The sequence below is a fragment of the Pongo abelii genome, chromosome 17 (genome assembly GCF_028885655.2).
Source record: "Pongo abelii isolate AG06213 chromosome 17, NHGRI_mPonAbe1-v2.0_pri, whole genome shotgun sequence".
Lineage (NCBI taxonomy): Eukaryota > Metazoa > Chordata > Mammalia > Primates > Hominidae > Pongo > Pongo abelii.
In genome coordinates, this window is record NC_072002.2 from 72,375,669 (window position 1) to 72,438,175 (window position 62,507).

Below are 62,507 nucleotides of genomic sequence, written 5' to 3' on the forward strand. Positions count from 1 at the left end.
GAGGTCCTCTAACCTCTCAGAAAGCAGGTATCAGGAGACAAAGGGGGTGATTGGGTAACTAGGGGAGACAGGAGACCTGGACTCACCACTGCACAGATGCTACATTTCAAAGACACAGGTGCATCAAACACTGGGACCCAGATCCACTCACAGTCCAACTGTGCCCCTTCTTTAAAATAGCTGCTCTAGGGAGACAGAGATGGAGAAGAACTTTGCACTCACTGCTCACTCTTCCCGGGAGCTAAGCCTAAATACTGAGGACCTGGACTAAGAATAAAACCTAGTCATGGCTGGGCGTGGTGACTCACACCTGTAATCATAGCACTTTGGGAGACCAAGGTAAGGGGACAGCTTGAGGCCAGGAGTTCGAGACCAGCCTGGACAATATAGCGAAACACTGTCTCTACAAAAAATAAAAATTCAAAAATTAGCCAGGTGTGGTAGTGCACAACTGGAGTCTCAGCTATTTGGGAGGCTGAGGTGGGAGGATTGCTTGAGCCCAGGAGGTCAAGGTTGCAGCAAATCATGGTAGCTCTGCTGTACTCCAGCCTGGGCAACAGAGTGAGACACTGTCTCTTAAAAATAAAATAAAATAAAACCCAGTCATTCCAAAGGAAATGTCTTTCCTCTATTTCCATATTCGCAAATCCCTCCCCAGCTCTAGAGGAACTAGCCATCCCGTGAACCGTCTTCCCTCTGAGTCTCTTCTTCTTTCCCTCGGCTGATTCCTTCATCCTCCCATTCTCCCTCTCTCCATCTCCCTATCTGGACCCCTTATTCCTCAGCTGCAATCAACTCCCAAGTATTCGGCCTGCAATTCCTGAACATCCACCCGGCACTGCTAAGCTTTCAAACCCACAGCCTTGGGTCTGAGTTTCAGGTCAGGAGTGTCCCTTTCTCCTGCCCTTTGAGGGAGCTCGGATTTCTACCCATCCACTTTTAAAATATCCCTTCCCTCTACTCAGTTTGAGAATAACATCTGGGGACTGATGTGTCTGAATCATCCCGACTTGGGGCTTGGTTTCCCCCTCTGTACAATAGAGAGTGGACTGTGCCCTCTCTCTAAGGATGACCCTCTGCACACATCCCATCCTGAGTATGAGCTTTTTCCAGGACGGCAGGTTATTTGCAGCTGTAGGCTTTCAGCCACACTCGCTTTGCTTCTTTCTGCTGCCGCGAAAGATTTTCCATGCCACTAGGGAGTATAAGTGCTCCTCACATGCATTTTTGAAAGACCTTGGAAACCTCTGCATAAATCAGTAGAAGTTCATTTATGGTTTCAGAATATTCTGGCTAATTTGTCTGGTATCAAAGATCCTGAGCCTGAGCCTTCAATTTCCAAGCTGGGCCCTGTAGGGGTCCGCTGCATTTCCCTTGCATGTTTGTTTTGGCTGGCCCTGAAATTCGACCCGGCCACAAGGAGACCTTTATCATTATCCAAAGAGATCTTCCCCTTCCCAATGACACACTCTTTGGAGGTTTGACTCTGAGCCAGTGCTTCTTCCCCTTTTAAAAAACCAACTGCAAAGATAGAGCTCTTCCTTCCAAGCCACCAGGTCGCAGGTCTCAGATTTCAGCCTTGCCCTGATGTCCTTCCTGTGAGTTTGAACTCTGCTGTGCCAGCATGTAGGTCCTCCCAACATCCTCCTGCTGGCCTTATGTGGGCCAGGGCAGGCAGTGTACAGAAACAGGGACCCACTGATGGTGATGCAATGAAAAAAAATAACCTGGCAGTCTGCATGTTTGAGCTTTCTGGGGTGTCTTACCAGAAATCTCTGTAGAAACATGTGGCTGACATTGTTAGCAATTAGCCCAGTGTCCAGCCCCAGAGGCGATTTTACATCCTTCCTGGCTATGGTTTGAGATTTCGTTGTTTGATGCTCCCTGCATTTTGCTCTCTCAGTATTTCCTCTACCCCGAATCATGTGGCCAAGCCTTAAACTCCTGTCCTTTGAGGACAATCAGAATGACACCTTTAGTGTTTGTGCCTTACTTTATGGCCTCATGATCTTTTGCCCTTTGGAGTTCAAAGGTCACATCAGGCAGCAGGCCGGGAGGTTTTTGATGTGACCTTTGAACCCCAGAAAACAAAAGAATGGAGGCCCACAGAGACCATCCATCTAAAAAATGATCCTATAAAGAATGCAACTCAATCAGCCCAGAGCATGCAAATCACATAACATTTTTATGGAGCACCCTGCTAAATCCAAACTTACAGCCAGAAGAAGGGAGACAAACCCCATGATCCCAATACATAAATCAAAGCTTGAGAAAAGCAAAGACATGAGTTTACAGCTGGCTAAGAATGGAAGGATTTGCAAGATGTGATTTATACATTTGTTTCCTCCCCTCCTCCCACCCCGTCTACACACAAACACACACTCACACACACGCTGGTCAATACCACAGCACCACAGGGAAATCCAGCATTTTCCTTTCCAAAGGTTTGCCCTGTGCTAAGTCTACCATGGACAGACATGGGAGAGCAACTGAAGGCCAAGAGCTTCCTCCCTGGCCACCAGAACCATCCTCAGAGACAGGCAGAAAGTCCATAGGGCAGGCAGCCAGATAAGGAAGATGAGGACTTGCCATATAGGTAAAAGGCTGGCCCCACAAAGAAGGCCACATTCTGTAGAACCGATGTCACCTCCCCTACGACAGAGATTGTCCCTCAATAGTCCTTAATACCTGGCACACATGTCCCCAGGGCAAAGGTCAGACTAATTTCTGAATTGATGAGAAATATTGTTCAAATAGTTAGAGAGCTGAGCAGGAGGTGCTCCTGTTTCTCATGACTATTGAAGTTTTGGTTTTTTAAAAAAGAAATATTTAAGTGTGTTTCTAGATGTCTAGATAACATGCTGATGCTGGGTAATAGATCTTGAGAAGTCTGCCAAGTATGTCTGTAGTAGCAAATGTTCAGAGACCAGAACTGTGGAGTATGAAAAAGAGATCCCCTTTTAAATGAAGATTGGGTTTGCAATTAAAATGTGTGTCTTCTTTCTTTTCTTTTTCCTTTGTTGTTGTTGTTGTTGTTGTTTTTTAAGACAAGATCTCACTGTGTCACTTAGGCTGGAGTATAGTGGCACAATCACGGCTCACTGCAGCCCTGACCTCCTGGGCTCATGTAGTCCTCCTGCCTCAGCCTCCCAAGTAGCTGGGACCACAGGTGCATGCCACCACATCCAGCTATTCTTTTTAATTTTTTTGTAGCAATGAGGTCTTACTTTGTTGCCCAGGCTAGTCCCGAACTCCTGGCTTGAAGTGACCCTCTTGCCTCAGCCTCCCAAAGTGCTGGGATTACAGGTGTGAGCCACCGTGCCCGGCCTTTGTGTCTTCTACAGTGAAACTGAAAAATTGTGTAGGTACATCTAGATCTTCATCATAGATGTTGCATCTGGAAGAATCTCTGCTCTGTCTCATCCAGGTTCCTCCTTTCTTTTTAACTTTGCACCAGATTCTAATGTCTCTGGGAGCAATGAATATATTTTTAACTCTGTCTGAACAGTACCACAGCTGTGTCTAATAAAAATGTGCCTTCAACAGTGGCACCCCAAAGCAATTTCAGATGAAATAAGAATCCTAGAAAGGACCCTAGAAAGAAAAAATCCTGGCCTTAGAATTGGAAGACTAACTCTGTGTGACCACGGTCAAGTCGCTTCACCTCTTTGAGCTCCCATTTCTGAAAGTTGAATGGTCCTGGTGCTTTCTGAGGGCCTGCTCTGCACAGGTCCTGCCCAGGTGCCGGGATAACCTCTATCCTGTCAGATTTAACACTGCATGACTTCTCTGTTTCCGGGGCATCTTACTTAGACACAAAAGAATGAACTAAACAGCTCCTCCTCTACCCCCGTTCTTTAACTCGGGGATTTCACAACCTGTTTCCTACTCAAAAGAGGCAAAATGTAACCCAGTGGATGAAGCCCCATTTTCCAAATGATTCCTAAGCAGCAAACATGATGTTGAAATGTTCCGCAAAATTCTCCGTGCAATTTTGGAAGCCCAGTCTAAGTAATATATATGACTGCTGCTTAAGCTGCTCAAAAATAAGATTAACCAGGGTCTCAGAGTCTTTCTGGCCCAAGACTATTGTGGCTGGAAAGACTAGGAAATTATCCTGGCTAATCTCAACCTCTTTACACATTCCACACGTGCTCTGGACAGGGGCTAGGGGACACTTATCAGAGGTCACAGGGCTAATTAGGCACAGTCAGGACCAAAGCTCAAGCTCCTCCAGTGCCGGTGCACACTAACAGCTACCCCAGTGCACACTGGGCCATGGCACTGGCTTCTTACCCATCATCTTGGTTCATCTCTACAACAAAACTGTGGGTAGATGTTACTATTGCATGTCAGAGATGAGGTGCTAGAGTCCTGGGAGGTTCAGTTACTTGCTTAAATCTCACAGCTGATACATGAGGAGCTGGGATTGGGCTCAGGCTTTGTTTGATTCCAGGCCTGTACTTGTAAGCACCCACCTCAGCCCTGAGACCCCATCTCTATGCCACAGCGTGGAGCCTCAAACGCAGGAGATGATGAGCTCACAGAACCTGAGCGGGAACAGTCCCAGAGGAAGGGAAGAAGGGGGCATGCAGTGAGTTTAATGGTGCCCCCCTAAGAGATCCTAACACATCCTAACCCCCACAACCTCTGAATGGGACCTGTTTTGGAGAAGGCAACTTTGCAGATGTAATAATTTTAAGTATATCTTGAAGAGATCATCTGGATTATCCAGGTGAGTCCTAACCCAAATGACAAGCATCCTTACAAGAAACAGAAGAGGAGCCGGGCACAGTGGCTCTCACCTGTAATCCCAGCTACTCGAGAGGCCAAGGTGGGAAGATCGCTTGAGCCCAGGAGTGCAAGGCTGCAGTCAGCTATGATAAAAATTAAAAAATAAAGTAAAAATAAAATCAGAAGAGGAGAAGACACAGACACAGGAGAGAAGGCCATCTGAAGATGGAGGCAGAGATGGAGCCATGCAGCCACAAGCCAAAGTATGCCTGGAGCCACAAGAAGCTGGAAGACCCAAGGAAGGTTCTGTCCTGGCCGTGCTGACGCCTTGACTTTAGGCTTTCTGGGCTCCAGCATTGTGAGAGAATAAATATCTCTTGTTCAAGCTTTGGAGGCCTGCACAGCATGAGAGTCGTTGGGTACTTAGGCTTCTGAGGCCAAGGCATTAGGTTCTGCAGAACTGAAATCTCCACACTTTGGTAAGAATGGGCGCTGAATAGCTCCCTGGCAAGTCAGCCCCAGCCCCAGCTGTGCTCTTTACCATTACACAGTTTCTAAGAACAGAAGGCCTTTTGCCCAGTGGAATCCAGTTCCTTACTCTTAGTAAGATTTGGCAATTGAGCCAAGACATATTCTAGCCTGAGTCAAATATCTAGATTGATAAATTGTCCAAGTCAGGTGTGTGTTGGGGAAAGATTCTTCACTTCAGTGAAGGTTTCTTATAGATCCCTAACCCTCCCAAATACATGTTCAATGCAATTAGATTTTTAAAACTTCTGTGATATGGTTAGGCTTTGGTCGCCTCCCAAATCTCATCTTGAATTGTAATCCCCATAATCTCCACAGTTCCCATGTGTCAAGGGAGGGACCAGGAGAAGGTAACTGAATCATGGGGGCAGTTTCCCCCATGCTGTTCTCGTGATAGTGAATGAGCTGTCATTCACTATCACGTGAATGGCCGGAGATGACCTGCTTGGGAGCTCAGGCCACCTCAGGCCACACCTGGCTACAATCCAGGCTGAAGAAACTGATAAGTTCCAAGCACACCAAGGAACCTGCCCAAGCACGAGAGTCAGGAGCTCTTCCTTCACTTGGCACATCTCCTTCCTGCCATCTTGTGAAGAAGGTGCCTTGCTTCCACTTCGCCTTCTGCCATGATTGTAAGTTTCCTGAGGTCTCCCCAGCCATGTCAAACTGTGAGTCAATTAAACCTCTTTCCCTTATAAATTACCCAGCCTCAAGCAGTTCTTTATAGCAGTATGAAAACAGACTAATGCATTCCATTTCAATGGACACTTTCAGAAACACACTTCTATGTAAAGCAAGTTCCATAGTACAGACTTCCTGCTTGTTCCCAATGGGTCCTTGGGTTATAAGACTACAAAGGCAGAGGTGGCTGGGCTTCCTTATTGAAACTTGCTGGCTCTGAGACAGAACATTCCAGCAGGCAGACAGGAGATGAGGATGCTTCATCACTTTAGCACTGATGGACTGAATGCTTCTTCCCTGGATCATTGTATCCTAGAAGCCCAGTCTGAGGATGTGAATAGCAACATCTACCCACAGCTTTACTGTAAAGATGAATAGAGATGATGTGTAAAAAGCCAGTGCTCTGGACTGGCGTGATCATGCATGGAAGTAGCCATTATTACAGGCTGGGAATGGAGGAACATGTGCTTCAGTCTTGACTGTTCCTAATTAGCCGTGTGTACCTACTTTTCTCATCTATAAACGGGAATGAGCATCTGCCCTAACTAAGGGGCAGATTTTAAGGGAATGGCACAGACTACTTCTCAGGCTGTAAACTGGGGACATGAATGTTTTTAATTGTCATCCTTGACACTTGATTCTAGTGTTTTCAAATATTTACCCAGTAAAACAGAGCTCAGATCCTCCTTTGCTCATGCTGCTGTCAGAAGCCCAGATAGCACTGTTCTGGTGGCCAGAGATGAGGTGCTTGGGAGCTCAGACCACCTCAGGCCACACCTGGCTACACTCCAGGCTGAAGAAACTGATAAGTTCCAAGCACACCGAGGAACCTGCCCAAGCACGAGAGTCAGGAGCTCTGCCTTACATATGTCATATTTTTTCTATCTAGTCCATATTTAATAAACCCAATTTTTTAAAAAAGTAATTGAGTCTCAATCCTCAGAAGCAAATCTTGGAAATATGGAAATATTTGAAGATGCCTCCAAAGCAGATAAAAGGAAAATAGAGGATTTCAAAAATAGCACCTTATGCAAGATTTTTGATAAAATGAAATCCCCATAATATAAAATTACCCATAATATAAAATTCCAGAATACATAGTAAGACTTCTGACAAGGAATAGAGTCAGACACTGCTTTCACCTATGACCCATGCCAAGAAAGAACTACCTCTCATTGGGTGTTGAAAAATCCTTGTAAATATATGGTTTGGAAGAAATATAAAAGCCCTACTTTCCTCTGATTTCAGAATAAAGACTCTTCCTCCATCCTCTGACTCCCACAAATTTCGGGTGCACACACATGCACGTGTGCTCACACACACATGTGCACACATGCACACACACACACACAAAATGAACCAAGAAAGGAAGGAAAAGAGGTCAGGAATGAGAGAGCCCACTAATGGATTGGCTTAAGTATAGAACAACATCCCATCACTATTCTAGAAAATAATCAATCGAGCACTTAATTTTAAACATAAAAGTAAGCTGCCAGGAGACTGTTAATAGATAACCAAATAAATTAACAGTTGTAGGTGGGATTTGAAACCAGGTCAGATTTTCCACCAAGCTCCAGGCCCTATGCATACAAAGGGCCTCACCAGCTTGGGCACTTGATCTCACACCGTTTCAAAGTGGGAGATCTCCTTTTAGCCAATATCCCTTCTCAGCGGGCTTGTCACTTCAGGGGATTGTTCTTTGTGCGTCTTCCATAAATTTTATAACACCACTACTTTAAAATATTGATGGGCAACTTGGCCTTGGCCCAGGCCCACAGTGGGTTAGCATGGACATGAAAACCTTCAGGAGGGCAGAAACAGGAAGAACTCATTCCCCGCTGCCGTTTCGTAAGGGACAATTGTGTAAGTGCGGTGGTTACCTGAGCTGGAGACCCGCCCAGCTTTGATGGATGGCTCTGCCCTCTGGGAGGCTGCTGAAAGCTGTTTGGGGACAGGAGGGCACTCAGGACACACACAGGCAATACTGAGGCACCTGTAGACCCGCAAAGGGTAAGTAAAATCCACACATAATCCCCCAAGTTGTTCTAACCTGAAACTCAACTTTCTTAACACTCAGACTTTTTGCAAAGTTATTGATAAATAAGAAAAAACGGCTTTGTCATCTGTCTCTTCTTCCTATGCCCATCAATCCCATTCTTCCTATAACCCTATCAAGGCAAGTGACCAAAAGTAAATGGTAACAAGGAACAGAAAAAGCAGGACAGGCCGGGTGTGGTGGCTTACACTTGTAATCCGAGCACTTTGGAAAGCTGAGGTGGGAGGATCTCTTGAGCCCAGGAGTTTGAGTCCAGTCTGGGCAACATAGGGAGACTTCATCTCTACAGACTCACACACACAGAATTAGCTGGCCATGGTGGTGCATCTGTAGTCCCAGTGATATGGTTTGGATTTATGTCCCTACCCAAATCTCGTGTAGAATTGGAGGAGGGGCCTGGTGGAAGGTAATTGGATAATGGGGGCAGATTTAACCTTGGTGATCTCGTGATAGTGAGTCCTCACAAGATCTGATGGTTTAAAAGTATATGGCACTTCTCTCTCGTTCTCTCTCTCTACTGCCACCATGTGAAGAAGGTCTTTGCTTCTCCTTCGCCTTCTGCTGTGATTGTAAGTTTCCTGAGGCCTTCCAGTCATGCTTCCTGTTAAGCCTGCAGAAACTGAAGTCAATTAAACTTCTTTTCTTCATAAGTTACCCAGTCTCAAGTAGTTCTTTATAGCAGTGTGAAAACAGACTTATCCACCCAGCTACTTGGGAAGCTGAGGCAGGAGGATCACTTAATCCCAGGAGGTCAAGGTTGCAGATAGCCAGGATTGTGCCACTGCATTCCAGCCTGAGTGACAGAGCAAGACCTTGTCTCAAAAAACAAAAACAAAACAGGACAAGAGAACTGATCCCCTAGATTCCTGCCATCACACTCTCTTCATAATACTCCCAGAAAAAAACTATAACACCACTAAGAACAATACAACAATAGTGTGCTAACCAAATTAATACAAGTTAATAATCACTACCATTTATTGGGCCTTCAACACACATACACACACTCATGCACACACACATATCCAGGCACTGCACTGTACTAAACACATTACATATATGATCTCATTTCATCCTTTAAAAAAAAAATCTGCAAGAATAACCTTTGATTCAGACACACACTTCCAAGAACTTTTCCTATGGAAATGATCAAGGATATGTCCAAAGATTTTGTCTATAAGGATATTTGTCAAAATCATTGTTTAGTAATATGTCATGACAAATAAGACATGTCCATGAGATGTTAAATGAGCAATACAGAGTATAGAAGAAACATATGAGTATTTTTGTAATTTTAAAGTATGCATAAAATATGTGGGGTTAGTTTCATCAAAGTGTCATAAGATCATGGGTAATTTCCCCTTTTTTATTTATCTTACTTTCTACATTTTAAAATAATTTTTAGTAAGAAAAATATATTTTAAAATTATGACCTAGGTACTATGTCCAAATATTCATAGATGTTAATGAATAATAGTCCACTACAGATACAAAGCCCTTTCTAGTCTACACTCTGGTTTTACACGTTGTCTCAGATGATTCTCACACCATCTTTTCAGGTGGGCAGAGCACATGTCTTATAATGCTAAAGATTTTTAAACATACAAAAAATAATTAAAAGGCTGGGTGCAGTGGCTCATGCCTGTAATCCCAGCACTTTGGGAGACAGAGACAGGAGGATCACTTGAGGCCAGGAGTTTGAGACCAGCCTGGGTAACATAGCGAGACCCCATCCCTACAAAAAAAATTTTTTTAATTAGCCTGGTGTGGTGGCATGCACCTGTAGTCCCAGCAACTCAGGAAACTGAAGCAGGAGGAGCCCAAGAGTTTGCGGCTGCAGTGAGTTAAGTTATGATGGCACCACTGCACTCCAGCCTGGGCAACAAAAGGAGACCCTATCTCTGGGGGAAAAAAAAAGAGAGAGAGAGTAATACATCGAACCAAGAGCCTTTCCCTGTGACCCACAGGCAGGCACACTCAGGCCTCTCTGAAAAGAGGCTGCCCTTGGCTGTGGTCCATGGGGTGTCTGCTCCAGGCTCCCAATGTCCATTGTGAGGGTGCTCCATCTGCCGTGAAAATAATCTGCCTTGTCAGTCCTTGGGCTCCCCACGCTCCCATTACTTCTTAGGTTCTGTAGGATTCTGCTCTGCTTAGGACAGGAAGGGAGCAAGGTGGGGAAACATTCCAGAATACATAGTGAGTAAGGCCTCTGACAAGGAATCGAGTCAGCAATGTGCAGGAGCTGGCTCATGCTGGCTCAGGAAAGCCAATCTTTAACAACTCCTCCCAACTCTATGATCAGTAATGTCATGTTGGTAGCTTGGAGCCAGCAGCAGTGGTAGTATTTACACCATGGAAATCAGCAAATGCTACAAATCAGGGTTCCTTTTTCTCCCAGAGAGCCCGTTGTTAAACATTTATCAGCACACCACTGGATGCAGTCTCAGAAAGAAAAATTCATATATTCAAATGAAGGTCAATCCCTCCAGACCCCTGCTGTTTTTAAGCAGGACTACAGCTGCACAGACTAAGCAGGCTGTGACTGTTGTTTTAAAATAACATATTATTCAGAAAACTGTTTATGTATTTATAAACCTTGCCAATCTGCCCACTCTCCATCCCTCCTTGAGGTCACTTAAGTTTGTTTCCTTTTGCTGTGTTTTCCCCAGAGTCAAAGAAAGCCCACCTAATACAGTTCTTTTGTTTATAAACTTGGTGGACCCAAACAATCTTTGAAACAGACAGCCCAGCTCTGAGCCGGGACAGAAGAATGTCCTGCTCACCACGGCAGTGCCCACGTCTGTGTCAGACAACCCAGTCTTGCCCCGAAGTCAGACTTCGCTGAGCGGAAAGGCTTGATAACGTGTTTGCCCCGTCTTCCGGCTTTCCAGTCGTTGGGCCGTCTTCACTGGTGCTTCCTGAACAATCTCTACACTGCACTTGAGGACGACTCAGCTGAGAGTGAAAACATGATCAGGAGATAATTTGGCCCAGATGGCTCTAATGCAGGCAGGAGCATTTGGCTGTGCATATCCTTAGTCTAGGGAAACCCATTTAAATTTTTTTGAGAAGGGAATGTAACCAAGCAGCCACGTAGCCTCAAAATGCTACCTCATGTTTTACAGCTGCAATGAGATGTCTGATCACGCTCCTGAAGAGACGTTCGGCTCTTAGGAAGGTAAAGCCAGGCTAGCCTTTGCTGCTGGATACCACCACGGCTCGGCTCGGTACTTGGCCTTTGGGGGATTCAGAAGGGATCAGGCATAAAACCTTGAATATATTCCTAGCTCCTGAGGATCAAGGGATTGCAGCAAAGGGTAATACCGCAACTGGAAACAGAAGAAAGCATCGCAGAAACACAGAGTGAACCAGGAGTTCAGAAGAGGCCCAGGGAGAGGCTTGGGGGACACAAAAAGGTGAAGTGGCTGCATGGAGCAGCTGTCTTTATTTCTGTCAAGCTCTGAGGCATAGGAAGGGGTTAGAATTCACTGTTTGACACTGTTTTTTTTTTCTGTCATGCAATTGACAGGAGAAAGATACAAATAAAAGAAGCTGCTTGTCTGCAGAGTGTAGCTTCGGGAAAAGATTGCTTTGCTTCAGGAAAAATAGGACCCATGCAACCTGAGGCTCTAGAGTATGATGGGGACACATTGGTGAGAGTCTCACCAGTGTTAGTGAAAAGGTCGGCTGCCTTCAGGAGCCAGCTGGAGCTCTACAGCTGTGCACACAGGGTTCCATCTCATTCTCTCCAGTGTAGTCATGTACACTGTAAGGTGGAGCCCTCCCAGAGGAATGGACGGGAAGAGACTACTTTGTTCCCCACTGCCTAATCTTGAGAATGAGCAATTCATGCTCCCCTGAAGTGGGTGCTTACCCACTGCTGTGCTGGTCTTCCCCCGTGACAAGTTTTCAGGGCCGGATGAGATGACAAGTAAAACAAAACGTACTTTTCAGACAGACCTTTGTCATCGGAAAGTTTTTGTCCCTTTTAGCCCTCTGGCTGAAACTGTTGATTGGGAATCACTTTCCATGGATTCTGTTAGTACTACAGGCCCATGGGTTTTTGGTGGAGTCAAACGGAATCTTACTAAAAAGACTTATACCCCTACTCACTGTGGGGGTAACTTTTGCTCCAAATAGGCAGAGATTATAGAGAGAGCTGCCTCTCTACATCATGAATGTGGAGAATAATACAAGTGTGCAATCCACAGATATCGTTTCCATTGTCCCAGAAAAGTTCCCTTTTAGGCAGCAGTGTGCTGGTAAATGGTGACTAACCAGCAATCTGAAAAACAGTCTATGCATGTAATGTATGTGTGAGAGTATGTTTACTATAAATTTTACTAATCTAAAAGATGTGGAACACACAATTTACAAATAATAATAAAATACACAATACACTTTCCTATAAATTCCATATAGCCAATTCATTCTCAGAGAATGCTTTTGTTGATTTTTACCAAGCTCTTGTATCTGCAGCCAACCTATGGTTGCAATTGATCAACAAGTATAGTTCACACATATCGACGTTTTGTTTACATTAATGAGCAATGCAAATATGAAACAACTTCTTTGTATGCCAATACTTCACTTGGATAAATTGAATAATAGTTTTCAAATAATGGAAGACTATTCAAGTGTTCAAGTGTTTGTGAATATCACAATGTAATGGCTACAGCAACAACTTATGTACTGTGTTATTAACACTTTTCCCATCACTTTCTTAAGTCTAATCAACAACAAAAACATAGGGTGAAATAATTAGAACGTAATGAATTTAGAATGTTACCATTGTTTTTAATATAACTTAATTTGAAAGATATTATTTTAATGATTGTTAACTTGAAATTTTAACAATTGGTTCACAAGCCAACATGCCATGTGCCTGTGCAATCAATTCCATGCCATATATACACTTTTTTTTAAATAAGGAAAAGGTAAAAATACAGAATACTACATGGATTATCAAGGTTCAATCTATTCTTTCTTAACATGACAGGAAAGTAAAGCTTTGGCCCGCAGGGGAGACTGGAGAGGGGAAGTTGGCCTGTCTGTTCCCATTTCAGGAGCAGGCTAAGAGTGTGTTTCTGGAAACAAAACTGTCAGAGTGAAGGCTCACAAGAAACCAGAAACAGGACCCAGATCTCTACCCAAGGGCTTATAACAAAGGCTCAAAGCAGGCTTTTTTCCAAAAATGTTTTTAATTCCAACATCCATCTTAATGGCCTACTGTAGCCTAATTTAGCCAATAGCTGTTATTCTAAAAATGGAAGCTAATGATTCCAGCTAAAAACAACGAAGCCGGTACTATCACAGTATGTTGTAAGAAACTGATTATCATGGGGTGCATTTTTCACTTCCTTTTCTCTGAAGAAAGGCTTAATAAGAGTCCCACATCAAAAGCAAAAGCATTTGTTTCTCTCACGGGACCCCAGAATATTAGGAATGTGTTCTCTAGAGGCAACCACCTCCCAGAACTACTCTTTGGCAAGATGCATCACACGCACGGAGCGATGGTCTGGCTGAAGGGCACCACCTGCTATTGCTCATCATATTTGTGCCATTCAACAAATATTAGCAGCATGAATTTACTTCTCTGAAGCACCTGCAGGTACCCACCACTTGGCTTAGTGCTATATAGCGCTGCACACTTTATATTTTGCAAAATACGTGCATATGGAAAAGAAGCACAACATTTAAGGCAAAGATCAGATAATAGCCGTATTGCACAAGTGTCTAGCTGGAGAAAATTGGCAAAAAAAATTGAAGGTTTGTAAGATGATCAAAATTTTAGATATGCAGGATAAATATGTTCTGGGGATCTAACATACAGCATGGCGAATGTAGTTAATAATACTTCAAGTACTGTAGACAGTTGTCCTTCTATATTGGTAGGGAATTGGTTCCAGGATCCCCCACAGATACTAAAAGTTATCCACACTCAGGTCTCCATTTTGCTATTAAAAATTGAGAAGCTGAATAATCTTAATTTAGGGCAGTGGTTTCCGGGTGAGCTCAGAATTTTCTTATTCCAGCTTGTGACATCTCAATGAATTTCCCATTTCCACCTAACGTTGGGAGCCATGTTCCTGGGCCACCTTCAGGATTCTGGCAGAAGGGGTTTCAGGTGAGGTGAGAAGGTTAAGAGGTGAATTGGAGGTTCCTGGCTGATGCACCTGTGCCTTCACGTGCCCCCGTGTGCACACACACAGACGTTCGCTTACAGCTGCCAGCTTTAAATTCTGCCTTCTCGCTATCGTTGGGCAAGGTGGTCCTTTGCCACATCGACAGGAGCTCATACGGCAGAGCCCCTAGGAATGCAGGTGCCCCCAGTCGTCTACACTCTGAGCAGGGGGCAGGTCTTGCTGCTCACTCCACTTGGGGTATGGCTGCAGCCTAATCTCTCACCCTTTGTGGGTAATAATAATATACTTTGGATAAGCACAGTGGCATCACATTGAGCAAAGGATCTCTTTTACATGCCTTAAGTTATGGTTTCTTGAATTAAATACCCAATTTATGAGAAAGATTAGCCCACCTCTTCCATCAGCGTGACCTGGAGGTGAGACATGGAGTCCAAGGAGATTATTCCGGAACTTTAAGATTTAATGAGTAGGCCGGGGGTGGTGGCTAACGCCTGTAATCCCAACACTTTCGGAGGCCGAGGCGGGTGGATCACGAGGTCAGGAGTTAGAGACCAGCCTGACCAACATGGTGAAACCCCATCTCTACTAAAAATACAAAAATTAGCCGGGCATGGTGGCACACGCCTGAGTAGCCAAGCTACTCCGGAGGCTGAGGCAGTATGATCCTTTGAACCTAAGAGGCGGAGGTTGCAGTGAGCCACTGTACTCCAGCCTGGGCAACAGAGCGAGACTCCATCTCAAAAAAAAAAAAAAAAAAAAAAAAGATTTAAGGAGTGCCCTGCCGGGTTTCAGACTTGCAGTGGAGTGCAGTGGTGCATGGGGCCTGTAGCCCCTGTGTTTTGGCCAATTTCTCCCATTTGGAATGGGAACATTTACCAATGTCTGTACTCCCATTGTATCTTGGAAGTAACTAACTTGCTTTTAATGTTACAGGCTCACAGGCAAAAGGGACTTGCCTTGTCTCGGATGAGACTTTGAACTTGGACTTTTGGGTTAATGCTGGAATGAGTTAAGACTCTGGAGGACTGTTGGGAAGGCATGATTGGTTTTGAAATGTAAAAAGGATGTGAGATTTGGGAGGGGCCAGGGTGGAATGATATGATTTGGCTCTGTTCCCCACCCAAATCTCATCTCAAATTGTAATCCCCATAATCCCCACGTGTTGAGGGAGGGACCTGGTGGAAGGAGACTGGAACATGGAGACAGTTCCCCCATGCTGTTCTTGTGATAGTGAGTTCTCACAAGATCTGATGGTTGTATAAGGGGCTCTTCCCCCACTTGCTTGCTCTCACTCGCTGCCATGTAAGACATCTGCTTCCCCTTCTGCCATGATTGTCAATTTCCTAAGGCTTCCTCAGAAAGCCGAACTGAGTCAATTAAACCTCTTTCCTTTATAAATGACCCAGTCTCCGTATTTCTTTTCTTTTTTTAAATTTTGGGACAGGGTCTTCCTCTGCCACCCAGGCTGGAGTGCAGTGGTGCAATCACACCTCACTACAACCTCAAACTGCTGGGCTCAAGCAATCCTACCACCTCAGACTCCTAAGTAGCTGGAACTCCAGGCATGTGCCACTACACCCAGTTAATTTTTATTTTTTGTAGTCAGGGTCTCCCTATGTTGCCCAGGCTGGTCTTGAACTCTTGGGATCAAGCAATTCTCCAACCTCGGCCTTCCAAAGTATTGGAATTACACATGTAAGGCACGTCACCCAGCCTCACATTCAAAGGGCTTTTAATAATGAGTTCAGGGCCGGGTGCAGAGGCTCATCCTTGTAATCCCAGCACTTTGGGAGACTGAGGCAGGAGAATCCCTTGAGCCCAGGAGTTCAAGACCAGCCTGGACAACATGGCAAAACCCCATCTCTACAAAAAATATAAAAAAGTAGCCCGGTGTGGTGATGCACTCCTGTAGTCCCAGCTACTTGGAGGCTGAGGTGGGAGGATCACTTGAGCCCAGGAGGTGGAGGTAGCAGTGAGCCGAGATCGCACCACTGCCCTCCAGCCTGGGTGACATAGCAAGACTCCATCTTAAAAAAACAAACAAACAAACAAACAAAAAACGAGTTCATTTCTCCTGATATGAAGCAAATCTTGAGTGCAAAAATTTATTTTGAGTTTTAAAAAGTTAAGTAGTTCAAGAATGCATATTCTTTAGAAGAGCACTATACATGCAGGGAGCTGGGCTTTATCATCACCCTGGCAAGCTAAACTGCCTCATCAACACTGTCCCTGCAAAAGTTTCTGTAGAAGTTGATTCATCAATTAAAAGCCAGATCTGTACATACACAGCTTGAAGAAACTGCCAGCAGTTCATTGCTAATTACCAGGGCAAACATTTGTATTTCAAAGTTGACCAACAGGATGACAATTCTCAAAGCTCTAAAAAGATTTTGTCCTACCAAACACTAGCCTAATGTATGACCGTTATCCATCCATGGTTAGTAACAATCAAAGGCAACACTTCTTACAGCAACAAATGCCATGAGCAGTGATCTCAATAAATCCCTCTTTGCCTGTCACTGTAAAAGCTGGTCTGGTCCCAACTCAGGATCAAGGACATTATTCCAGACAGCACAGTACTGCTATCAATTCAGGTTTTCTTAGCAAATAAGTGCTTCAGATATACTCGCAAGGGCTCCTGAATTGGAGTTTTCTGCATCATCTCCATAAAAATATTTTTTCACCTCTGAAGTCATTGAAGAATTGAAGCAGACCCTTGGGAAGTTTCCTTAAGGAGAGAGAGTGGCTCCAAAAATAACCTTCCTTCCAGTGCCACACCACTAACTCAGAGAATTCACTTCATGGTGGGATGGTCACTCAAAATCTACTGTGAACCTAATCCCCAAAAAGGTAATGGAAAAGGCTAGAGGAAAATCCTAAACAATTACCTATGCCTTGTATCTTTCTCTAGAAACACAATCTACTAATAGAAAAACCAATCTGAAATTTTAAAAATGTGGATGCTACTCATGAGGGCTGTCATCAACGTAGGAAAACTATTAACTCAAGTGGATGGCATGTTTCTTTTCCTGTATTAAGAAAGCTCCTCACATTTACTAATTTTGATTTAGATCAGTTTTGATTTAACAGACAGCATGAATCAAACTTAGTTAAAACCTTAATGATGTTGTAATATTTATTAACATAGCCAATTCTCAATATAGAAGATTTACAAATCTCCTAATACTTCCATTTTATAAACTGGCTTAAAAAAAAAAAAAAAAAAGGAAACGCTCTTTTGAAGAACAAAGTCTCAGGGCTTGAAGGAAAGAGAAAGTGATCTTTACAAATTCTTCATGGAACCACTGGGGATCTTTTAATCCATTTAAATACAAACATAGAAGATCAGATTCTGATCTGACATTATTTCTATATTTTTAGAAACACTTTTCACTCACAAATCCAAGTTGACAATGGCATTAAATGGCATTAAAAATATCTACAGGAAAGGACTAGCACGAAATACAATATTATGATAATAGTTATTGCATTAAAGTGGTTACTTTTCTGTATTCTTCACATGTCCCATTGTATCGCTATAAATTTTTATAATAAAAAATCGTAAATTAAGAAAGAATTCAAGCAAAGTATTGTTGACTTTATAAAATAATTCTTGAAACAAATGTGCGGAAAGAAGGCATTCAGCTAAGATAGAGAAGATGCTGGATGCAAAGGCTTGCAAGGTCCCGGGAGGAGCTCCAGGGTGAAGCTCATCATTAGCCTTTCCAGCAGCACTGTCCCTTGAGACCAGAAGCAGTGGGAGCCCCTTCCCTGTGGCACCACGGACTCCCACCAAGGCACGTATCATGAACACTGTACTTGTACACGTTTATTAGCCTTGGGTGTATGGGGAATCTCAGAGCACTTCTGAAATCCGTACTTGATACCTTTTTACATTGAGGAAAGTGAGATTCACACACAAATACCAAGATGACCAATGAATGGTGGCCTCGCTGGCAAAAGCAGCCATTACAGGTAACCAAATTGCCTCCCTAGCATTCTGTAACCCATGGGCTTAGGGAAAGATTAAGTAACATTTCTTTTTCAAATTCACTTCAAATACTCAACTATGTTCATTTAAAAAACAGCAACTATATGCACGAGACTAAACAGATCTCATTCACACTGCCAGCCCAGAGAGGGGACTCTCTGTACCCTTTCAGGAGGGTTTTGGGCAATAAAGCCAAAATCTGTACTTAAAATAGGTGTGTCTCATAAGACAAATTTTTAACTCATTTATTAAAGGTCCTAGTGGACATTCCAAACTAGTAACTTATACCTAGAGAGAGAAAATACAAATGCTTACTGTATAGTTATATAAAAATAGAAATCCATCAAGAGTCCAATCCTCAAGAAATCACACAATTTGTACCCAAAGGCTGTATATATATCAAGGAAGGATGACTTCCTTCCTTGATCTCTAAATAACATCCTCTCCACATTGGAGGTATCTGGAGGTTGGGCATTTGCCTAATGCCACGGGGTCCACCGGCCGGGGTCACAGCTGCTGGCTGGTGAAGAAGGATTTAGTCTCCCTGCAGACAGGATTGACACAGAGCGGACAGCTCAGGGTCAGCTGCTTAGAACACAGCTCGTTTGACTGGATGTGTGAATGCACCAAGTCGGCCAGGGCCTGGAAGACAGACAAGAGGCAAAGACGCATGAGAAGCACACGGTCTGTTCGTCTGCCATGCCCCCTCCTCCGGCTGCCCAGGTCAGCGCTCTGGCTTGGGGTTTCTTTTCATCCAAGTGGTGAGCCCTTTGAACCAAATTCTACAGCATCTTCCCTTCCTGAGAATCCTCAGCTTAGAGAAAGTTAAAACAGAGATTTCAGGAAATGAAAACCTCTTACCCCACCCACTAGGCCTTTTCTCTGGAAAGCAGGTTTTAAATCAAACATAGTTACAGGTGGGTAGAAATCAGAAAATTGGGGCTATCTGAAGGAAAAAAGACTGAGTAGATAAGGAATTCGATTTTATTTTTGTAATTAATTGGAACTCCAAATGTTCTAATATGTGAGAAAAACCAATATTCTGCAAGAGTTTCTCAGAGGATTACTCTCTGGTATGTTCTACTAAAATGATTGTAACACTGTAGATACCTTAGAGAACAATGGATTTCCATTAAGAGACTCAGCTCTTCTGATGTTTTCAACTCCACACTGAATCAAATGAGAAAAGGGAGGAAAAACACAGACATATTTTATTTTCCTTTTTTTTCAAAGAAACTGCTACAAAAAAATAAATACACACAGATATACACACACACAATTCAAAGTCTGACTTCAACTGTTCACAGACTGCTCATTAATGAAAAATACTCTTGGGGCAGGGCTGTATGTTGATTCTGTTATCATAAATTATTCCTCAATTCTAATTTCCTTCCCCTTCCCCATTACCTTCCTACAGGTGGTTTGTTTGCAAATCCTTTTTGTGGTTACACTTGATGAAATTCTCAAGCAATTTAAATCTGTTTACCATTCTTTTTTTATTCTATTTTGTTAGTGCATAATTTTACAGACTCTTCCTAAGTAGAATGTTGCTTTAAATATAGTTTCATATTTGTTTTGATAACAAGTGCCAAAATGAGGTAAATTAACTTATTGACTATAAAATGTATATTGGACCTACACTGGATCCAATTCAGAGTTGGGTTTTAAAATATATTCTTTTTTTTTTTTTGGAGATGGAGTCCTGCTCTGTCACCCAGGCTGGAGTGCAATGGCGCAATCTTGGCTCACTGCAACCTCTGCCTCCCGGGTTGAAGGGATCATCCTGCCTCAGCCTCTCGAGTAGCTGAGATTACAGGCACCCGCCACCATGCCCAGCTAATTTTTGTATTTTTGGTAGAGGCAAGGTTTCACCATGTTGGCCAGGCTGGTCTTGACCCCCTGACCTCAAATGATCCACCCGCCTCGGCCTCCCAAAGTGCTGGGATTACAGGTGTGAGCCGCCAAGTCTGGCCTGAAATATATTGTTATGGAGAAAAATCTAAAGGAAAACAATGGGAGGATTGTTTCAGTACCATCCCTGCTCCCAGCTCCAAAAATATCCACTGCCTAATAACTGAAAATGGTCTAATTATGATTTACTCAGGTAGTTAGGATTCTTCTCTTTCCCTTTTCTTCTGATAGCTTTTCAATTACTTAGTCTTTTATTTTTTATTTATTTTATTTTATTTATTTATTTATTTTTTTTTTGAGAGGGAGTCTCAGTCTGTTGCCCAAGCTGGAGTGCAGTAGTGCAATCTTAGCTCATTGCAACCTCCACCTCCCAGATTCAGGTGATTTTCCTGCCTCAGCCTCCCAAGTAGCTGGGATTACCGGCATGTACCACCACGCCTGGCTAAGTTTTGTATTTTAGTAGAGATGGAGTTTCACCATGTTGACCAGGCTGGTCTCAAACTCCTGACCTCAGGTGATCCACCTGCCTCAGCCTCCCAAAGTATTGAGATTACAGGTGTGAACCACCACACCTGGCCTCAGTTACTCGATCTTTTAGATTAGCATTAACATCAGGAGACTGGAATGGGAAAAACGCTGAGATTCAGCAAACACATGGATCTCAACTGAAGAGGCTGTATTCTCAAACTTCATATAAAAGTCAGTTACAACAGAATAACCAGTGTTGGCAAAGGGCATTCTCCAACAATGTTGATGGGAGAGTCAGCGATACACTGACTAGAAAATATATATATCAACACTGAAATTCCATGTGCACCTGTAGTCCCAGCTACTCAGGTAGCTGGGAAGAGGATCACCTGAGCCCGGGACTTTGAGGCTGCAGGGAGCTATGATTGTGCCACTGCACTCCAGCCTGGTTGATAGAGCCAGATTTCATCTCTAAGCAAATTTATAAAATCATAACAAATTTAAAATAAAAAAATTGTTTTCCAAACATATTGGTATAAACTATATTTTCACTGAAGTTTTAGCAAGTTCACAATTAGCCAAGCTCATGGTGAGATACAGAAGGCATCTTTAAACAAAATCCATAGACAATGCTGCAGCCATTCCTTAGCCAATTACAACTTGCCTGCAAATCCTGTGTCAGAACCACTGACAAGAAACTTAGGTGCTCCCTAACTTCACCCATGTCTGATTGATGTCCAGCATGGAAATTCAAATTCCACGGGGGTCGGGTGTTAGCTCAAGTTCTGCCCCCACCCACTCTCTACCCTGCCTTACACCTGCTGCCCAGTCCCAGAGTGGGTGAAGTCTCCTGCAGGATGGGCCTCCATCTATCACACTTGGGGTGACCAGGGCCAGAAACTCTGGCAGAGAGGGAGGAAAGGGTTTCTTGGGTCCCAACGCTTCCACACTTCCCATAAAAATAAAGTTATATATTGGAATAGGTTTTAGGCCGGCTCTCAAAAGCCAGGACACAGATGAACAATAGTTTTTCTCCTTCCTGAATGACAATTCACATCCATCTCATACTACAAGACACCAAAGATGGTATTTATTTCAATAATCAGACTGATCACAACATGGCAGCAAACAGCTAATTAAGTGAGTGCATAAAAGAGGTCAAGGAAATCACACCACACATTGCTTCCACGTTCATTTCATGCTCTTCTTTTAAATGACAATGACTCCTATATGCCTTGACACTCAACAAGAAGCCATGTAATAATAGCCCTGAGTAAAGGTCATGATTTGGCAAAGAGAAGAAATTATAAAACAATAAAATGTTTTCCTTTGGAATTAGTGAGAAGTACATTTCTTTTTTCTTAAAGAAATATAGTTGTTATTACTTTCGAGTAGCCCAGTAACTCAAACTAAACAAAATGATGTCAGCCACAGTGATCCCTGGGGCACCTGGTTTAAGGAAAGCACAGGTTTCCCCTCCCACTGCATGGAATTAACTCAATGTGTTGAGATTATTACTCAGATAAAGTATTATTCGGGAGAATGAGGACACCGTACATGCAAACAAATACAGTAAACAATATTTCTGAATGATACATTAGTTAGTTGCAGAGAAAATTTCCTTTTAAAAGAAGTCATCATGGGATGAAGGCAGATGGGTGCATTTACCTCCTTGGCTAAAACTTGAGAGTACTCGATGTCCAGCTCATACAGCGTTTCAATATGGTCACTGGTAAACGCTATCGGAACCAAGAGGATATTCTTCCTCCCCCTCTCACAAAGCCCTTTGATGGATTCGTCTGTTTGAGGACCCAACCAGGGCATCGGACCAACCTATGCGAAAGATAGACGAATGCGTAAGTGGACCATGCCTCCTGATGGTCTGTAGTACCCCTGTTTGCCCCCCTGGGCACACGCACTGCCCACTGGGGGCAAGAGCCACTCTTTACACCTGCTTGAATGGATTTTGATATTTTCACATGGAAACTTGAATCCCAGAAGTTGCCTCAATATAAATAAATAACAGTTTCTGTCATTGCAGCTAAAGGTAAAATATTAAACCAATGGAGCTCCACGAGTCACTTGATTTCCCCTTCTATCTTACTCACTTGCAGAGTTCTTTCTGCCCATGGTGAGCAATCAGGTTATGGAAGAGCCTGTCCATGTGTAAGAGCCAAATCTAACGATTTTATAACTCATAAAATAAACTTTACCAAAAGAGCTGGCTGCCCGCCAGTGTGGAAGCCACCTACCTTGGATTGCCACACCAATCGGTAGGGGTTGCAGTACTCCAGCCTTTCCATGACGTTTTGGACAGTGGCGCTTACCTCCTGAGGATATGGGTCGCCTCTGTTGACCACCTGCAGCAGAGACACAATGGGTGTTCAGTCATTAACTCTGGGAAGGCCCCGAGAGCCTCTGACTATGTGCTGACACGGTGTGGGCCCTGGAACAAAGCCCTCCCTTTCTGTCTCCTGCACCAATGATGATATGGTCTGAGTTCAGTCACCAAACTTCCTTAGTTCCACTTCTTCATCAGCCAAAGAAAAACACCACAGTCAATCATCTCTAAGGTCCCTACGAGGGTGGAGAATTCCGTGTTCCATGTTATTCATGGGAGACTCACAAGATCTAACTAAAGAGGATGGTTCTCTCTCCCTCATCCAAAATACGAAGATGACACAGAAAAGCTGGGCAGGATGGGAACTTCTACCCTGGTGGTCATGTGAGTAGCTGATTTCACAACAGAAACTGAAATAGTGCTGCATGGACAATGTACAGAACTGCTGGATTTATGGTAAACCCTGGTGGAATTAGAGGAGGAAAGCAGCAGCACATCACTGCAGGTTACAGGCACCTCCAAGAGTGTGACCTGCACCTTCCACTTCCTCTCTCCCCACTCTTCCTGCAACAATGGACAACAGGCAAACACTTTGTGCACAGCAAATGTTTCATACACGATCCCTTGTTAATACCTTTGAAAATTTTCAATGCAAATTTTAATGCTTTAAATATTTACTGTGTACTGACTCCCTAGCCCTCACCTGGCTTTACTTTCTTCTATAACATATATTGCCTGCTAATCTACCATACCATTTTCATATGTATTATGTTTATTATCTTTTCTCCCTACTCTCTGCAGACAAAGATTTTTCTCTGTTTTCTTCATTCCCATATCCTATGATATGGCTGGAAACAGTGCCTGGAATATAGCAGGTGCTCAATAAATATTGGTGAAATGAAATATACTGATAGGTGGGGCGCAGTGGCTCACGCCTGTAATCCCAGCACTTTGGGAGGCCGAGGTGGGCTGATCGCCTGAGGTCAGGAGTTAGAGACCAGCCTCGCCAACATGGTGAAACCCTGTCTGTACTAAAAATACAAAAAGTAGCCTGATGTGGTGGCACACACCTGTAATTCCAGCTACTCAGGAGGCTGAGGCAGAAGAATCACTTGAACTCAGGAGGTGGAAGCTGCAGTGAGCCGAGATTGCACCACTGCACTCCAGCCTGGGTGACAGAGCAAGACTCCATCTCGAAAACAAAAAATTATATATATATACTGACAAATTATTTTATGATTATTACTACTGGTCTGTTTAAAAGCCACGGGAGGCATAAATGTAGCGGAATGAAGGAAACACAAAGCTGCCATTAGGACAGCAATGTGGTAATTACTAGAAACATGATCTACCCATGGATGCTAAGATTAGGGACAAAGTCTAAGAAATAACAGAATCTCTGTATTATCTTAAAGTATCTCCTCCAAGATATTTTTAATTACAAAGAGAAAAATAGTAACTTTAGGATGGATCAACACAGCAGACACACCCTTAAACAAGTGACCAGGGATCACATCACCAGTAGAAAAGCACACTGGCATCACAGACCCCCGGGTATGATGCACAGAGCAGGGCCCCGCACCCCTGTGGGTTCTTGCCAATGATGCATAACCGCAATCTAATCATGAGAAAACTTCAGACAAACCCAGATGGAGGGACGCACCACAAAACAACTGACATCCTAAAAATGACTCCTCAAAAATATCAACGTGTGGTGGGGCGTGGTGCCTCACACCTATAATCTCAGCGCTTTGGGAGGCTGAGGTGGGTGGATCACCTGGGCCCAGGAGGTCAAGACCAGCCTGGGCAACATGGTGAAACCCTGTCTCTTCAAAAAATACAAATATTAGCCGGGTGTGGTGGTGTGCGCCTGTAGTCCCAGTCACTCGGGAGGCTGAGGTGAGAGGCTCACCCAAGTCTGGTAGGTCGAGGCTGCAGTGAGTCGTGACTGCACCACAGCACACCAGCCTGAGTGACAGAGTGAGACTCTGTCTCAAAAAAAAAAAAAAAAAATCAAGGTGATGAAAGACAAGCCAAGTATCAGGACTGTCACAGATTGGAGGATGCTGAGGAAACCCCACAGCCACACACAGTGTGGGACTCTGGACTGGGTCCTGGGAGAGAAAAAGGACATTTTTGGAAACACAAGTGGCATCCACATGAAGCCTGGAGTGCAGTTAATAGTATTGTGCCAGCGCTGGTTTCTCAGTGTTGGTAACTGTACAGTGGTTGTGTAAGATGTTAACACTGGGAGAGGCTGAGTAGAGGGTATATGTACTCTTTTAACTCTGTACTCTTTTAATCAGTTTTCTGTAAGACTAAAATTTCTTCAAAATAAAAAGTTTAAAAAGTCGTCAGAAGTGAATGTAGGGGAAGAGAAGAGTGTGCTAGATCAGTGTTCTTTCTCAACTCTCCAATGTCCTCCCCATACCTTACTTATCCTTATGACACTGTGGCATTTCCCGGTCCCACAAGGACGCTCCAGCAGCAAAACCTGGAAGCAGCGTGCTCCGCCCCCAGGTGAAAGAATAAGGAAGCGAGGCCAGGGTGAGAGGAGGCAAGGCAGCACCTGGAATCCCCACATACAAAAATGGGTTTCAGCCGGGCACGGTGGCTCATGCCTGTGATCCCAGCACTTTGGGAGGCCAAGGTGAGTGGCTCACTTGAGGTTGAGACCAACCTGGGCAACATGGTGAAACCCCCTCTCTACTAAAAATACAAAAAATTAGCCAGGCGTGGTTGCGTGTGCCTGTGGTCCCAGGTACTCAAGAGGCTGTGGCAGGAGAATCGCTTGAACCCAGGAGGTGGAGGCTATGGTGAGCTGTGATCGCACCACTGCACTCCAGCCTGCGCAAGAGAGCGAGACCCGTCTCAAACAAAACAAAGCAAATCTGTTTGCTCCAGGCTGGTTCAAGAGCTTCCCTTCTGGCATCTCAGGCGTGGTCTCACCTTACATAGGATAAGGTGGCAGGAGGATGGACATGTGAAAAGGATTGCGTGACACCAGAAAAGGAAAAGCAAACTCATTAAAACAGGCAGGCTTCCAGAAGAGAGGAATTTATCTCCAGAGCCTCCTACCGCCCACATGCGGACCAGCAGAGACGATGAGTGGAAAATCTGCAGAGGCTTGGCCCTAGTGGCCACCAGGGGGCGGTAAGGCCCAGTTACAAGCGTGGCCCAGACACTGAGGCTGACTCCATTTCCGACGTCGTTAAAACCTCAATCACCCCTGTGAAGATGTAATTATCCACCTCTCTGGGTTGGAAAGCACTGGTTTTAGGATACAATGCTAGCTCTGAGCAGATGAAACTGGTTGCTTATTCCAAGCACTTCTATATATCATACAGTACACTAGCTTTATCATTCTTGTTTCCAACAATACAACAGCTATGGCACAGATTGTAGCATCTGGATGAATAGCCTAGTGTAATATGATGAACTAAGGAGCAGCCAGATCCCAACTTGATCCTCTATATTCACTTGCAAAAATGTGGTCCTGAGTCTTAGCAAACTGCAATGGCTGCCTAACAAGTCCTGAGGACAAAAGCATGGGATCGAGAGCGCTTGTCTGAATGGAGACCCTCCCACTCAACACACAGAAACATCAAGCTGAGCTCTGCTGACAGGGCAGGCAAAAGCAGCCTTCTCTTAACTGTCCCACTTATTAGAAAGTCTTATATATGAATATATCTTCAAGTTATCATTTTAAAGAAAAGAGGAGCTGGGTGTGGTGGCTCACACCTGTAATCCCAGTACTTTGGGAGGCCTGGGCGGGTGGATCACCTAAGGTCAGGAGTTTGAAACCAGCCTGGCCAACATGGTGAAACCCAGTCTCTACTAAAAATATAAAAAATTAGCCAGGCATGGTGGTGGGTGCCTGTAATCCCAGCTACTTGGGAGGCTGAGGCAAGAGAATTGCTTGAGCCCAGGAGGCGGAGGTTGCAGTGAGCCGAGATTGCACCATTGCACTCCAGCCTGGGTGACACAGCAAGACTCTGTTTCAAAAAAAAAAAAAAAAAAAAGACAAGACGAAAAGATCTATTTACAACATTATAATTTGAATTCATTGTTATGAGGTTTTAAGAAGTGAGGCTAGTTAAGTTAGCACCAAGTCTGAGATTTGAGAATTCATTCTTGCACTGGGCTTAGGACATAATGGAAGCTGGAGCCATTTTACACATTTAGAAAATGAAATCACCCAATCCTCTATCACTAGGTCATCCAAGAAAATGTTCTTACTTACAGACATCGGCAGTGAGTGAGCAGAAAACAGAATGACAACCTCGCTTCTCTTCTCAAGTGGAAAATGGTCCAGTTCCTTTAGAATATGATCTGCAAAGCACTGAGTAAGTAACAAGAAAGGAGGATAAAGAGGAAGGGAAGAAAGAAATGGAAGGAAAAATAAAATATTTTTAAAACAAAGCCTACACCAAAAATCTCAGAGCAACCCTCAAAAATCAGAACTCTCTTTTTTAAAAAATTGCAAACAGTCCAGCCTCTCAGCATTGGTTTATCATCAAAATGGATCATAACAGTTTCAGGGGCCTAGGGAATTTGCTGGGAAACTTCTAAAGCTCGCTAATGGCTCACTGCAAATGCGCGCTGTGGATCTGCTTCCCCTCGGGAAGGACAGGGCACACTTCCAGATGGAAAAGAAACACAGATGGGAAGGAGAAGTTGTTTTAAGACCTCTCATTTGCTCTGTTAGCAGGAAAACAGCTTACAGGGTCTTTCTAAAGCCTCCTTAGTTTGGCTTTCAGGCATACCACATTAAATACATTAGTCAGGAATAGTAGGGAAATAAGAAAATACTGTTCTATTTTTATAAGAGTTTCTTCTGAGCCTCATATCCCCATCAAGTCAATTTTTATAAAAACCTTCACAACAACAGATGACAGGTGATACACACCCATTAAATTCACAGAGCGGGGAAAGATGTAGTAAACTTAGGGGCCCATTCAGTCACATGTGTGGAACTTGGGAAAGAATATGGTTCCTGCCTCCCCCTCCAAATCTCTGTCCACCAGACCAGGGAGCTCCCTTCTTCTAGCCGGCACTTTGATTCACGTCGGTAGGTGCTGAAATACCAGAACGGAAGGGGCTTTCTTTCATTTTATACTTTAATCATTCTCTGTCATTTAGCTTATAAAAAATGCTACAAAAGACACAAATGGGTCAACTGACAAAATCAGAATATGAATGTAAATTAAGTAAAAGTTTAAATAATGACGTTAAATTTACTGAAGTTGAATGTTGTATTGTGGTTATGTAAGAGAACATTCCTGATTTTAGAAAACACAAGTGTTTACGTGTAGAGGATGGTGATATATGCATAACTTATTCTCAAATGGGTCAGAAAAAAAATCATGTATATACAAACAGAGACACACACATACATACACACACATGGGGCATGTAAATGATAAAGCAAGGGGGATATACATGTTAATAACACATCAATAGGCCAGACGCAGTGGCTCACGCCAGTAATCCCAGCACTTTGGGAGGCCAAGGTGGGAAGATTGCTGGAGCCCAGAAGTTCAAGACTAGCCTGGGCAACATGGAAAGACCTAATCTCCACAAAATTTTTAAAAATTAGCAGGGTGTGATGGCACATGCCTGTGGTCCCAGCTACTGAGGAGGCTGAGGCGGGAGGATCACTTGGGCCCAGGAGGTTAAGGCTGCAGTGAGCTATGATTGTTCCACTCAACTCCAGCCTGGGCAACAGAGTGAAACCCTGTCTCAAAATAATAATAATACAGTAATATAGGTAAAAGAGTAGATGAGAGTTCCTTATACTATTCTTAATCTTGTAACTTTTCTGCATATCTAAAATTATTTCTAAATTGTCCTTGGTAACTTTTTAAAAATTACAAAGGACAATTTATCAGAAACATGTAAATCTGCACTTATGGTATTTTGATATATCAGTCGTCAGTGAAAACCATGGGATAAGCAAACTATTCCCTAATAAATATTGAGATATTATTAATCTTTCCAGAACTCTCGAAATTTGGTAAATAAATATCCTAAGGCATAAAATGGTACCTAAAGTTAAGTTCCCTTTTCAGAATTTATAGTGTAAATTCTCAGCAAATGTGATAGGATTAGACACAAACGAAACCAATATTTTCTGGTCTTTGCAGTGTTTGGAAACTAAGGATGCTCAGAAAGGATTGTTTTTGGACCTCAGCCTAGATAAGGAGACCCACTGCAAGGTTTATACAGGAGCCTAGAAGATAAATTTGCTCCAATTAACCCAACAGCTAAATAAATAACAATATTAGAGAAAACAGTAATAAAATGGCTATTTGGGGCAATTACTACCTATGCCAAGTAGAAATGTGGATTCAAAACAGAATTTGTAGTTTTAAACTATATTTTTCATTTTAGTTTAGGGTTTTGTTTTCTGGTTTCCAAAAATGTCACATCGTATCCAAAGCTTAGTGTTTTTCTTTTCTCGGCTTGCAAAGCTGCAAGTAAAAACACAAATCATATGGCTTGCAACAGCCTCTAAGCCATCTTCAAAACTGAGGCGCCATGGGCAAGGAGAAGTGCTATTTAAATCACCTAAAACCCATCTGCGGTATTTTCTACTCCCAACCTCTCTGCAGAATGAAAGAGGCACCGAGCCTCTCAGAGCCTTCAATCACACCATCTAGGAGGGCAGATAAATGCCTCTAAAATTCCCTTTCATTTTATGAACAGAGACTTCCTCAGTTAAGAGACCTTTCCATCGTTTTGCTTCCCTCCTTTTCAAAGGGCTGAATTTTAATGCAAATCTAATTACTCACTTGATCAGGGCAGGCAGATGCTGTGCAGATCCCTCCATTCCCTGCTACCACATGTCAATGCTGACCTGAAACCCCCCTCCTTTCCAATCGCAGGCCTCCCAAAGCAAAACCCAGACTGCTGGTGCTTCAGGCAGTACTGGCTGGACCCAGCAACACAGCCGTCAGTGGTGCACACAGAGACCACAACTACACCCACCCCTAAGGGTAAGCTCCTTCTTTTCACTTTTTACTTAAAATTGGATTTCAACCCAAGTGTTAACCCTTTATATGCCTAAGGAACACTGCTCTGGGGAGAACTGGCCTAATTTCAATGATATCTAGCACCATCTAGTGGTCACAGATTTAAGTGACACCAGGCTTCTAAAGAAGTTGTTAGTAGGGTTTTTTGCCAGGAGTCAGAAAACGTTCAAGGAGTGAAAAACAAAATGGATAAAATCCAAATGACTTACTATTTCCCCTACCTAAAATAACTCAAAAGCAGAAACTTCTACTAGTAGAACAAAATTATATTTGCGTAATTTAGGGCAATATTTTACCAATTGCCCTCTCATATTTGACAGGCAGAAAAGAATATGGTAACATCAGTTCAAAGCTATTAACTTTAGAACTGTAATTTTAACTTATTCTCCTAAAATCAAGCATCTGTTAATAAAAATATTATAAATGTAAATTGTATAGAAGAAATATGAAATTTCTTTTAATATGTGAAACTTTCTCAATTGAAATGTTCAATTTATTTTCATGTCTCAGAACATGTAGATATATTACTTTTACATTATTAAAATCGTTTGACATTTTAAAGGATTTAGAAAATAGAAAATTTAATTCGTTGGTCAGTCACTCAACCTACAAATGTAAGTTAGCTGAAACACCATGCACAATCTTTAATGCTCTTCTGGTCATAGGAAACACAAAACTCAAAATATCGTTTTGTTATGGTTTGGGACTAATAGCATTAATCCAAAGAAAGAAGAGTCTAGTCATTTTAATCTTTAAATGTATTTTCTCTTTTCATAATAAATCAAGAATATAATACTTTTATTTAATCCCAAACACACAATTTAAGCAAGGGAACAGTAAAGCTCAGAAGGACATCCACAAACCCGGAAAGGATGAGAAGCTGATTCACACTAGATGCTGGAGTGACAGGCAGCTTGGCAAGCACTGGCTTACCTGGATGAGGAGGTGATGTGTGGGCCACCTGTCAATAGTGCTCCACTTCATCGTGGGCTTCCGTTCCACCTGATTATAGTATCTGTAAATGGCATTTAAGCTGCTGCCTGAAATATACAGAGGCCACTTAGTAGATGCATTTTGATTATGGTGAAAATAAAAAACAGACTCATAAAGGTAGTATATATAAGTTCAAAGCAGGTAACTGCTTCTATACTGAATCAGTCTAATTACAATCATTTCAATACTCTAAAATGCATATAGATTCAACTACCCTGCAAATGAAGATCACTAAAAAGCAATCAATTTCAATGGACTTTCAAAGATTATTGATGTCAGTTCTAGTGAAAAACACGATGGCTGTAGAGTTATGAAATATAAGCAGTCATATTTACAGGGACCAAGTCTTACAATTGAAAGTATGTTGGCCAGGCACGGTGGCTCACGCCTGTAATCCCAGCACTTTGGATGGCCGAGGCTGGTGGATCACCTGAGGTTGGGAGTTTGACAGCAGCCTGACCAACATGGAGAAACCCTGTCTCTACTAAAAAATACAAAATTAGCCAGGCGTGGTGGTGCACCTGTAATCCCAGCTACTCAGGAATCTGAGGTAGGAGAATCGCTTGAACCTAGGAGGTGGAGGTTGTGGTGAGCCAAGATCACGCCATTGCACTCCAGCCTGGTCAACAAGAGCGAAACTCCATCACAAAAAAAAAAAGAAAAGTATGTTATTTTTTTTCCAGTTACAAAGGTTATCAATCCCATTATAGGAAACGTATGGGATGGGGAAGAAACGAAAAAAGAAACTGACCATTATCCCAGCATGCTAACTACAGTCATTGTTTTACTTTAATATGGTTCTTTTTTTCTTTATAGATGTTTTGTTTTACAAAGTTGTAATTTTTAATACATATGCAATTCTGCATGCTGAGTATTTTGAGCATCTTTATTTAATATTATGAAATAAATATTTTCCATGTTACGATAAAAGCTTTGTAACTATTGTTTGTTTGTGAGACAGAGTTTTGCTCTTGTTGCCCAGGCTGGAGTGCAGTGGCGCGATCTTGGTTCACCGCAACCTCCACCTCTTGGGTTCAAGTGATTCTCCTGCCTCAGCCTCCCAAGTAGCTAGGATTACAGGTATGTGTCACCAGGCCCGGCTAATTTTTTACTTTTAGTAGAGACAGGGTTTCTTCATGTTGGTCAGGCTGGTCTCGAACTCCCAATCTCAGGTGATCTGCCCACCTGGGCCTCCCAAAGTGCTGGGATTACAGGAGTGAGCCACCGTGCCCAGCATAACTATTGTTATTCATGGCCTCATGATAAGGAGAGAAAATTATTGAGGTTTCTGTGAGTTCTCATTCCCTAGAATAAAGTAAATGGACACCAAATCCTTACAGGTAATCTAATAAACTTATATTTCTAAGGGAGAGATGGAAATCATGAAAACTCAAAGCCTAAAGGAAGGCAGATGGTGTCAACCCAATGCAACTTTTTCCTGTCTAGGGGAGTTAGCATTGGGGTCACACCTGAATCCTATGAAACCAAGTCTAACACACAGCCTCTTTCTCAATCTTAACATAGGGCAAGTCTCAAAACATTTCCATGCTTTCCATCACCAATCCACTGGGCTCTCTAACTATAAGAACTATTAGTTAGGTTTCCAATTGAAAATGTTAGTCAGGAGAGAGCATATTTTAAATCAAATATACTCTCAGACTAAGACTCAACTTCCAAAAAGATAAACAGGTTCAATTTTGGTGAGTAGAATACAGTGAATCAGAAGAATTCAAATGGACTCCATTCAAGGTTCAAAAACAATCTCTCCAGAAATCAAAAAGTTGTCACCACCATATCCACATTACAGACCGCACTTCACAGGTGGATATCATTTTCATATGTGCAAGGGGGCATCTGGAAGCTACATTAGCTCTTTCAGGTTCTGTGGAAACATTCAACAAAAGACCCAAAGAAGTCATTAAGAAGGAGAAAATGTGACTGAGAAATGTGTTTGTGATAAAGACATACACTGGCTCTGCCACCATAGTGCATGTCTAAAAGATACAACAGATAAACAGCACTTGAGTGGCCTCGAAGAATTAACGTACTTCCCAAAGCCTTCCACAACTTGGATAGACGGATGTACCTGTCCTTATATGAGATACACTCAAGAAAAACTAAGCATACGCTGAAGTTTTGCATACACTGTCACTTGGTAGAGCCAGCCCTGAAATAAAAACCATAGTCAGTCTTCTGTCATGTAAATAACAATCTTCTTAATTTATCTAATTGTGAGAGCAGCCATTTACATATTGAGGCATATTTCTTAAAACAAGGCAAAAGTAGAGCTTAAAAATTCATAAAATCTGACTCCTTCTCCAGTAACATATGACCAGACATTTTGAAGTTGTAGTGGTGCATTTCAAAAAGAAAAATAATAATTCAGGCCAAGTGCGGTGGCTCACGCCTGTAATCCCAGCGCTTTAGGAGGCCGAGGCGGGTGGATCATTTGTGGCCAGGTGTTTGAGACCAGCCTGGCCAACATGGTGAAACCCCATCTCTACCAAAAATACACAAATTAGCCAAGCATGGTGGCGCATGCCTGTAATCCCAGCTACTCAGGAGGCTGAGGCAGGAGAATCGCTTGAACCCAGGAGATGGAGGTTGCAATGACAGAACAAGACACTATCTCAGAAAAAAAAAAAAAAAAAGAAAGAAAAGAAATGATAATTCAAACTCTTGAGGGTATCTGAGAACTCAGGCATTTTAATGGGTTCTCTGAACAAATATTTAAGGCTCATAACAAGCTTTGACTTTTTCCAATAGCCTTTTGATTCTCCTTATGGTTATAGAAATGATAAACATTAATATCCAAAAGCAATTTGGGACTAAGAATGTGCTGACTTCAATCCTTGCAATGGAATGCAAACAAATATATCTGTGGGTGACAGTAGCAGCTTTGCCTACAATAAATGATACAGAGATTGCCAAACACCGATTATTCCCCAGCTCCAGTTAAATATACAGAACAAGAAGCAGTAACATTTTCCAAAATCAGGAACACAGAAAATTTTGCAAAGGGAACCCCAAACTGGGCTTTAGTTTTACCAGCAACCAACTCATAACTGAAGCAAAACAACAACAACAGCAACAAAATATCAGTATTTCCCATGTTGTACGGGCATCTTTGCTTTCAAAATGCGAACAGTTACAATCTTTGCTACATCAGTAAGAAAATCTGGGTAGCCATAAAAAGGTTTATCACAAAAACCTAGAAAGAGCCTTAAGGTTCATTACTGATCCATTACACAATGGCATTAAAGCACTGAACACTTACAGCCACTGCCTACCACCCACACCATCTGTAATTCCCACCAACTGGCCAATAATTCAAGGGACAGATGGACCATGAGATTTCAAATGGACTGACCTGAACTCTCGTGTTTAAAGAAGACAGGTTGAATTTGCCATTCAAATTGCAAATGATTCATCCTTCCCTTCAGCACTTAGACTCCTTGGTTATTTTTGCCAGCACCGTATCTACCTTTTCACTGTCAGAGACATGCCCTTACCTGTGGTGGAGCAGCTGTACTGTGGATATTGTGTGAAAGCAATAGCCCTTTCTAGGCCATCTCTCTCCATCTCTTCAATTGCTTCTTCTGTTAAAGGATGGACGTACCGAAATCCAATATAGTATTTGTGAGGGGCTATTAGGAAGCACAGGTAGAAAGGAGAAAGTGTTAATCTTTATATAGATTCCTCAGAGTCACCAAACATAATGCAATGCCCAGAACAAAGAATAGTTCATGTAATTTCCTATGGCACTGATGGTGAAGGCAAGTTTAGCATATTCCTTGGATCTTATCCACTCTTCAGCTGGTAAGTGGACTTTTAATCACGACTTTTTAGGATCAGTACCCCACCCACACACCTTTAATGCACAGCGGTTTTTAAAACTCAAACTTCTCTTCCTAATTCTCTGTTCTTGGCTGGCATAAGAGAGCCTCAAGAGAAAGGAGGAAAAAACAACACTTATTCTAAAATATAACTCCCTCTTGCATACCAGATACTATGGTAGACACCGGACATTATTTTTTTAATCATTTAAACCTGATTTTTCAGATAAGGAAACAGAGACTCTGAAGGTTAACTGAACTACCCAAAGTCATACCTTGCAGGTGGTTGAGCTGGAATTAGAGCCTGGGTCTCCCACCCCATGCTTCTCACTCCTCCCAGGCCCCCCACCTCACCCTGCTCCTATTACCCAGTTCCCTGAACCCCCAGGCCACCTCGTTTACATAAAAAAATGCAAGAGCTCTTGGATACGTAAAAAAATTCATTGATAACAAATGATTAAAATGATTCTCCTCATTACACATATAAAACAGTGCTTAATTTGGAGGTGCCACGTGGGATTGAAAGCCATTGTTCTTGGTGCCTAAATGACCCACGCCTGCTGCATATCCTCATGTTCTTTCCCTGTCCCTTCCCTGTCCTTTCACGAATACCCTCCTCTATCTTCTTTATCCTCCCGCATCTTCCTTTCCTGTAGTTCAAAAACATCCACACCACATAATTGCTTAAGCATGTAAAAAGTCATAAAACTACAAGTTTTCTAAACTTACTTAGTCTTGTTTTCTTGCCTTTTCATAGGATTACATATAACTTACACTCAGGGATGATAGTGAGAATCACTACGTGAATGTCAGGTAATAAATAATAAGACCATGATAATGTTACTGTCCAAAGCATTAGCAGGGGCTGCAACTATGAATGTGACAAAAATTGCCACAAGAAACATTTAGCTTAAAGCGAAGGAAAAGACGGGAGTTTATCTCATTTATACCTAGATATATACAAGGATAACATTCCTCCTAAGTTCACCCAGAGAACTAAGAGCCAGTGGAACACATTCCCAAGGGAGAAGCAGAATGCCGTTAGGCGAGAGAAGCACATGTGTGCACAGAAAGGCTGGTCGGACTCGGTATTCTCTGGTTGGGTACTGCAAAAAAGAGGAAGGAAGTAAAACTGAATCATTTTTAGCGCTCTGTCCATTTTCAGGCCACCAATTTCATGCTGCCTTGCATAAAGCGGTCACTAGCAGTTCAAACATATCAGAGGACATGATCCCATAAGCAAACTCCAAATGACTGATTGTTCAAAGATTATGTGCTTTGTGCTAAAAACTACCAACTATTACAATACCATCAAATCCCTTGAAGCAACCCTTGGTGATCTGAGCTGAGGTTTAGCAAGCAAGTGGAAACTGCTTTCGAATCTACTTTGAAACAATACGATGATCAGAATGACATCCCCAGTGCTGCAGGTCAACTGGCTTCTCACATTTTCTTTTCACCTGTCCAGTATCTGAAGGGTACAGTCTAAATGCCTGGGGTCTGGGAGTTCCTCAAATCATGCATACTAAGAGGTAGAAAGGCTGCCCTTGCAGATAAAGACAGGGCAGGTGGCCACATTTTAAAGTGCGACAGAGTAAAATACCCTGGAAAGAACTGATAATGTTTTCTAAATGCTTTCTAAAGACAACCTGTAAACACATATTGAAGAAAAAGCAGCAATGTACTCTCCAACTGGGCATATCCTGAGGAACCAACAAACAGTGTTCACAAAGGACCTGTGTCCATCAGGGTGGGTTTCACAATGCAGCTGGCTGTCCCTGGAAGGACGCAGGGACGGGAAGGAGCCTCTCTGATGTTAACCAGTGCCACATCTCGTGGGCACATCTGGCCAGAGTGAGCCCAAAACACATCACTTACTGGCCTAGCCTAGGTACCCTCAGAGCAGCTGTAAAATGAACAGTCTTCACCAAGAACTACTAAAAGACAGAGAGACTAGATTTTTAAACAGCAAAAACTTCATGAATTTAGCATGTAAAATAGTTCAAATGTCCGATTTGTACATGATTTTTTGAAAGACAAGTTTGAAATATGTAGCAAATGCGTCTTAATTTGTATCAGATCATGAACCCTGTGCCAATGATGAATTAAAAAGCTCACGTATATTGAATTTTTGTGATGTTAATGCCTTTCAGGATTATCTCATTTAATTTTCACAAGGATCTAGGAGTTGGGTTCTGTTACCACCCCCATTTTCTAGCTGAGGCTTAGTGAAGTAAGTAAACTGCCTGAACCAGAGCAGGGAAGCCAACACCATCAGAGAAAGGAACCCATACTCCTACCCATGCTGCATCCGAGAAAGAACAGAATGATTTCATGAGCAGCCCTTACTTATAGCTTCACTAAAAGCAGTTACAAGCTAAACAGTTAAACTATAATTTGTAAAGCATATTTGAGATTTAGACTTTCCATCACATGATTACACTTCTCATCTATTTCCGTATCTATTCTCTACATTTCTGCAATGCAGTGTAACTACATGAAGCCACTTCCTGATATAACTCACTGTCTTAGTTAACTGGTCAATTCTATGAAACCAGTGCAAGTCTCAAAACGTCCACACTGGCTACCAAGCAACAACCACTTCCCTAAAAAACGACAGCGTGAAACGTGTTTATCTGTTTGCAATCATCACATTTTCTGGCCTAAAGAGAATTTTTCTTAATAGAAATAAATGAATAGACATAGTTCAAAAGTAAACTTTACAACTGTATAGGAAAGAAAGGATCAGAAGGGAAGAGGAATGAGAAGCAGATGGAGAGGTACCCCAGCAGCCTGAGCACAGAGACAGGAGGTGGCGGGAAGGATGCCCTTCTGTCTGTATTCCTTTCTCAAGTCTGACAACTCTACCAGGGACTTTAACTCCTGGGCTCAAGCAGTCCTTCTGCCTCAGCCTCCCAAACAGCTGGGGTGTGCCCCACCCCCATGCTCACTAGGGCTCTTTATAATGATGGGTACTACAGTAACATAAAAACAGGAAAAATGGGAACCTTTCTGCCTCCTCTTCCCACCGAAGACAGCAAAGCAACTGCAAATCTGGTTCATAATAAATCTTTTTTTTTTTTTTTTTTTTTGAGACAGGGTCTCACTCTCTTTCCCAGGCTGGAATGCAATGGCATGATCATGGCTCACTGCAGCTTCAACCTCCCTGGCTCAAGCAATCCTTCCACCTCAGCCTCGCAAATAGCTGGGCCTACAGGCATGTGCCACCATGCCTGACTAATTGTTGTTGTTGTTTTGTGTGTGTGTGTGTGTGTGTGTGTGTAGACAGAGTTTCACCATGTTGCTCAGGCTGGTCTCAAACTCCTGGGCTCAAGCGATCTACCTGCCTTGGCCTCCCAAAGTGCTGGGATTACAGGCGTGAGCCACTGCGCCAGGCTCACAAGAAACCTCTGATCATGATAAACTGTTAATGACTGGAGTTTGTTCTCTATTAAGTAGGTGTGAATGGAGGGCTGACATTTTAAAGATGCACTGCGGCATGCATGGAGGAACTGCATAAGAAATGCCCTTGAGCCATAGCTGAAAGCAGGAAGCAAGCTGAATATGCAGAAGCACAGTTGAACAATTTTCGAAGTGAGGTGATCTGAGAAGGGGCCAGGGCCCTTTGTTACTTTGTGCCATGGGAACCGGTGGATTCTGAGAGCAGCTGGAGTGGACACTTGCTCAGTGATGTCAGAAAAGAGTGAAATGCTCCTTTTGGTCCTGCCTAGTGGAACTGTTCTCCCTGAGGGTTCCCAGTGTCACACACCTATCCTGATCCCAAAGCTCTAAGATATATTTGCAATGAATGTAATTAATGTGTCCTAAGATATACATTTTTTTGGTTTTAACATTTCTCATACCAGTCCAGTCTACAATAGATGGTGTCTTAAAATTAACTGGTAGTGTTTTTGTGTCTTAGTATTATACAAAAACAGGGTGTCCTGCAATCAATTGTGTCTTCGATGTGTTTAATACAGCATTTTTACTTCATCCATGCATTTAGTGATTCATTCTGCACACTATTATTCTGGATAGAGGTTCTCAGATGGGCACAATCCTCTTTTTGGTCCCACATCCAACGAGGACCTTCAATACCTTACGATGGTGGTATTCTGAGAGGTGAAAGCATCACTGCAAGTTGCTTAGTGTCTTGTGGCTTCCATGATAGCTAGCTAATGCTGCTCTAAATATTCTAATCAGCTATCCAACCAGAAAGAAAAGGCAATAGCAGCAGCCTCAATCCATTTCCCAAAGATTTCTTTCCAGTGTAATGATATATGCATCTTTTATTCATGGTATGTTGCTTATGCCTTATACTCTAGCAACATAAAAAACATCTTGAACTTCCTTTTGAAACTCATGTCCCAAATCCTTAGCTTTTTTTACTTGTAATGTAAGAAGTCATAGCAAAGGCTAAAGGTCAAGGGATAATGCCTGGAGATCTAAATTAAGTGACCATGTATTATGTAGAAACACCACAAATTGAGTTGCCAGTACATATGAAGCATTTAGCATCTACTACTCTTTTGAATTTCGTAACTACTTCGAAAGAACTAATCTAGTTAAATGTTAATGAAGAAACACCATACCTGTGTTGGGGGACAATTCATCCAGCAGCTTCACCATGCCCTCTCCCTGCTTGGAAGTCCATATCTTGATGGGGGATCCACCTCCAATCCTGCGGTATTGCTCTTGAATCTTGGGGGTTCGGCGTTTGGCGATGAATGGTGCCAGCTTACTAAATCATTTAACATACAGGTAAGTGGATTTTATTCCACCTTAGCAACTTGAGAAATGTTTTCTACTCAATAAAAAAAAAATAAGCAAAATTTTAGAGAGCCTAACAAGATTAAGCCTTTAAAACAGAAGCTTGAGGTCATTGACAATAGCCAGCTCTCTTGTTGTAGAATAAGGAGCTAAAGCTATACCCTCTCTGAGGAATATCCAGCTGTGCTCCACAAGCTGTTCCAGTAGCACACCCTGAAGATTCAGGACACACAACACCCATGCAGAGAACCCTGGATGTGTGCTAGCTACTAGCGTGACACAGTTTGATCCCACACCTAATGAGAACTAGGATATAAGACAAATGAAGTAGACATTTCTCTTAATTTAAAAAATAAAGTCTATTAATCTTATAGATACACTTGCATATAGGAGCAAAGATGCATGTACAAGAATGTTCACTGCAACACTGTAAACAACCTAATTGTCCACCATGAAGCACGGATTAAACAAATTAAGTTACAGCCATAAGATGCAATTCTAAATAGTAATTAAAAAATGAGCCAGACCTATATATTGATATAATGTTATGAAACAAGATACAGTGTTAAGTCTACACATTCACAATAGCAAAGACTTGGAACCAACCCAAATGTCCATCAGTGATAGACTGGATTAAGAAAATGTGGCACATATACACCATGGAATACTATGCAGCCATAAAAAAGGATGAGTTCATGTCCTTTGTAGGGACATGGATGAAGCTGGAAACCATCATTCTCAGCAAACTATCTCAAGGACAAAAAACCAAACACCGCATGTTCTCACTCACAGGTGGGAATTGAACAATGAGAACACTTGGACACAGGAAGGGGAACATCACACACCAGGGCCTGTCGTGGGGTGGGGGGAGGGGGCAGGGATAGCACTAGGAGATATACCTAATGTAAATGATGAGTTAATGGGTGCAGCACACCAACATGGCACATGTATACGTATTTAAAAAAAAAAAAAAGGAAAGTTTCAAATATAGTACATAAGTACCTTCACATTTGTGTAACAAAGTGGGGGAGGGTGTGTGTGTGTGTGTATGTATGTATGTGCACGTGTCTGTGTGTATGTATGTGTATGCTTGGATATGCACGGACTATTTCTGGATGTAACAGCACTTTCCTCCAGATGGATAACTGGGAGTGCAAGGTGAAAGGGACACTTGCCTTTTACTGTAATTACTTTTATATTATTTGTAGTTTTTATCGCATGCATGTATTAATTTTTCATAATAAAAATCTATTTTGAAAGAAAAAGGAGAGAAGGAAGAAGGGAAAGAAGGATGAAAGGAAAAGGGCAGCAACAATCCATATTTATAGTACAAAAGAATAATAATCATTGCTTCCCTGAGTGTTAATCAGCCGTTAAGTGCCAAGTACAAATATATCTTTAAAAATCTTTAAAGGTACTTAGGCTATGTCAAGACAACTGCAACTTCCAGGGCTCTGGGGAGCAAAGAGCTCAAGGAGAATCCTCACTAACTTATTTGCTCTCTCCCCCTGCAATTTTCTGATATCATATCCTTCTGATATCCAATAGAAAACAACGCTGCTGTTTAACCATTACCAGATACGCATTAAAACTATTTACTGGTTTGAAACTACACAATTGAGAGACACATGTCAATGTAGTGCCAAGGTTATAATCAAGGTGTTTATATATATCTCACTTCTGAATAGGAAGCGTCATGAGGTCCCGGTCCAAGAAGAGTCTCAGAAGGAAGTCGTGAACATCTCCGAGAGTTTCAGGGCCTCCCATGTTTAGCATTAATATTCCAGTTTTCGGCTTCCTATATAAAATAAAATACAACGGTTGATTTGTTACACTTCTTATTTTCTTCCAGGGTGGAATCTTGGTTCAGCCAGCAAACTCTTATCTAATCTGTTCCATACAAAGGTAAATACTACGGCTCTTTTCACTGCCATCACACGGATACCTATTCGGGGACATCTGTGGCCTCCAGTTCCCCATGGTCCCAGCTCAGACTCGGACCTTTGTCTTTTGGCTTAATCCATGATATCAGTCTTCACTCCGCTGGAAATGTTTCCCTTTTAAAGTCTCAGCCTGAACAGAGATCGAATCTTTAGGCACTGGGAGTCAAGGTAGAAATCTAAAACTGTCCTGCGGCTAAAGCACCTGTACATGTGAATGCCATATGAATACAGAGGTTACCTGACCTCTCCCAACTTCAGGTTTCCTCATCTGGAAAACATAGCACCCACTACCTACTCAAAATGCTGTTTTGAGAATTCAGTGGGTAACATCTTCAGTCACTCAGCATGTGCTGGCACATGGTAAGTTCTACTCTACACAGAGCAGGGTTCCCCCATAATTTTAAACCTCCACAGTCAAATACCAGCCCATCCCCACTCTTGCATCTGCTCCTGTCTCTTTAGTCAATTATTAAATTAAATGACTACTGACTGAAATTAGTTTTTACATTTTATTTTTGAAATGGAGTCTCACTCTGTCACCCAGGCTGGAGTGCAGTGGTGCGATCTCAGCTCACTGCAACCTCCGCCTTCCAGGTTTAAGCAATTCTCCTGCCTCGGCCTCCCAAGTAGCTGGGATTACACACACCCAGGCTAATTTTTGTATTTTTAGTAGAGATGGTGTTTCGCCATGTTGGCCAGGCTGGTCTCAAAATCCTGACCTCAGGAGCCTGCCTCGGCCTCCCAAAGTGCTGGGATTACAGGCGTGAGCCACCACACCAGGACTGACTGAAGTTACTGCTTGCTCCTCTGCTTCCTTCTCCAGGACCTCCCTCTATTCCTTCATCCATGGCTCCTGTTATGATAAACTTCTCCTCTCCATCCTGCATGTAAATTCACTGCGTAGATAATTCCTGCAAGAACCGGTGCTAACATTCGAATTAGTCCCAGGCTACAGAATCAACCCCTGAATGAGCAGGAAGAAGCAAAAAGAAAGCAGAGCTCCATAACAAGTTTTAGGTCAAGCAGCTTCTGGAAACTTAAAAAAAACAAAGTACTATGCAAAAATGTAAACCTAAAATCCAGATCAAGCTCCGGAGTCAACACAGCCCAAAGTGAGCCAGGCCAGGAGCTCCCCACTCCTAAGCCCCGCCAGAGGGCAAGGTGAAGCCAGAGCAGGACCAGGTGCCTCTGGCACGCTGGCAGGAGCCACTAGAAGACCTTGTGTGTCCCCATGAACAGGTAGCCATGGGATGGCAATAACTGGGGAACTAAAGAACAAGGAGCATTTCTCCCATTCATTCATTCATCTTTTTTTCATTTTTAAAAATTGAGATATAACTCACATACCATAAAATTCACCATAATCTGAACAATTCAGAGGTTTCTAATACACAAGGAAGGGCAGGAAACCATCACGACTGTCTAACTCCAGGACATCTTTACCCCACAAAGAATCTTTGTATCCATTAAAGCCACTCCCCATTCCCTCCCCTCTCACCCCTGGAAACTACTAGTCTACTTTCTGGGTCTATATATTTGCCGATTCAGGACACTTCATAGAAATGGAATCACATGATTGTGTCTGGTTTTACTCAGCATAAAATGTTCATGATTGTGTCTGGTTTTACTCAGCATAAAATGTTCATGCTACGTGTCGTAGCATGAATCAGTACACTTCACTCCTCTTTATTGCTAAATAATATTTCATTATATGGTTATACCCTCTATTCACTTTCAATAAAGCAGCTGAAAAATAACCAGCCTGAAGTTTATCTAAACACCGTTATTATGAATGCTGAGGGGTCTACTTCCTGAATCTCCTACACCAGACTACCTCTGACTACTGCAGTGACTAAACCAATGCTGCTGAGACAGAGCCTGTACAGAAAAACATTCTTTATGTGCTCGAAAACCAATGATACTATGATGACATCTTTTTTGTTTTTGTTTTTTTTGAGACAGGGTCTCACTCTGTCACCCAGGCTGGAGTGCAGTTGCACAAACAAAGCTCACTGCATCCTCGACCTCCCGGGCTCAAGTGATCCTCCCGCTTCGGCCTCCTGAGTAGCTGGGACCACAGGCACATGCCTCCATGCCTGGTAACTTTTAAAATTTTTATATAGACAGAGTCTCGCCATGTTGCCCAGACTGGTCTCAAACTCCTGGCTCAGGCTCCCATAGTGCTGAGACTACAGGTGTGAGCCATTGCCCCAGGCTTATGATGACATCTTAATGGGCAATTTTTAAACAGTTATTAACAACATTTGGCAATAATGTAAGGCAGCAGGGTATGTCAAATATAAACAGGTGGAAACTGTTTTCTTGATCAAAGCTGTTGTAAGTGGATAAGGTAAAAATCTGAATTCTCAACCTAATTTTTCAGAATACGAATCAATTCCTGGGGAAGGAGAAATATGGCATTACAATGAGGTCAGGGATTTTCTCATTTAGACCCCATTATAAAGATTAACTAAGGTCCCTTTTCACATCATTGCCTTCAACCAGGGTTTCTCAACCTCAGCACTACTGACGTTTGGGGCTGGAGAGTCCTTTGTTGTAGAGAACTGCCCTGTGCAATGCGGGAGGCTTAGCAGCATACCTGGCCTCTACCTGTAGACAACGACAGCACACACCCCAACCCAGTGTGACAACCAAAAATGTCTCCAGACATTGCCAAGTTTGTCCCAGGAGGCAAAAATACCCCCTTCCCCCATTGAGAATCACTGTCTTAGAGAAAGAGGGCTTAATCCCTTTCTAAAAAAAACCAAGCAACTGCACTGAAGATGTGGTTGTTATATAACTCTTCCATGCTCGAGTCCTACAACTGCATTAACAGGGGTGTGTTGAGTTTTCTTTCCTTGATATTTGAAAATTCCAGATGCATTATTTTGTGAAACTAATATTCCTTTAATCTTTCTACTTAGACCACCAGTCTTCTCCTGGGATCCTGTCTTTCGCCCTCAAAATCTGTGACTCACAATAAATTAAGTGCATTTTCCCATGGATTGCTGCCAGTTAACAGATTACTAGTTAAAAAACCTCAGGCTAAAAGACTTACCTAAGCCACAGAGGGTATCAGTGTGCAAACGGGATTTAGAGCTGTTTTTCATCTATAACACCTGAGCTCAGAACAAGAGTGGCTTTAAAGGGGATGCTACTCTGCCCTGCTCATGGTTTTGCAAACGCATGTTGATCTTACACATGAAAGAGACGCACACGACTTGAAAATACCTAAATACACATGCACTTAATTCAAAACTGTGTTGTGCATGATGAATAGCGCATTAGTAAGCCCCAGTCTGACACCCCTCTATTCCAGAATGTGAAGTGAAAGCTTTAGTCAAGGGTCTCCATCTCCTCTCCCTCCAGATAGAACACACCTGAGACCAAAGTCTGAACGTTCATGTTCCATTTGTTTCAATATAAAAGTGTATACAGCAAAATATATTTAAAACTTCTCACTTGGAAAGGTTTCAACATTTTGCCATTTTTACATCCCAGGACTCTCAAAATACAAGGTTTTTCCATGAAATATTAAATGTACGTAACAGAAACTTAAGCTTGTCAATTAATAAACAATAATTCTATTCTACTCTATATGGTCAGCCTCAAGAAAAAGTAATAAGATCCCAGCTCTTCATTAAACCTCTAAGACATGATTGGCCTGTGGGTCTATGATGCCTCTAGAACAGAATTTGGCTAACTATAGCCCATGCACTAAATCTGTGTACACACATTCACCCCTACTGCCTGTTTTTGTAAATAAAGTTTTACTGGAACACAGCTCCCCCTCATTGTTTATGTAATATCTATGGCTGCTCTCACACTACAACAGCAGAGTTGAACAGCAGCAAAAGAGAGAGTTTGGCCTACAAAGCCTGAAAAATTTACTACCTAACCCTTTACAGAACTAATCTGTCAACCCCTAGCCTAGTGTAGTATCTACTCTAGTACTGCAGTCTAGTCCAGCCCAAGCATTAAGCAGCACAATGCCTTCGTAATGACTGCCATCAGAAGAATCCACAAAGACACTCACTGCTTCACCATTTCTAATATTAAAAAACTAGAAATCACCTATGTGTCCCAGAATGTTGGACAGGGTAGTTTATGACTTAATAAAATACTCTTCGGTTACTAAAATAATATAGACAAATATTTATATGATGATAAAGTAAATAAAAAGAGGGCATTATAAATATATGATGTACAGTATGGTCACATCTTGCTAAATACATACAGAGTGAATATTAATAATCATACAGACAAAATTGGCCTCGCTGGTAACTCACACCTGTAATCCCAGCACTCTGGGAGGTTGAGGCAGGAGGACTGCTTGACCGCAAGAGTTCAAGCCTGAGCAACACAGTAAGACCTCGTCTCTATTTTTTTTTTAAGAAGAGAGAGAGACAAAATATTGGGTGGTAAGATTATTCATAATGTTTAAAGTATTTTTTTTGCCTATCTGTATTTTCTAAAATGATCCCATTTATTTTATACAAATATGATCTAAAGTTACTTAGTAGAATTTAAAAATTTTCATTTAATTTTAATAATATTAAGCCTACTTATATTAATGAGTTGCCACTAGAATAACATACAAATGAAATAATTTTTCTTCTAGGATTCCAAACTGAATCAGTTCTTCAGTTTCTATCAAACCCCAACCCTCAGTACTTATGGCTGAGGTGGGGAGAGGGGCTGGGAGGGGCAAGGAGAAACGGAATGGGCCCTGCTTGGCAGGCTGCCAGATGAAGAAGGTATCTAATGCCCATCCCCAACTAACCTCAGGTTACACAGCACTCAATCATCACACCCATGATCATATAGCAAAAAATAATAAACACACAATAAGAAAATTTTGGTTTTGGCCAGGCACAGTGGCTCGTGGCTCATGCCTGTAATACCAGCACTTTGCGAGGCCACGGCAGGAGAACTGCTGGAAGCCAAGAGTTCAAAACCAGCCTAGGCAGCAAAGTGAGACCCCATCTTTACAAGAAAAAAATTTTCTTTTAATTAGCTGGGTGTGATGGTGTGTACCTGTAGTCCTAGCTACTTGGGAGGCTGAGACAGGAGGATCGCTTAAGCCCAGGAGTTCAAGGATGCAGTGAGCATGATCACACCACTGCACTCCAGCATGGGTGACAGTGCTACACTCCTTCTCAAAATAAAAACGGTGGCTCACGCCTGTAATCCCAGCACTTTGGGAGGCCAAGGTGGGTGGATCACTTGAAGTCAGGAGTTCGAGACCAGCCTGGCCAACATGGTGAAACCCCGTCTCTACTAAAAATGCAAAATTAGCTGGGTGTGGTGGCATGCACCTGTAATCCCAGTTACTTGGGAGGCTGAGGCAGGAGAATGGCTTGAACTTGGGAGGTGTAGGTTGCAGTGAGCCAAGATCAAGTCACTGCACTCCAGCCTGGGTGAAAGAGCAAGACTTCTTCTCAAAAAAAAAAAAAAAAAAAATGACTGGGCGTGGTGGCTCACGCCTGTAATCCCAGCACTTTGGAAGGCCGAGGCGGGCGGATCACTTGAAGTCAGGAGTTTGAGACCAGCCTGGCTAACACAGTGAATTCCCATCTCTACTAAAAATACAAAAATTAGCCGGGCGTGGTGGTGTGTGCCTGTAATCCCAGCTACTCGGAAGGCTGAGACATGAGAATTGCTTGAACCCGGGAGATGGAGGCTGCAGTGAGCCGAGATTGTGCCGCCACACTCCAGCCTGAGAGACAGAGTGAGACTCTCTCAAAGAAAAGAAAAAAAAAAAAAAAAAATATATATATATATATATATATATATATTCATACCTGTATAATTTTCATCAAACAATGTGTGATCTAGCAGAAAGGTCACGGAGTTAAATAGGTCCCAGCTACTTTCTCTCACTCTGCCTGATGTTAAAGGGTACTGTTTCTATGTACTCATCTCGATAACTTCCCTTTATAGAGTCTTCTGTTGCCTCTGTACAGAGGAAGACTTGGGAGCAGTTGTGACTCCTGTTACTAAAGAGGACCCTTGCAACAATGCCATGCCTGCTGCCAGCCACCAGCAACAGAAGAGGTGAGGTATGAAACATGTACTTCACTTCTTTAATAGATGATAAATCCTATTACTTCCTTTATAATTACGTTCACTATGTTAAGGGATGAAAAACAATACTCTAGTTTCCTATAGAAATTCTTGGTAGATCAGTTATTCGTTATCCTGTACAGAACATACATTTCACAGGCATAATTATGTTAGGTTCGTAAATACATTTCCAGCATATATAATTTGTGTTATATGACATATTCCAGAACCAAATTCTTGACACAATTTGCAGACTGTTTGTACTCAACTCTGTGTCTTTTAACAACAGCGCTTTTGCGGGGAAGGATCCAGTGGGGAAGGAGGGTGTAAAATCTATGGTTTAACAGCTGTTGAAAGGAAGCCAAGAAAATAGCTCCTTCCACACTGGCTTTTCCCAGCACCTTTCCTCCTAGGCAGCTTGTGTCTACTGGTGTCTGCATCGATAAAGAGAAATTCTTATTTGTACCTGATGTTAGACTCATACCTCTTCTGCGGTTGAACTTGAGGTTTTGCACCCTGGGCATGCTGGGCTGTTTCTGTGGCAGCGGCCGCTGCAGATGCACCTGACTTCCACCTCCATGGCTGACAGACCCTCCAGCTGGTGGACGCCACTGTGACAAAATTAAAGTGCTCGCATGAAATCTAGCTAGAAAGTAATTTCTTCTGAAGAGGTCCTCAGAGCATAATTCCTGACTTTAAAATTTAAAGAGATGCCATGGCAGAAATGATTTTCCTAGCATTTCTCTGCAGGCAGGTAAAGGAACTTAAGGCCTCTCCAAGGGGATGGGGTGGAGGATCGCTCCCCTAGGATGGCCGATGACAGCCTGCAGAGAAGCATTTTAGAAACTACACACACCTCCTCTCCCCACCTCGGCTGCAGATTTTGATACAATCCCTCACAAGAACCCCTGCATGAGACCAACATGACTGACAGTAGCGTGCTGCTCCTGTGGAAGGAGAAAAGTGAAAAGCCGCCGATTTCGGGAGTGGCAAGTGGGCCGGTTTTCAAATAGCTGCAGTTCTCCTTTCTGCCTCCAAGCCTTCTTCGGAAAGCACTGGTGCTGAGAACCCAGTGCTGCCCTTGAACCTTGACAAGGGGCCTCTGCTTCCCAGGGCCTGTTCTGGCCCTCCTCCCACTGCACCCCACCCCGCGGGGTATGCAGTGTCTACCACCAAGGAGACATGCCACCCCAGGAGTCCACATCCCACGTGCCAGACCAGGCTCCCAGCGCCCCAGGATTCCCTGTCCCCCAAGCTCCACACCTACTCCCAGGGTCTGTCCAGGCATCTTTTCGGATCCATCCTCCTGAAGGAGGTTGTCATCAGTGCATCAAGTCTTGACCCGAATGGTGGCCAAGGGGTAGCTGTTTGCAGGGGCAAGAGTGGAACTGGGCATGAAGACCAGAGAGTCCATCCAGGCTGTGTGTGAGGCTTCCCACAAGGCCAGAAAGAGCCAGCGGCAAGAAGAGAAGCAGGAAAGCGTGTGAGTCAGAGGCAACTCTCCAAAGGCCTCTACATTTCTGCAGGAGCTCAGAGAGTTCAAGAGCTCACCCTTCCAGGTTGTGATCAAGGTCTATTTGTCAACATAGGAGGACAGAACATATTTCCCAGTTTGTTAGCTTGCTATATCCCACATACCATATATGTGCCTTCAAGTATACTCTTGTCCTGGGCCCCACAGGAGGTGGCAGTGGGCCTGAAGAACCCACCTGAATTGAGGAGATCATGTGCCATACTCAGCTGTCATATGAAGAGTACTGGTCCTTAAACAGCCAGTGAAATGAAACTGAAGCCATATAGGAAGTACTGAAGATGGCCATGTGAGAGGGTGGTTACTATGGCGCCTGATGCTATGCACATGACCTCTTCTCCTTTCTCAAACCAGCTGGTTAGAAACCAGCTTGCGATCAGTCTCCTTCTGCCCTCCTCATCCTAAGAGGCAAAGGTGCCCTGAGGAGGAATTCAGGCTGTGGGTCAAGCAGCTCTGACTCTGAATTCAGCTCTGCCACTTATTAGCAATGTGACCTGGGGCCAGGTCTTCCTGAGCCTGAGTTTCCCCACCTGTAAAATGACACCTTGCTACAGGGATTCTCGTAAGGAGTAGAGCAGAAGAGTGAAGCGCTCTGCAGTGTCCACCATGTGATTAGTGCTGGTGTTAGTTTCAATTGTCAGTTTCTAGAGGACGGGAACTATACCTGCTCTGATTTTATCACCTAGCATGTCTGTAAAATATAAGAGAATTATATCTCCAGGCCATTAGATTTCCAACCACCCAGACTGTGCACATTCCCAGCAGAGCCAATTATGTCAGTTTATGCTGAATAATCTTTACTAACTCAAAGTGGAAGTGCAAAGATTCCATAAAGAAGTTCAGTTCCATCTGGTTCGAGTTGGTGTTTTTAAAAAAAAAAAAAAAGAAATTCAATTCCAAGGCTCAAACCAACTCACATCTCCTTTTTTACATAAGTTTAATTCTGAACTTCATCGTGGGATTTAACCAGGTTCCTAATCATGCTGCAGTGTCCCTAATTCCTTATATGAGTGAGATTGCATCAGATTCCATGGGGTATGAGAATAAAACCTTGGCATTCCACAATTTGACTGCTGGTACAAGTTTAGCATCCCAAATGTGAAAATCCAAAATCCAAAATGCTCCAAAACCTGCAACTTTTTGAGCACTGACATGACACTCAAAGAAAATGCTCACTGGAGCATTTTGAATTTTAGATTTTCAGATTTGGAATGCTCAATCTGTAAGTATATTCCAAAACCTAAAAAAAATCTGAAATCTAAAACACCTCTGGTCCCAGGCATTCAGGATAAGGGGTACTCAACCTGTAATAAAATGACATTTCCTCCTTCAAACCTAAAAAAAGCGAGGAGTGCCAGGTGTGGTGGCTCACACCTGTAATCCCAGCACTTTGGGAGGCTGAGGTGGGAGGATCGCTTGAGCCCAGCCATTTGGGGGCAGCCTGGGCAACATAGCAAGACCCTTGTTTCTACACAAAATTTAAGGAGTTAAAAAAAAAAGAAAGGCCGGGCGCAGTGGCTCACGCCTGTAATCCCAGCACTTTGGGAGGCCAAGGCAGGTGGATCATGAGGTCAGGAGATCAAGACCATCCTGGCTAACACGGTGAAACCCCATCTCTACTAAAAATACAAAAAAAAAAAAAAAAAAAATTAGCCAGGCGTGGTGGCGGGTGCCTGTAGTCCCAGCTACTCGAGAGGCTGAGGCAGGAGAATGGCATGAACCCGGGAGGTGGAGCTTGCAGTGAGCCGAGATCGCACCACTGCACTCCAGCCTGGGTGACACAGCCAGATTCCGTCTCAAAAAAAAAGAAGAAGAAGAAGAAGAAGGAAGCGGTGGGGAGGAACTAGATTTTCCAACTAGTAGATGAGGATTTCCTAATAAATTTGGAAGCTAGTAGCTTTTCAAGCCGCTTAACTATTACCATGTCCTACTTACAAAATTATTTTCTCCATGGTTCACCAGATTCTCAGAGAGGAGAATGATGTTGCTACCAAGGGACCCTTTCCACTCAGGTTCGTTAATACACTCACCCTTCGAGGACTCATCCAAAACACTCCTCTCCCCTAATGATCTGAAGATTCTAGAAAAATGAAGAGTGTCTCCTACCAAACAATTAGCATTTGTCGGGGCTAAAGGAGTTTAAAGTAAACATTCAAAGGGCCAACTGAGACTCTGGAAAAGACTCAGCTCACAGCTGAAGAGAATCTGATGGCACGGGCAGCATTGCGTGGCGTAGAGAGTACGTGTTCGGAAACCAGAGAGATCTGAGCAGAAATCCCACACGGGACCAAGAGGCTGTATGGCTGGGCCTGGGCAACTCACTGAGATGCTGCGAGTCTCGCTTTTCTCATCTGCAAAACAGTGATAAGGCTACTTCTGCAGGGCTGCTGTGAAGATAAGAGGGGAAAAATATGTCCAGCCCCAAGAGCAATGCCTTGCCACACTGCATGTGGTTAAGCAAAGGGGTGAAGAATATCCAATAGTATAGACTTGCCCATTTATGAACTAAGACCAAGTAATTCTGCCCCTCCTCCTTACATAGATAACTGATCTACCTTTAGAAGGCCTACAAACAGGCTGGGCATGGGGGCTCACGCCTGTAATTCCAGCACTTTGGGAGGCCGAGGTGGGAGAACTCTTTGGGCCCAGGAGTTTGAGACTAGCGTGGGCCATGTGGAGAGACCCTATCTCTATTTTGTTCAATTAAAAAAAAAGAAAAAAAGAAGGCCTACAAACAATAAAAATGGTCAAACCGAGAGATAAGCAGCAAAACAGAAGATGACATAAGAAAACGAAACTTCACCGGGCACAGTGGCTCATGCCTGTAATCCTAGTACTTTGGGAGGCCGAGGCAGGCGGATCACAGGTCAGGAGATCGAGATCATCCTGGCTAACACAGTGAAACCCATCTTTACTAAAAATACAAACAAATTAGCCTGGTGTGGTGGCACGTGCCTCTAGTCCCAGCTACTTGGGAGGCTGAGGCAGGAGAATCCCTTGAACTTGGGAGGCGGAGGTTGCAGTGAGCCGAGATCACGCCACTGCACTCCAGCCAATCAAAAGAGCGAGACTCCATCTCAAAAAAAAAAAAAAAGGAAAACAAAACTTCATAACTCCTGCAGTGGTGGACACCTGTAGTCCCAGCTACTTGGTAGGCTGAGGCAGGAGGCTCACTTGAGCTCAGGAGTTCAAGACCAGCCTAGGCAACAGAGTGAGACTCGGTCTCAAAAAAAAAAAAAAACCTCTCAAAAAACAAACTTCATAATTCCTGGACAAATCCAATAGGTGATCATTCAGAAGTATACCTATGACTTAAGAAGTTCCTAAGTTGTGACTTCATGTTGTTGCAAAAAGAAATAAAGAAAAAGGAAAAACAGAAAAAAAAAGTTCTTAAATATCAACTGGTTCTTCAAAACCAAATTAATATTTTGGATCCTTGCGGGCGAGGCAGAAGAGGGTAGAAGGCGAGATACACAAGTACTGAAATCTATAATGGCACTTTTCTATCACATAGGAGATGAGGATTACTTCAAAAGAACTTCTAAAATATGCACCATTTTAAAAATTAACAAAAGAAATAAGGTTCTATATTGTAACTATTAATAAACATAGTGGGTGCTTTAAAATATTGGTTAGTTGCTGATATGGAGACAAAATGTTCTAATGTCTTTTATGTAAACCCTACAACTCTTTTATTATCCTAGAATTGTTTTTCTAATTACATAAGACAATATATGCTCAGTGAAAAAAAAGTTTGGAGGGCCAGGCACACTAGATCATGCCTGTAATCCCAGCTACCAGGGAGGCTGAGGCGGCAGGATCACTTGATCCCAGGATTTCAAGGCTGCAGTGAACTATGATGGCACCACTGTACACCAGCCTGGGCGACAGAGCAACACTCCATCTCTTAAAAAAACAAAATAAAACAAAACAAAACAAACAAAACGTTTAAAGTTTGGAAAGAAAAAGGCACCAAGAAAAAAAATAATTTATATAGATAGCTAAACAGACAGATAATATATGGCCCACCCCAGGAAGCTTCTTATTAATTCTGTAATATGTTAGATACATAAAGTATAAAACTTTGCTTTTCCACTTTTACTTTCAGAACTCATTTTCAGAAATACTCCTCGGCGTTTTCTCACACAGAAGTTGATCTTTTCCTATCAGCCAGAATGATGAAGTATTATAACTACACCTTCAAATCAGTCTGTAACACAAATAGACTCCAAATCTACTTCTGCTAGAGTTTCTGAATCCTTCCACTTTTAACCTAGACTACAAATAATTTAAAGTTTCACATATTGTTCCACGACCTCAAATCTAGGACCTGTCAGACTTTATTTGCCACAGGAAATGTCAGTGAAAGAAAAGATTAGTTCAATACTTCTTTCAGCCCCACGACTGGCACTGTGCTGCCTCTTCTTAAAAAACCATGCCCTTTGTCCCCCAGCGCCCTTAGTGAGCTAGCCTCATTGTACACCAGGTCCTTATTATTTTCCTAACAAAGGCACCTCTAATGAGATATGGAGGTTCAGAGGGGATTCTCTCCACTCCAAGTAGGTGTCAGACTGATGGACTTCTTACAAAAATATGTCCGGTCTGTGTCCAGTCACCGTTCAGATGCATTAAATAAGCATCTTATTTGTGGCAGCCTTCTACATGAATGGCTAGACATCTTGAGGATGCCTGTGTACCTCCTGTGTGCCAGGCAAGGTGCTCATGTTCAAGGCAAGCCTTAAAAAAAAAATTTAGGATTTCAATGTACATTTACCAAAGCTCTGGCGAGGTTAGGTGCCTTGTTCAAGGTGTCACAGTTGGAAATGCTGTCTCAGCCAGGTGTGTGAGATCCACAGTCCCATCAGCTCATCTCGTGGTCACAACCTATTCACGGTTTGCATCAGAAACGTGGGACGCTGTTCCTGGGTCTTACAAGTTCCACAGATATCTCTAGAAAACACTAGCCCAGGCTGCCCCACGGTGGGTCCCGCTGCGAAGGAGAAGTGGGCACAGAGGGACCAAGGACCATGGGCTTTCCTCAGCAGGGAGGGAACTGCAGGGCAGATGTCCATGGTGGTGATGATGAAGATGCCTTCCTTACTGTCCTCTATGGCAGGCCCATAACATACCTTCCCTCGCGTAATCGTCTCAACAGTCTGGTTATTGCAAGTGACAATAACCAAGGCTCTGGGAAATTCCAGGCACTGCTCCAAGCCACCCAGCCGACCGATGGGACTTGAACCTGCGCCTCCTGGATCCGGGCGCCCTCCCCGCGGCCTTCCCAGCCCTGAGTGCTGCCCTCAGCCCTCCCTCCTCCGCGACGCCCCTCGCCCGGTTGCTCGCAGCAACCCCAAGGCCTCTCCCGGAATCCCCCGGGCGCGAGGGCCCGGGCGCCAGCTGCCTGCTCTGCCCACGCCTTCTCAGGGATCCTGGCCCTGGCGGCCGCCGCGACAGACCCACTTACGCGGATCGCGGAGCAGGACGCCCGCGGCGCGCAGGGCCGCAGCCATGTTTGCGCCGAGTGAACGCATTGTCCGGGCAGCTCGGCCCGAGTCCGGGCTCCTCCCGCGGTGGCGCGCCCAGGTGTCCGCCCAGCAGTGGCCGAGCCGGGTAGCGATCCCCACGCGCGTCCCCAGCCCCCCGACCTCGCGCCCTCCCGGCGCGCCCGCTCATTCGCTGCCGGGCCGGGGCGGGCGAGGCCAGGCAGAGACACGCCCCTCGCGGAGAGCCCGCCCCAACTGGACGCCGCTCCCTACGTGAAAATGGGCCCGGGGGCTGAGCTAGAAGCCCGCTCCCCACCACCAGAGCAGGTCACTGCAAAACCTGCTGGATTCCTAGTTGCGTGCCCTGGTTGCATCTGCCAAACTAGCGAAGTCAGGATCCTCAGCCATGACTCAGCAAATAACTTTTTTCGACGTTTCCATTACTATTATTTAGATATAAGGATGCTTTTGCCTCAGTTCTCCAGTTTGCCTGCCTAGTCACAGCACAAGTGTGCAGATCCTGTTTTGTTTTGCTTTATTTTCAGAATAGAAAAAGGGTTTATTCAGTTTCTCTGCACCCTGTGTAGCAGAATTTGACAGGTGAGACTCACAGAAGAGCATTAGGAAAAGTGAAGGCCAGCCTGGCAAGTGCATTTCTTGGAGGGACGGTATGATGAGGTTTGTCTGTATCACATCCGCGCACCTTCCTAGTTTAGCCGCCCGCCCCGCCCCCAAGGTCGCACACTGAGACCACGGGGAGGAACAAGCGCACATTTCATTCTTACACCTCCGCCAGCCCACCCTGCCTATATATGTTCAATGCATTGTGGAATAGTAGGAAACCAGCCCTTGGGACAGAAAGGTCTCAGGCATCGGTATTCATTGAACAAATATTGAGCACCTACTATGTGCATTGGGAAAACAGTAGTGAAAAGAGCAGACGGGGGCTTACATGGGGTTAGGGGAGACACAGAAAATAATCACAATATGTAGTATTTTGAATGATAGAGCCCTTCCACGGCCTCCCCTCTTCTTCTTCCCTCTCAGGACAAAAGAAGAATGAAGCAAGGTAAAAGAGATGGGGTAGGCTAGGGGAAGGGACTAATGCAATTTGAAGCAGGTGGGTCAGAGTTCTCACACATTCGAGCAAAGGCCTTATACACATTTGAGCAAAGGGGGCAAGCCATATGGAACATTCAGGGAAGATGGAGTCTAGATTCAGCTGAAACCCAGTTTTCTGTAGCTTAAATATGTGCTACTGATGGAATTAGTTTATTTCTTATTAAAGTTGGTCCTCCTGATGGTTATAAGCCCGATGCAAAATGTCAAATTAAATGGATAGCTTTTCATATTACCTACATGATCTTCATATCCAAGCGGATGTCCTGAGAAAAGCACAGTAAAACCTCCTCCAGGTATCAACGCACCTTCCTTATATGTGTGCCTAATTCTCTACCCTCATAACAAAAATTATAGTCTTCTTAAGTTGCCCTGTAAAGAGGTGATCTTCATGGATAACATACTTCTCTACCTACAGTCTGAACCCATTTTTGTTGTTGTTGTTGTTTATTTGTTTTGTATTTCCAGTAGATACAGAGTTTTGCCAAGTTGGCCAGGCCGGTCTCGAACTGCTGACCTCAAGTGATCCACCCACCTCGGCCTCCCAAAGTGCTGGGATTACAGGCGTGAGTCACCATGCGCGCCCTGAACCCATTTCTTCTGAAGAAACTAAATTAAAAGGCTGCACACTTTAGTTTCTTCTAAAACTAAATTAAAAGGCTGCACACTTTAGTTTCTTCTAAAGAAACTAAATTAAAAGGCTGCACACCTCGCAATGCTGTGCTGGCAGATGTGTAGGCAAGGCCAGAGAATAAAATGGCCGGGGGGTGTTAGACGTGTAAGTTATGAAGGCTCTTCTTGTCCCCTCTGGGAGGCCCTGGAGAAAGTCATCCCCTCCATCCAGGGTGCTGGGCCCTCCTGCTGGGTAGAGATAAGGGGGCTTCTGGTCCCTCCCAGGCAAACGCTGATGATTAGTGACAAGGCATAAATGTGCCAGGTCTCACCAGTACAAAATCAATGGCTGGCGCGGGTTAAATTTGTTTCTGTCCAGAAATGATTAAGGAACTAGCAAGACATACTTGATTAAATATTTTAATGGATCAGCATCATTTCATTTCTTTTATTCACATCTTGCACGTTCATTTTTACTGACTTCTTTTTTTATTTTTTAATTAATTAATTAATTTTTTTTTTTTTTTTTTTTTTTTTAGAGGGAGTCTCACCCTGTTGCCCAGGCTGGAGTGCAATGGTGCGATCTCGGCTCACTGCAACCTCCGCCTGCCGGGTTCAAGTGATTCTCCTGCGTCAGCCTCTCGAGTAGCTGAGATTACAGGTGCCTTTACTGACTTTTAAAAACTCATTCAAAATTCCTCATGTATAAAACCGCCTGGTGCACATACTAAGAACTCATAGGTTATAACTGAAAACAGAACTTCATTCTTTTTCCCCAACAGAGAGTACCATAACAATTGTTATTCCTAATCTATGGCTTATTTCTTACAAACATTGACTATAACAGCTTTCCAGTGAGTAAATTTTTATGTTCTTATGCAGTGAAAGCAGATAAAATGTGCTTTATGTTGGTCCTTTTCAAAACTGGTAGAAAACACAGTCCTTAACCCAGAAATTGTGAACTCTAAATACAGGCTTACCAGAAAAGCCCTTGAAAGGCTAAAGCAATTTGCAGAACCATATGATATACATAATATGAATTTTTTTCTGACTTAACATATTTTTAACAAAATGACACATCAATTCCATTAGCAAACAGAAGGCTAAAAAGACACAGTGTGTGGGCTAACGGAGATAAGGAGCACCCCAACCAGGAGGGAGAGGGTTTGTCTGGGGCCTGGTGACTTCATTAGTGAATAAAGCACTCACCTGTCACAGACAACACTCAGTGTAGCCTGTGATCCTAAATAAAATGAATTTGTTGGTTTCAGCTCAGTGCTTTAGGGAAAGGGGTGGGAAATCTCTTCATTCATTATTTGCCATGATTGGCACCTCTGAGCTACACAAACTAAGTTTAGATTATTCAACTCTGATTCCTTAATCAGAAAAAGAACTGGGGAAGGGAGGAATCAGGAGGGATTCAGGGCAAGAGAAACAGTGGCTGCATGTAACAAATGGTAAGCTATAATGATTACTCAGAGAAATCTGATCAATTGTCCCTAGAATCATTTTACAACAAAGAGGCAACCAAATCCAGGCCAATATGCCACGCGTTTTGACTTGCCCCTCTTCACTACACAGAGCCTTCAGCCCAACGGTGGTGACAGGTTTATTAATCCATCTGCGCATATTTCCTGACCGTCTACCATGAGCAAAACATTAGGTCATGTAGAGGATAAAAGAGTGAAAAGGAAAACAACTAAACAACATTCTCAAACAGCTCATTTGCTTATGAAACAAACATACGGGAGACTCCACTCTGTCAGGCACGTGGCAGGCACTGGGTATGCAGCAATGAAGCGGACGGTCTCTACTCTCATGGAACGTACCTTCTAGAAGGCAAGGCAGATGATCGTCTTACAACAAAGATGAAAGACATACAACATATTGTCAGGTATGGCTAGGGACCGGAAGAAAGCTAAAGGAGGCGGAGGAAGGGAGAGAGGCCACAACTGCTAAGGTCAGTAGTGCAGTCAGGACCAGCCTCTCTGCAAAGGTGGCATTTCAGCAGGGACCTAAAGGGAGTGAGGGCGTTGTCTGGGGAAGGGCTTGCAAGCAGAGAGACCAGCAAGTGCTGGAACACATTTGAGGCTTGTATTCATTTCCTAGGGCTGCTGGAACAAACCAGGTAGGCAAATGTGTTGTCTTCCAGTTTTGAAAGTTAGAAATGCAAAATCAGGGTGTCAGCAGGGCTGTGCTCCCTCTGAAACCTGTAAGGGAGAATCCTTCCTTGCCTTTTTTAGCTCGTGGTGGTGGCAGCAATCCTTGGCCTTCCTCAGTTTGTAGATGCAGCACTCCAACCTCTGCCTCCACAGTCACAGGCTGTCTTCTCCTCTTGGAAGGACGCCAGTCATTTTGGATTAAAGGCCTGCCCTAATAACCCCATCTTAACTTGACTGCGTCTGCAAAGACCCTGTTTCCAAATAAGTTCATGTTTACAGGTACCTGGGGGCTAGGATGTCAACATGTCTGTTGGGGGAACACAACTCGGCTGTCAAGGAACAGCAGGGAGGCCACATGGCTTGAATAGAGGGAGAGCGGGAGGTAGGGGAACCAGGGCGGATTGATGTAGAACTTTGTAGGTAATGAAAAACTGTGTCTTCTGAGTGACCTCCATTCTTCACTTATACTGCATGATTAAATGTGCCCATTGTGGCTGGGCACAGTGGCTCATGCCTGTAATCCCAGCACTTTGGGAGGCTGAGGCGGGCAGATCACCTGAGGTCGGGAGTTTGAGACCAGCCTGAGCAACACAGAGAAACCCGTCTCTACTAAAAATACAAAATTAGCCAGGCATGGTGGCACATGCCTGTAATCCAGCTACTGAGGAGGCTGAGACAGGAGAATCGCTTGAACCTGGGAAGCAGAGGTTGTGGTGGGCCAAGATTGCACTGTTGCACTCCAGCCTGGGCAACATGAGTGAAACTCCGTCTAAAAAAAAAAAAAAAAGTGCCCATTGTGATTTTTTTTTTTTTTAGCTCATTCATACTGAGTGTTTTTTCCAGAGTTCTCTGCTTCCTGGGTGGTGGGAGGGTCCCTAAGAGGCCTTTCTGATTTGCTTCTTCCAGGACCCAGGGATCCCACCAGTCTTAGACCAAGTTTGTGTGAATATCTCAACTTGGTCGTCCTGTTCCCTGCAGGTGTATAAATTCACAGCCGGGGAGTAGGCATTCCCGAGCCCTGGGAAGATGGCAGGCTTCCTTGTGCTTCTCTGGGCTAGAGGGCCAATTTTCTGGATTACTTTTCATCGAAGTGCCGGGCCTCTGCAGCCCTGCTTCATGGAGGGGTCTGGTCCTAGCTCCACCTTCCTATGGCTGCATGGGCATTCTAGGAGCTGGGCACATGATGTGTTCACTGTGAAAACTCATGGAGTTGCATGCTTATGATGTATGCCTTTTCTGTATAAATGTTATACTTTAATGAAACTTTTTTTTTTTAAAGGGGCCCCTTGGTGCCTTTATCTGGCTGGGCTCTGGCTGGGCTCAATTCTCCCTGGAGCTCCCATTCCTAACCTAACAGCTCTGACTTTGAGATTCTCTCTAGCCCCTCCCCTCCAATTCTGATGCCCAGAGATGTTCCTTTCTCACCTAGGATTTTGAGGGCAAATAGACGTATCTAGTAAATCTGTTTATAATGCGGTAACAAGAGGTGAGCAGAAGTTTCCCGATAAAAGTGAGAGAGGGTTTCAGGCTGAGAAGATGAAGGAACGCTTTCCATTGAGGAGGTATCAGAACTTACAATAAGAGGACTGAGATAGGCTGAATGTGCAGAGACAGCACGAAGGTGGAAGAGCACATGAGAACCAGGAGCAAGACCTTCACTTGGCCACAGCACAGGGTATGGCGAGGACTAGGAGAAAAGGCTGGGGTCCCAGCCCGAATGCACTGAGGGCTTGGCCCTTCACAGGCCAGCAGAGGCATCGAGAGCCATGACAGGGAGGTGAGCAGCTGCTCAGGGCTGTGGCAGAGGAGAATACTGACCAAGCAGGGTGTGGGTCATAGGACGTAATAGGGGCCAGGCAGGGAGACCGAGCTGGACAGACTGGCCACAGGTGAGGATTGAGGTGTGGAGCAGAGTGGCAATGGAAGTGAAGATGGCAGGGGAGCAAAAGGTATGGAGAAGGCCAGGCCCAGTGGCTCACATCTGTAATCCTAGCACTTTGGAGGCTGAGGCAGGAGGATCACTTGAGCCCAGGAATTTAAGACCAGCTTGGGCAACATGGCAAAACCCCATCTCTACAAAAAATACAAAGATTAGCTGGGCATGGTGGTGTGCACCTGTAGTCCCAGCTACTCAGGAGGCTGAGGCAGGAGGATTGCTTAAGCCAGGGAGGCCAAGGCTGCAATGAGCAGTGATCATGCCACTTGCACTCCAGCCTGAGCAGCAGAGTAGGACCCTGTCTCAAAAAATATATTTAAAAATTTTTAATTAAAAATTTAATTTTTTTAAAAACAGACATGGAGAAGTCGAGAGGACAGGCATAGGTTATGGCATCTTAAAGATAAGAAGCAGGCTGGAATCAAGTGACTCCAAGGTTTCTGGTCTTGATGAAGCCGAAAAAGAGAAGCACATTAGTTAGCAGCGGAGCTGGTTTGAGACAAAGCTGGGGGCTCTTTGTCATTGCTGTTCTCATTTTGTTTTGTTTCTAACCGCATATATTTTATGCTGCAGGAAGTAGAAAAGACAAAGAGGTACAGCTAATTTTTTTTTTTTTTTTTTTTTTTTTAAGACAGAGTTTCGCTCTGGTTGCCCAGGCTGGAGGGCAATGGCACCATCTTGGCTCACTGCAACCTCTGCCTCCCAGGTTCAAGCAATTCTCCTACCTCAGCCTCCCGAATAGCTGGGATTACAGGTGCCTCCCATCATACCCAGCTAATTTTTTGTATTTTTAATAGAGACAGGGTTTCATCACATTAGTCAGGCTGGTCTCAAACTCCTGACCTCAAGTGATCCACCCGCCTCAGCCTCCCAAAGTGCTGGGATTACAGACATGAACCACTGTGCCCAGCCGAATTTTTTAAAAATGTTTTAGTGGTCATTGATATAGCAATAATGATTGAAGCTAGCCATTCATTCATTTTTTCAGAGCCTGCTATGTGCCTTGCATAGCCCACCACTGCCCACAAGCAGCTTATACACCAGCAGAGAAGCAGCTATCTAAACAAAGAGAAATAAAAGGTACAGAGGTCTGTTCTGGGTTCCATACAGCAGCGGGAGGCAAGGGGCAGGGCTGTCAGGACAGCCCCCAGGGAGAGGCTGCTGGTGCCCCGCATCATTTCCAGGAAGAGGGGGCAGCTGCTAGGGGACAGGCCTTGCAGGTCAGGAGAGCAGCAAGCCCTGTGACAGCAAGATGTGTTCTGCAGCTGCTGGTTGGTCAGTGGGAAGGGACGATCTGAAGGATTTAGCGAGTTGAGTACTGAGTCCTGGAGGTGGGCAGAGGCCGGCTCACAGGGAGCCTGGTGAGCAAGGGTCAAGGTCTAGGCTGGGTCCTGTATGCCACAGACTAGAGTAGCTGCAACAAGGAAAGTTAAGACAGGCTTCTGGGTCACACTCACATTTAGCCTGCAGGAAAAGGAGTCATAATAACTGTAATGGCTTCCATTTATTAAGTGCCAGACATGGAATCACTGCAACTGGCTTGTAAAGAGGAGGTACCACCCTATTTTATAGATGAGGAAAACAGAGTCACAGAGGTCCCCTGACTTGCCTGAATCCAGTTAGCAAAGGGCAGAGCCAGTATTTGGACCCAGGTATGTTTGGCTCCCAAGCCAGGGCTGGCTCCGTACCTTCAGGGTGTATCTCACAAGAGAAAAAGGTGACAGAAAGCAGGGGTCAGGCCAGGCATGGTGGCTCACAGCTGCAATCCCAGCACTTTGAGAGGCCGAGGCAGGCTTGAGGTCAGGAGTCCAAGACTAGCCTGGCCAATGTGGCAAAACCCCATTTCTACTAAAAATACAAAAATTAGCCTGGTGTGGTGGTGTACGCCTATAATCCCAGCTACTAGGGAGACTGAGGCAGGAGAATCACTTGAACCCAGGAGGCAGAGGTTGTAGTGAGCCGAGATCACACCACTGCACTCCAGCCTGGGCAACAGAGCAAGACTCTGTCTCAAACAAAAAAAAAGAAAGCAAGCAGGGGTCAGAGAGCACCTGTGGAGTTCTCACCACTCACCCAGGTGTTCCTGTCACCAATGTCACGGATTTGTTAGAAGTGCTGAATTATGAATTCAAATTTGTGGGTGAACCTGAACGCACTAAGAAAATT

General features: G+C 43.6%; 1 protein-coding gene across 5 annotated transcripts; it reads right to left on the reverse strand.

The window, feature by feature from the left end:
- Positions 1-16,225: 16,225 nt before the first annotated feature.
- On the reverse strand, positions 16,226-54,735 carry FECH (ferrochelatase). Of its 5 annotated transcripts, none has more exon segments than NM_001132894.1 (11): positions 16,226-18,778; positions 19,247-19,306; positions 22,184-22,348; positions 22,768-22,875; positions 27,100-27,198; positions 30,824-30,930; positions 34,396-34,530; positions 39,312-39,460; positions 41,168-41,287; positions 47,983-48,109; positions 54,494-54,618. In NM_001132894.1, coding segments are annotated over 11 exon segments (1,272 nt in total). In that variant the 5' UTR covers positions 54,561-54,618; the 3' UTR covers positions 16,226-18,643.
- Positions 54,736-62,507: the final 7,772 nt, after the last annotated feature.

What these genes read in the sequence shown, in the direction of transcription:
- FECH (XM_009252406.4), bottom strand. Translation starts at nt 54,702, where the DNA reads ATGAGCGGGCGCGCCGGGAGGGCGCGAGGTCGGGGGGCTGGGGACGCG. An exon ending in ATGACGCTTCCTATTCAGAA is followed by an intron (nt 39,461 to 41,167) that starts GTGAGATATATA and finishes TAAATGATTTAG; the next exon opens with TAAGCTGGCACCATTCATCG. An exon ending in GATTGGTGTGGCAATCCAAG is followed by an intron (nt 22,349 to 22,767) that starts GTAGGTGGCTTC and finishes TCTTTCGCATAG; the next exon opens with GTTGGTCCGATGCCCTGGTT.